Source organism: Seriola dumerili, unplaced genomic scaffold, assembly GCF_002260705.1.
Source record: "Seriola dumerili isolate Sdu_G_001 unplaced genomic scaffold, Sdu_1.0 BDQW01000025.1, whole genome shotgun sequence".
Lineage (NCBI taxonomy): Eukaryota > Metazoa > Chordata > Actinopteri > Carangiformes > Carangidae > Seriola > Seriola dumerili.
This window is the reverse complement of record NW_019174280.1, coordinates 16386323-16458411: the sequence shown is the minus strand read 5'-3', so window position 1 is coordinate 16458411 and position 72089 is coordinate 16386323. Positions and strand designations below refer to the sequence as shown.

Sequence of the window (72089 nt, the reverse complement as noted above, 5' to 3'; positions counted from 1 at the left end):
AACTGGAACAGGTGCAGTGAGCGGGGGCTTGTTTTTCTTCATTGGCTCCTCAGGAAATCATAAAGCAAATATATTGCAGGAGGACGGTTTTTGGGGTGCCCTGTGAGCAAACTGAGAGGGGAAATGGATCAACGAGCGGCCACCGGGGACAGTAAATCAACAGGCTAAAAGGAGAGCTGAATGTACTGTGGAGGCCCCGGGAGCCCAGCCCAAGGCCAGGGCCTCTGTCAGTCAGAGCCTGGTGTTAATGTCAAAGCCAGCTGGACCTGGCAGCACACGCCTATAAGGAAATGATTGAGCTGTCTGTGTCAATCGGCAGTGTACCACTAGAGGCCATCATGTCACAGGCCAGCATTTTGGGGAACTTCAAGGTTGAGTTTTTTTCATCCAAATTTCTCTTTCTGTGGCCTTCACATCAGGGAGAGGATCAGATTTTGTTGCCTGCTCAAAGGCATCCCAGAAGCTGTTTTTTTACCCATATTTTTATGACACAATATAAAAATGACTCTTCTCTCAGAATACAAAGTTGAGACAAAGTCATGCACGGTGAGATTTATGTATTTCCGTGTCAAGAGCATTTTCCAGGAGAGTAGTAAGTGCAGTTGAAAATGTATGAGCCTTTCCACACACTCTTTGGAGTAATGGGTCATCACTAATCGATTTGTCCTGCCTGTTTAAACTGCAGTGAGATCTCTCTGTCCCTCTGTCAAATGCCTCAGCGAACACAAATTTCTCACTGGCTGGAAAACACTTTCCCTCTGCTACTGCACTTGATTCAATCATCGTCAATCAGGAACATATGGTGTTTCTTGCCTGGCTACCCCTCCCCTGCCCTGCCCACCACTGCATCCACCACCGTATCCAATGCCACACACACACACACACACACTCTCTCGAGGCTTTCTCCTTTCGCCTAGTTTACAAATTAGAGCAGCTGAGGTTTACTGCTTCTTCATAAAGGCCGCCGCTGCCATGGGAGGCCCGGTTCAGGCTGGTTACCTTGTGAATGGGGCATTATTATTAGCTGGAGACATGAACTGGTCCAGCCCAATTTTTCTGATCGAGGGTTTCAACACATCATACAGGGAAACAGCTGTACTACAAATTAGTACGTTCTCTGTGACATTGACAAATGTGCTGCTTGGACTATGTAGAAGCCCGAGAGTTTCCGAAGCCCTCTGTTCTTGCCCACCTTCCCAGCACACACACCTTAACCACCAAGACACACATACACACACTGAACCCATGCACTTGCCAGAAGAGGCAGGGTAATAGAGGCTCTTGTGTGTGATCACTCTGCTTAATCATCTGTCGTTCTACTTACTGTTGCCAAAGTACAAATGCAGAGCGTTGTGCAACACAATATCTATTGTTGAGAGACAGCTGTCAGGTGTCAAGTGACCAAGCATGAATTAAACTTAATGCTGACTGATTTAAAAGCATGTTGAAAACCAAACTTAAGTGTTTGTGAGGGCATAAATTAATATTCGGTTACTTGCAACTATATGGGCGTCGATTTTCATTATGAACTATGGTTTGAGATACCAGACCCTTAGTGTAAGGGAACTACCTACAGGACAGTTTTGTTGTCTTTTTGCCGAGAGTACTACCAGACGTTCAGCCTGAAAACACCTCAAAATGCTGAAGAGGAGTTATTGCACATACTGATGACACAATGAAATACAATCCAGGAAGTCCAGTTTGAGTAATAGATCCATAAGTTTGAAGGCTTATTAGATGTATATAGGAAGTAGTATAAAGGATTTTACAACAATGTAAAGTTATTACTGCCGCAATCATTTGATCCTCCATTGTGATAATCATTACACTGCGGATAACCCTTGCTTCCTCACCCTTGCTGTGTGAATATAATGGTAGCCTTAAAGTGAGTTTATGCTGCATTAACTGTCATTCGGACACATCTAAAGGCAACTGTTTGTAGCTGTTGTGGTGGGGTTAAAGCCATCATAGGGAAGGGTGAGATTCCATATTTGTTCAAATAGAAAATAACAGTGCATAGTTTTGGTAAATCTCTCCTTGCACTTAGTTGTGTATGCAAAAAGTGACGGATTTAGTCGTGTGAAGAATGGAAAAAAAAAGGGAGAAGTTCAAATCCTACCTGCTGCCCAACTGCTGTGTGAAGTGGACATAATTGTCAGAAAGTTCCCAGAATTGCTGGATGCAGTTAACCCACTTCTTACACTGGATTTTAAACAGTTAGATGATCCGACAAGTACTTAGTGTGAAGCATACTAAGGCCCATGGGAGTGATGGAAAAGGAAGAAATACAAAGGAAATACAGGATTAATCTAGATAGTTTGAATGGCAATTTCCATCATAGATGAACAGACAAGCACCAAATCAAGAAACTCATCAGCAGCAAATCTCAGGATAAACACAGATCAACACAGTAATTGTTCAATCTAGGTGGAAAAACACAACAGGCGTGGTTTTAAGTGCTAAACAAAGAGGGTTTTTCACTCTATGCATTCCAAGTAATTGAGGACTTCCCCTTTAGGTATTACAGGTAATTGCAATTACGTGGTGGAACTCAAAACAGTAGTTCAGTTTATGTACATTCACACTGTAATTCTTTGCAAGTACTTAAGATCCCTCATGTCAGTGATTTGAAGTCCTGCAGTAACAGTGGTTTAGGAGAGAGTGATTATACCAACGCTCACTAGGTATTTTGCAACTTAAACGAAACACTTGAGAGAAGTGAGAAGTGAAACTACTTTTGGGGTTGAGCTGCTGGAGCAGCTGGAAGGCAGCGTGTTCCAAGGTTCATGTAACAGGAAAATAAAAACGGTACTTCCCCATTTTTATGCTATATGTAATTTCATACTTAATAAAAATAAATAAATGTCTCCTACAGAGGTGGATGGTGGAAGCGTAATCCATAACGTGCCAAGGAGTCAGTAATGATGGGTCTCAATGTTTTAAAATGTTTCTGCTAACACTCTGGTGTCTTCCTGTGTCTGTGATAAAACAGCATCACTGTTAAGGTCATTTAACTGACTAGTAACTCATAATTTCTCCAGAAAACTATATTGATACCGCAGCATCTTTACTTCCTCATTCTGATAATGACACATTGTCACGGTTTCCTGTTTTATTATCAGTGTTACAGGCTGCCAAAGACTGACAAAGAAAGATCAAGGTACATTTTTTGACACTTCATGTCAGTGATATATTAACAATTATGAAAAGGTTATGTTGATACTAGAGGCCTATATGAAAATAATTTTGCCGTGATCATTGTTAGCATGATCAGTGGGACAACCATGTTGTCACCATGGCAACCGAGTTCAGAACTCAAGTCTTAAAGCCATGCCGAATGATAAAATGAGGCTACAGACCACATGCTAACTTTGAAGAGGAGAGTGGTGGGGTGTTTTTGACATTTTCAGTTTACTCTCTGCAGGCCTGTGATGTGCAGCCAGCCTGGTTCCTCTGAGGGGAAATATCAGCAGGCTCGAAGCACAACCAGCGAAGAGGCCCGGTGTTATTCTTTCTGCCCTACAGAGTGGCAGAGACAAGCTAAATATCTACCCATAAATTTGACCCGGTGTAGGTCGGGCTGCTGGCTGAGCATCAGTGGGGTGTACCTAGTGTGTGCCAGGAAGCCAAGCCCCTGTTACCACAGAACTGCTCATATATCTGACTCCTCACATCATTCTGACTCACTCACCCCATGGTCACCCCACCTGAAATTGACATTACGAAAGTGCGTTTTAAAATGGAATCAAAATGCTGAAACATCAGTGTTTAAACATGTCATTTTCAAATTCACTATGATACATTGTTGCCATTAGTGTAAACAGATATGGCTGGTGCTGATGTGTGTAAACCCCACGATGTTGCTACTTGACCCTGTTGACCCTGTCTAATGTTGGCTAGAATTCATTTGCCTCTTTTCTCTATAGAAAGGCAAAAAAATGACACTATTTCCATTGTATTTTTTTCATCATATTTTGGTTTGAAAAATTGAAACCCTCAGTGGAAGAGAAGGGTCCTGTTTGATGTAAAGCAATTCAAAGCAATTCATGACTATTACCATTATTGTAAAATCTGATCTTGACTGAGAAAATTACATAAAATACATATTCTACCAGTTCACCTCCTAATGGTCTGGTTTATCCATTAGTGTAATTATGCTAATATTCCAGAAGTAATGGAGTAAAAATTAAATCATTTTAAATTGCAACACCAAGCACCTTTCATCAGACTCAGTTGCCTTTTCATTTCATTCAGGGTGACATCACATTCATGTTAGCTAATTTTTTCATGTGTGCAGAGGTGATTTTGTTCAGCCAATCAATCTCATCAACACTTGCTACTTTTTGCTGCCAGTTTTTTATTTGGATATAGCTAGATAGCTAGCTAGCTACAGTATATAGGATATACATTATTAATCCTACTTGAAAAGCACTGATAGGTCGACCGTTTCTCCACCCAGCTGAAATTGCTGCCAATAAGCACAACAATGAGACCCATTTGAATCACTGAACAAATCGAGATGTGGGCAAGGATTCAGAGGTCTGGGACCAGACTACGTTTATGTGTTTAGATTAAGTTACAGTTGCTGGTTTAGTTTTGCTCAACCTGGCTATTTAATTTTACATGACTGAAGTCAAAATGTTTATTGTGATTAAGAGAAAAATGTATGACTTATATGCAAAGCTGTTAGTTTTTAAAAGTAACTGAGAACTGAGATTAATGTGAGGGACAAAAGGATATTTTCATTGTGAATTTCCATTTTAAAAAAGCCCTCAAAAACTGTAACCTAAAAACAATAATGGTTGAAAACCATATTCAAACAGGTCATTGTACTGGAGAAGTCTCAGTAACTTTCCACCCCTCATCACAGGAGTTTTATTTATCTTTTGGCTTTAGTATATATGAAAAGTGCTACACTAATCATTCAGCACATTTCACTGGCTGGGTAACCTCCCTCCGATTTGCAGGGTTTTATGTTGACACAACCGCCATCACCATCATGACAAGGCACATGGTGACTGGGTTGCATCCAATTTCTTCAGACCAAGTTGACAAACAGTCACAGTCTAGATTATACACTTTTCAAAGGAAGCGAGGGCTGGGAACTATTTTAGCCAATGCAAAACCACATATTTCATACACATTTCTGCCAAGAGCGTAACACAATCTCACATCCCACTGGCAAAATTAATGTTTATGAGTGTTTTTAATGGGCTACCTCAGACCCAAGCTTTTTAAAATAATGCCAGCACTACCAGAGCCTGTGAAATGATTTCAGAGCTATAAAGGAAGCGTTATGTTCTACCACCTTCACTATGACTGAGAGCAGCTCCCTTCAACAAGTCATGTGAGTAATGGCAATGATGAAGAGGCCTCATTATTGAACTTTTAGTAAATCAGTGCTGAAGTTTCTACAGTTAAGTCATTTGAAAATGTATAAAGTGTTCACTGAAGACATTCAGTGTGATGAACTGTACAGTTACACAGTTGTTTGCTCTGGGCAACCAAAATATGAATTTAAAGATGGACATATGTGGAATACTCATTCAGGTAATGAGGTAATTTGCAATTAATCTAACGCCTTTAGCCTAATGCTTAAAACACTTGTAAACCTTGACCTGAAGGCTTACTTAGTTCCTTGGAGGCAACAAAAAGAAACTAACTTCTGGATCCTGAATCCAGTTCCATTTTGAACATTTTGTTGTGTTTTAAAAAATAAATCTAAAAAAAAGAAAAAGAAAAGAAAAAAAAAAGATTGACCTGTTGGTTACACTAGCAGATTGCTAACAAATGAAATCTACACCACCAGAAGCCTATTGTAAGTGACTCATTTGACGTAGCATATAATCTTGAGCCAAAATTAACCAAAAATAATAAAAACATGGGCAAGTCTGGGTCCTGCAAATCTGTATGTATCCAACACCGATCGAGACTAAGAACTGCTCCTCACTGTGAAAGTATTCGCACTTGTTAGTGGATAGAGGGGAAGTAAAACTGGGCTACTAGTCATAACAGGAATCATTCATTTTAATCACCAAGTACAAAGAGACAATAGAGTTTGTCTTGTTGTCACTGGTGGCGAGCCATTTTGAAAATGTTCAGACTTTCACTGCTCCTACTGACACAACAGAATGAGGCACAGTTCCTGCTGTTGTTGACCTTATGAACAGCATCTTCAGTTTTTCTTACAATCGACCCAACAATAACATATCTAAATTGCTTTTGTTTTTACTTCTCTAAATATTGACTTGGTAAGAAACGATTGGTTGGAAAAATGTAAAATCTCTCACACTACTTCGGCTATATGGCTTCACTCTTTCTGCCCTGAATTACTCCACAACAACAACAATGTAAAACCCTACAATTATTCCAAAAATGAAGCCGTTTATTAAAACCACAATTATATGCCAAAGTGAATTTGAAACATTGCTCCTGGCAGGTTGAGCCCTTATTAAAAAACAAAAACTAAGAAGTGGTAACACATCAAGGGGAGAAAATAAATACAACATTATAACAGTAAACCACCAAGGTCTTACTAATACTCATGGTGTGTAGAGGTGTTTGCACTGTACTTTCCCCTTTGCAAATTTAATGCTTTCAACTATCACTACATCCAAATGTCAACAATGCTGAGGTATCCCTTAAACCCATGGTAAGCGCACATTAAACTCCACTCCACACAACAAAAAGGGCAATACCCTACACTTACTACTGTGGATCCTCGCTATAACTAAAAAACAAAAAAGTATTTATAAATAACTGTTGCAGGCAGTGGTGTACAGTAACAAGTAGCTGTACTTAAGTACAGTTTTGAGCTACTTGTTACTTTATACTTCTCCAATACATTTCAGAGAGACATATGAACTACACAACATAGCTTCATTAGTAACCATGCTAGTAACAACTAGCCAACAGTACAAAGCAGTCAAAACTAGCTAAAATGCTACTCACACAGTCACAGTATAATAATGTCATGTGTTATAATATATCAGTCACAGAGAGCATTTTACTGCAGAGTGGCAGTGGACTGGCACTAAACACAAAATGGCGACATTTTATGACAGTGGCTTGTACTCACCTCTCGGCGACAGTTCATTTTCTCTTAGTCCCTTGAGGATGTAAACGGCTGCAGGAGAGAAGTTAGCTAAAAAGGCTCGTGGTTTAGCATTAGCTCTGCTGCTAACCACATGGAAACAGTAAGTCCACACAGTCTGTTAACGTCTCAGCGTCTCAGCGTCACCCCTCGTCCTCAGCACAGACGTTACAGGTCACTAAGTTTGACGAAGCAGCATCTCACACACCTGTTTGCACCTGTCGCCCCTCAGCCAATCAGTATTTTAATTACTCTCAGTGGGGCTGTGGCTGTCCATTGTATGCCTGATTGTTTCAAATATATATATATTTTAAATATTGGCTTTATTTTTAAAGGGCTAACACGCATATTTTCTGTTGACCTGCTTATTTTGCATTAAAAAAAAAATTAAAGTACACTTGTAATTGTTTTTGTTCACCTTCTCTTAAATATGTGGAAACAAAACAGGCTTTAAAGCTTACAGCAGGACTGTAGGACGTACTTGGAACTTTTTAAATCAACTGGGCTACCCTCTGTTTTGTTTTATTTAGTTTAAGCCTGACTCTTAATTAAACTCTGCCAGAACTGATATTATTTATTTAAAGTCTATTTGTCCAGGGACAAATAGTATGAACCAAACGCGACATACCACTGTGTTTATAGCCCAAGTGTTTTACTGTGCCTTGATAGTTTAATAAAGCTGTGAAAATAATTCTTGGACTGCATATAAACAACATGAGCACATGGGGGACCATGTACTCTTCTTAAACACCATACGACCATTGAAGGTGCATTGGAAGTCATTGAAAGTTATCAAGTTTTACTGCACTGACTAAATAGTTATAATGATTCATAATCACTGCACTTTATTTTCTATAAACAGGAAAATATCTGACCAGACATTTACAAGAACATCAGGGCAAATGGAAAATGCAGACACATTTAATATTCATTACTTTGTAAAACTCTCCACCAACACCTCTGTCTTTTGCCAAGTGATTTTATTATGAAGACATTTTTATAAGGACATGGGATGTGTGTTGGCAGCTGTGTGTTTAGAAAATCTTTTCCTCCTGACCTCAGTCAGGTTGGCCATGGCCTTGTTTTAAGGGTTAAAAGCAGAGAACCCCCTTGTAGTTGGGGAGATGAAATGTTGCGTCAGTGTAAATGGATGTGTGTGTACCGCTACACCCCCTGTGAGAGGATCTGGGAGCCCTTTATCACCTTCCCGAGCTGTTGAGCAAAAATAATGCCCCCTCTGTTATCCTCATTACCGATGCAGTGAGCAAGTCTAAGGGGATATCCTGTTGGCGAAGTGAACGCATTCATCCTGCTTGCGGCGGTTTTGGTGACACAAGATTTACAAAATGTTCCACCCGCCTCCACTTACTTCTTTACAATACTCTGTATATAGAGTAATGGGCCTTAGATCCTCTGTTATTTCAGAAAACAGGGGATTCTCTAAATGGTGCCAACTTGAGCAGGGTTAACACACAGACCAACACCAGCAGGGCTGTTCTCACTTACTTTGACAGCCAGGGTTTTAAGTACTCACTGTGCTTTTTGTAACCAGAGCAAAACATTCAGAGCTTAATTTAAACTTATTTATGACCCTTGTAAAATATATGTACACTATGAGTTTCATGTGTCTATTTCAGTGAAAATGAAATACCCTTTTTTGGGTTGAGAAAATTCTGTGACCTCTTCTGTGACTTAATGGTTCAAAACATGAAAAACTACATTTTTACAAAGCTAAAAACAAGGCTGTCTTTTCTCTTTTCCCCAAAAAAGTTATATGTGGGATTTTAACCGTATAACAGTAGTATGTTTTTTGCCTTTAAAGTTATGTCACATTAAAAACACTGTAGCCTTAAAATGAAGTGAACAGCATACGTACTTTAATGTGAAGGGTAGGTTTAGAAAGCAGATTACTCAATATCCAACTCAATGACTTAAGCAAAGTTTTAAAACCACTATGAAACAATTCTGTGGGCTGGGTAAGGAGGAACCATTAAGTAGTTGAAGTAATTCAAAACATCCACTAACCATAATGCACTGTGTGGTTTCTACTTTCTGGAAAAGTGAAGTACTTAAAAACAATCGGATTTGAAAAATTTCATCCTCCTCTTCATTCCTTCCTTCTCTGTGGCAACAATCTCTACCGTGGGACAAAAATACAGCGATAAATGCAGAGTGAATTTCTCCTTTTTCTTTTTTTTTTTTTCTGTAATATGGAGCTGTATCCTGCTATCACAGCTTGTCCCTTTTGTCTGACCCAAACCACGTTTGTGGTGAAGCTCCTGTCATACCAGCAAAAGCAATGACATTAACATCAGAAACCAGAGGAAGCCCGGTTGCAGGCCACCCAGGTTTTCCAGGGGTCTGGAGAGCCAGGGAAAGTATATCTTGGACAAGTCACTGGACTACCCTTGCATTTCCTATTATTAATTTTACGCAGGCGACCAACCCTACTCTGTAAATCATACCTGTGGTTTAAAAAGGGCCAATCGGTCTCTTCTTTCTCTTCTCTCTAATTCATGATGAGTTCTGCTCATTGTCTGTCTCTCTCTCTCCGCCTGTCTACGTATCTGTCCGAGATTATGCTTGTCACTTACAATATAACACCTACACATGACACAATCCTGAAATGTTATTGTGATTCGGGCTTGTGACATTTGGGCTCAAATTGAGAGAGGTCTGGACAATTTGAAAGTGTCTTTTATCCTTTAGTATCATTTTGTCTTTTGGCACATTTGTGTTGTTGCAGCATCAGAGCTGTTTAAGAGAGGAAACTGTGGTGAGAACTGGCAACTCATTTCACCCTTTGCCCTTCATCTTAAGTAGAGGAGGCACACAGAGTATTACCCTCTCAACTCAATATAACGCAGACACACACGGTTTAACAGCAAGGTCAGGGAGGGTATTACAGGCACACTCAAAGTATAGCTTCTTCTGTTTCTGTTCAGATTTGAAATTAATGCAACTGATATTTTTATTTTGAGAGAAAATGACAGGAAAAAAGAACATAAGAAAACACAACATATTTCAGCATTTCTTTCTATTCCTTTGGTTCCATTAGATTTATGAAGCTTGGAGGAATGTCAAGGCTGTGAGAGATATTTTTGCTCTTTCAGTTCAGGACTACAGTCAGCCACACAATATATGAGCTTGTCAGTGTAAAAATAAAGTTGATTGAGATAGATATTTGATGCACAAATTAAAGCGAGCGGTCAGCTATCGATACATGCACACGGCTATATGTTTCATGCCAGTAAAAACTGTATTCCCTCAAAATATTTTAACCATTGTGGGCACTCCAGTCTCAAAATAGAGACTTATATGCTGACAATCATAAACAGTAGCTTGGCCCACAAATGACTAATCCTCCGTCAGAGCTAAATGGATCTGCATTTAAGGCGTCTCCAAGCTATCCACCATTTATAGAAATTTGTCGAGCAGAAACCACACAGGGACTATCAGGTACATCTTTTGTTTAATACAGTAAGCCCATTCATTCCTCTTTTTGTTATTGTATGTGCCTTAATCCCATTTGCAAAAATTAGATTTTTATCTCCCTGGTGTGTTAAGTCCTGCCTCACAGAGGGAGGGAGAAACTGCCTGTGAAACCTCAAGTGATTGCTGGAGTCATTCATTTTTAAGTTTTTGGCATGCTCACTGTAAGGATGTGGCAGCTCCTGCTGTGACGCATTTACTTAACTGGAGTCTATCAGAGCACAACGGTGAGGTATAATAAGTGTGAAACTGTAAGGGATCATAAGAGGGATAATAGGTTGTGCAGAAAAATAACAATTCAAGTTATTTGTGCAATGTAACTAAGTGCACTGGAGTACAAATTTGAGGTAGTTGTAGTTTTCCCACCAAGCACCTGACGTCCATAGGCATTTTTTGGGATAAATCAGGTCGACCACTTACAATTGTTATTTAGTTCATTCAGCTTTGTTTGGTTAGCTAGTTTAGTCCAAGATGGACATCCATGTTGGTTCACATTTAGCCCAAATGACATTGCAAAATAAAATAATGATTTATATTTTGGTGGAAACTGGTTTTGTGGGTAAATTATGCCAAACTATGTGTAACAATACATGTCGTGCATGCAATTATAATCACTGTTAAAAATGCTCAGGCAGTCATGTTTGACTTTGTAATGTGGTACACTAGTGTGATGACTGTTTTTCTGTAACAGGTTGTGTAAGGAATCACAATTTAAAATTCAGTAAAAATCACAGTCACTAATCACTGTTACTGTTACTTTAACATGTTGGCTTGTTCACTATTTGAGTTTGATCAGTTTAGCTTTGCTGCATTTGGGGGATAAACTGGTCCAAGGTGTAGATGTAGAGCTAGCTTGGTGCAGGAACGATTAGCCTCCAGCAAAATGGAGAAATGTGACTCCTGGTAAAGTCAGAGTCAACTAATCGTTGGCCAACATTAGCCAATGGAAAGGCTACATTCAGGAGTCGCCAGCGCCAACATTAAGCTAGCTGTTAATGTCTAGTTAATATGTGACTTGTGAGTGTAGATGTGTAGCTCAAAGGCACATGTTACAAAGCTGGGCAGAGAGATGTCATTACATTATTACATTTGCTGTTGACTGATTAGTAAAGTAACATGAATACTTCTTCAACAGTCGGGTTCCCATTCAAATGAGGCACAAATTTAATGTGTTTTTCCATCCGCAACCGCAATGTGAATACTAGGAGCTGAGCACCAGTCAGACCTCAAACAGTGGTGAACCACATAGAAACTGTGATGGAAATATGGCATCTCTGTTTGTTGGATATATTCATTTGAGGGAAGTTCTGGTCTCGTTTGCCGCAATTTCTTCATCTCTTCAGTAGAGCAGAAGAACGAGTGGACGTTAAAGTCACATGCTTCATGTACGTGAAGATTTATTTGCTCTGTTTCCACTACGATTTGTAGCATTTTGTTTTTATCAATACACCAAGTTTTCCATGTCAGAGTGTTGAATATTCTGTGTTTTTTAAGTGCAATTGAAAATTCACAAAAAAGTGGCAGATGAAAACACACCTAATGAGTTTTATGTGATGGGTAACTTGCTAAAGAATGCTCATAAAAGCAGTAATATTGAAAATAGCTCCACTTCAAACAACTACAACACAAGATGTTACTTACATTAGCATTAGTCATCATTAATATAGCAGTATAGCCCTCAATGGTGAATTCGTAATGTTATAGCAGTAAATCACGGCCTTTTTTTTAGCCAGCCATTTTTCTACTATTGTACTTTTACCTTTGATACTTCAGTAAATTTTGCTAACAATACAGCTCTACTCTTACTGAGCATTTTCAATGCAGAACTTTTAATTGTAAAATACTTTTTCATGTTTTTTTTTATTGCAGCTTTTACTTAAGTAAATGAGTTGAATTCCTTCTCCACCACTGCAATACACTGAAACAATAAAAATACTTTCTTTTAAAACTGAACATAATTCAAATCTTTGTTGACTCAGTGAGCGACTGCTTAAGTTTTAATGCTAGTGAGAAACTTCAGCCTTAAGACAGCTGGACTCATAAAGATGGACCTACTTGGAATGTGCCAGTAAAGCTGAGCAGTGCAGAGACTCTGTGTGAACATGTTTAGATTCAGTGTCATCTGAGTGCATTAGGTAGAATGTAAACACACAGCAGACATTTACTGAAACCAGCCTGCATACTTACTCGTGGAGCAAACAGGCAGCAATGGCAGCTGCGTGCAAACTTTGAATCTGGCCATCCTTATTGTTTTAAACACTATAAAGCTTTTGTTCGCTGGAGGGGTGAATGGACCAACTGTAGTGCTCAAGTCATCATCTCCTCGAGACTCCAGACAGACAGCTGAAGGAATTTTTAAACAAAGCTAGAGAAATCCATCATATCAAAAACGTTTTAGGTTTTATTTGGGCCTCTGGTATCTCTCATCTCTTTTGGAACATGACAGTAATTACAGCCATCAAGGTGCTTGTCTGGAGCCATCAGCCAAGAGTGTGGAGACTGCTTCTCCTCAGCTGGTCCGACATGGACGTCTGACATCACCGCCCCGTTTGTTTTAACAGCCCCTGAAGTATGTAATGGCGATAATCGCAGACAGGCCAGATTTATTCTGAGTTGTCGCCCTGGTCTAATTCATACATTAAGTTAACTGTGACTGGGCAGATAATCTTATAAACAAGGTAAAGTATTAGCCAGAGGAAGGAATGTGTGGATAAACTTAGGTTGTGAAATGGTCAAGAAGGGAGTCCTCCTGCGCCGCCTTAAATCATATCAGGGATACATAGATTCATTTTAAAAACGGCATTGATATTGCTCATGTCATTCAGCTCACTCATCATGAAAAGCACTACTCATAACAGTTTTATAATCTCTTCTGTTAGTCTGGAGGGAGGTTTCTTAAGCATCAAAAGATAACTCTGCTGCGTTAGTCTTATCGAAACTTAAAATTTCACCTGAAAGCATGAGGCAGAGAGAGTTTAAAGAAAGACTGTGCCGAGTTGCATTATGGGAAATGGATATTTGGGGCTTGTTCCATACTAGGAACCTTTTGGGCTCTGCCACTTTGTTTTTTGTTTTTTTAATCTGTCTCTGACAATCTGACTGCATTACCTTTTATTTATTTTCAGGGTGAAGATTTTAAAACTCCATTGAGAAGATCTATTGGACATGCACGATCAGCCTTCTCTCTGTGTGTTGCCAGCTGACCGACACTGCCGGACTGTTGGAGGTTAAGTACCTTGCTCAAGGGCACATTGAAGATAGCACTGCGGGCAGGACAAAGCATTAGTCATTAGCTTTCCCTGCCAGATTCTCTTGATCCAGTCCAGAGCTTTGAACTGGCAACCATCCAGTTTCTTCTATACTGATGCACAGTAGTGTGGACTAAATTTATGCTTATTTTGCTTTATGGATGGATTCATGAGGATCAGATTACGTCGGTAAGAAGCATTTATTGACCAGGCCACAAGGATTGCACACACTTTTCCTTGTGGATATAGAAAAAGAAAAGTAGGTTTGATTAATGTCAGTAATAATTCTTGCGAACTTCATGTTTTAATCAGCTCATCAGAAACTAGCCAACATGCAGCAACAAGATCAAATATTTTCTGTTGGTAAAGTGAAATAGAATTTGAATAAAGGTGAAAAAAAAAAAAAAAAAAAAAAAAAAACTCTTGGAAACTTCTGGTCAGATCCCCTGTTGAGGGCTCTTCTTGAAAAACAGTCAAAAATGAAAACCATTTTTCTACAAACTTTTTTCGAAAGTGGTGGGAATTAATTCAGGTGATAAATGTTGCCTTATTGGTTACAGCGGGACAAAAAAACACAGCCAAGCAGGACTTGGCTGTGTTTCCCCACAATGTTCCATGAGTGGTGAACTGTGCTCCAGTTTCATGCTTGTTTGACAATGTTGTCACCCTTTTTCCTCTTAAATATGAAACACTAAACACATGTGTAAAAATTATAGCATTTTAACAGCTATTAAATGAAAAGACAAATTATTTTTCTGCATTAAACAAGTTGATTGATTTGTAGTGCTCGTTACTTAGGTGTTACTCTATTAGGTTTCAGGGTATTATGTCTAATGATGTCAACTTTTCCCTCATGTGAATGTTCTCCACCACATATTCCTTCAAAGGGAAATGGTGCAGCTAAATCACATATAAACTCTTTATAATGCTCCAATAAAACACAGGCCCAGATAGAAAAAAAAGTCACCTCTGGAGAGGGAAATGTGCATAACATCAACAATCTGCTGTGAAATGTGAAATGAAGAAAGTGACCTCTAGTCCCACTGCTCTTGCCCCACTCCCATTCATCAGCTTCTAGTCTCTACTAAAAGCAGGCTTTACAGCCGGTTGGCGCTCGTACTCTAAAATATGTTCTACTGGATGGACATAAGTGTCGATGAGGTGGTATTTCTCAGGCCTCTTGTCTTTCCGTTATCACAGGATGTGGAGCTGAGGAGAGTGAGAGAGCAGAGCAGGGAGGACTGGAGCCCTAAAGCATGATTTACTTGACCTTGCAGTGCTGGAACTCGCGGCCAGAACCTCATTAATTGGTTAAAAATCAGAACGCGTGGATGACTTCCAGACATACACAAAGAATTATGAAATCTCTGGCTTTACCCCGCCCTCCCTGACTCTCCTCGTACCTACTCCAAAAACCAAAGCATTTCCAAATCGCCGGATGTAAATCACCCAGATCTGCTCGGAGGAGTCGCCTAATCCTGATCAGAGGGAGGAGGCAGATGGAATTGGAATTTGTGCTTATTAGGCAGCAAATATGGCGTTGTTTTATGTGATTATCCACTGTGAATGATTTTTCACTCCCATCCATTCTGGAGCCTTGGCCTGTCTTTTGTTTGGGAAAAAGGAGGTGGAGGAACAGCAGGGCCGAGAGGGAAGCCCAATAAATTACACTAATGCACATATTTAAAGCGGTTCATATTCCCTCTGGCCTGTTATCAAGACTACTCCAGTGAGAATGTAAACTACCTCTTTCTGTCCCCCTCCCCAGGCCCAATATTTAATGTTATCATCCTTTAAAACAACCCCACTGTTTATGTTATCACAAATAAAGGGCAGATTATTTCAACTTTTTCTCACTATTTCATATTGGCTCCAGATTAGTCAGGCAAATAGTTGTCTAATGGCGCTTTCGGGCTCATTAATTCAAGAAGATAGACCCAGAATTGTATAAACACAGTGAAGTCAGGGCGGGTGAATCACACCTTCAGTTTATAGAGCCCGATAGAGGGGGAGGATGCTCTATTTGAGCCCACACAAGGAAAGCCCTGGAAAGGAAAACAAGCGTAATCCTGCTGATAAAAGCAGGATTGTTTCAACGTTTATTTGGACACACAGTGCCTGGCTGAGGCTAGATCCTAAAGAGACAGCAGCCTGTCCAGAGTGGATTCATCACCGCTGGATCGGGGTTATCGCCCTCAGCCATGCTCCACTACTTTTAATCAGGCTCCTCTCTGGTCACTCCCTATCAGCAGCAGTCCATCTCTGGAGCCGTCAGCATCCATCAGGAGCTGCAGACAGGCGCAGGGAGCGCGGCTGAGGTGCATCAGTAAATTATTGCCTTGCGGTTTAGCTGTCGTGTCTGTCATGTTGCAGAGTGCATGTGAAGTGAATACACACACACACACACACACACACACACACACATATATGTACGTGCACTTACATACTTGAGACATTTATTTGTAAGTGCACCAATAAAGATGAGACACCAGTAGTCTGATATGTGCAGGAGGAAACCTTGCAGAGTAGTAAGTCAACAATACATAAAAGCAACACCTGTAGAATATAATATAATGCAAGCCAGAACACAATCCCTGCAATAAATAGTAATTCAGTTGCTGAATAAATCCACATACCGTAGAGCTACCAACTCCGGTCTGGGCCTCTCTTGTTGTACAAACTTATCTTCTCCACTCACACGGTCATACTGTGTGTGTGTGTGTGTGTGTGTGTGTGTTTGTGTGTGTTTGAGTGTGTGTGTGTGTGTGTGTGTGTGTGTGTGTGTGTGCGTGTGTGTGTGTGTGTGTGTGTGTGTGTGCGCGCGCTCTGTCTGATTAGCTTAACTTTAAAAGTGATTTAGTGCTGTTAGTTTTACTCACCACCATGACATGACCCGCTCCCACCTCATCAACGCGCCCCCCACAACCCCAAACAAGCACATTAAAGTCACAACAGCTTTTCGTCTTGTTTCGTAGCGATGACACGATGTGATTGTGTGGCCTGCGTCTTTGTCTGAGAGAATAAATAAAGATGTTTTTTTTTTACTCTCCTCTACCTCTGGTTAAGTAAAATACACAAACCTCCGACACTGAGAGGAGGGCCTTAAATCACTCATTGTTGATGTTTGGACCAGTTAAGTCAATAATCTCCATCTTGCCACAGTGATAAGTAATATTGCAGGAAGACGCTTTACCATTACTTCTCTCTGGCAGTTTGAGTTTGCTTATAGCAAAAACATCAGTCAGACCATGTGTTCAGAGTAACTGGCCCTGGGGGAGAAATAGCCTTGGACGTAAAAGAACAATGTGGCAAATTGCATTTCACTTTTTTTTAAAAATGTTTTTTTTTTTTTTTTTTTGTTGTTGGACATTCTGAGGTCACAGACGACAACGCCGGTGCCACCAGCAGAGATAGGTTTGCAGAAGATGTACAGTCCGTGTTGCAAGAGGAGGGCAACAGGACCGTGAGAAACTAAATCCTGAGTCCTGCTGGTTAAAGAGAACGCAGACACTTTGGTCAAGTACACAATAGTGGTTAACAAGGCAGTTAAGGGAAGTCTTTCCCCACTCTACAAATACACTCCACTGCCCAGGCCTCAAGAGCAATGTGATCAGATTAGATAAAGATGCTATACAGTAGTGCGTATACCCAAACGTTGAATATCTATTGCTGATACACATCATATACACAAATGCATAATCAGTGCCTCAGTGGCGCTGCACAGTATAATTAGACGTAGTGTATTTAAAAAAAAAAAAAAAGCATATGCAAATTTAAAATCAGTTTTTATTGAAAATTAAAAATCCATGTTTAACTGCCTCTTTCTTTATTGAACTGTTGACAGTTTAGCGATAGACAGGAAACCAGCTTCAAATGTGACATGTAACAAAGATCCTGAGCTGGATTTGAACTGTTATATAATACAATATGCATCTTAATCATTCAACCAATATGATGCCGCTGATTATAACGAGGGCTTTAAGCTTTACTCATTAATGTGTTTAGCTTAGCATAAAGACTGGGAACAGAGGGAAACAGCTAGCAACAGTGTGCCTGGCTCCTTTTCACCAGGAAAAAGTTCAAGCACATAACTGTCATTTTCCCATTTTCCCAGCATTTTCCCACTACATGAATTTAAAAAAGAAATGATAATTAGAATTAATACTTTTTAGTAGAATTATATATAATTATAATTAATACTTTTCAGTGCTGCTGCTTTAGTGAAATATAAAGTGTCTCTCTGCTGTATTTTATCTGTTATTTACAGATTTAAATCTCTCTCCTAATCAGTCAATAACAGCATTATTTATTAAACTAACATTATGAATTTCAGGTGTTTTGGCTGAAATAATTAGTTGATTAATCAATTAGTCAGTAGATGGAAAGTTGCTGCAATAGTTATGATCCTTTAATTGCGTGAGTGATTTTTAAGCCACGATGTATTTGCTGGTTTCTTTGTGTTTTATCATAGAAAAATGTATAGCTTATCTTTAGCATTTGCAACAAGCAATTTGAAGATGTCACTTTGGCCTCTGGAAATGTGACTGTTTTTGGACATTTTACAGTCCGAACAATTTTCTTTAAATTTAAGTAAATTCCTCATTAATCAATGTCAAAAATAAGTTTGAGTTCCTGTCCTGCTATATACAGTACACAGCCATACTTCTTAATGACCAATTTATGTCATACGCTAGTCGGACAGGTCGAGATAAATTAGACAGTCATGTTCCCTTGAATAATGGAAAACCCACAATAAACCTGTTTCAGCTTTAGATGATCACTCCTGTTCCCCCAGATCAATCCCATAGGCAGTAATTACAGGCTGCGTAGCATGTGTCTGTACGTCGTGTGGCCTGTGCTGCTGACTGCTGAGGAGCCCTGCATCCCATCACAGGCCGTAATGGAAGCCAGATGTCTCCCTGTCTGTTTAAGGCTCATAATCAATAGCCTCACTCAGAGCAGCTCTGACTTTCTGTTCCTCTCTCTCTCTCCCTCTCTCTCCGACAGCTTGTTATGAGAGGATCTGTGAAGGAATGGCGTGCCTGTGCTGGAAGTGTGTCAAGAGTGAGATTAACTAATTGGATTCCCCCACATGAGTTTTTGTTTGGAGGAGGAGGAGGAGGGAGGGGGGTTGATGTGGCAGGGTGCGAGGGAAGGGAAGTGATCTCTCCCTGTAGCCTCAACAAGCTACATGACACTGCAGACTTGTTCCTGCAGCTCCCAGACATCGACTCTCTGGGACTCCAAGAGTGATGGAGGGAAGGGGATTCCCATGAAAAAAAGAAAAAAAAAGAAAAAGAAAAGAAAAATCCGTCCAAATAAATAACGTGAAGGGGCACTCGAAGTAATGTAGTGCATCTCCACTTCCTGTGACTGTTTCCTGCAGTCAGACAGGATCGCTTTATATCTCAATCCACGAACTTGTGCCGGGGGAAACATTATGAAGTCAGTGACTCTTTTTTTTTTTTTTTTTCCAGGTTGAGAGGAAATGGAGGGTCTGTATACAGCAAAGGGTGACTGCAGGAAGAGGCAGAGGTGTGGTGATTGGAGTGTGCAGGTCATGACCTCCAACTTGTAATGATCATCTGATGGATGTTGTGAGCCTGAGGTCAACTGTGTGTCAGGGGAGAACAGGGAAGTGGAGTGGAGTGGGCAGATATACATGGTCAGCATGTATCACACAGCTGTACGGTGGAGAACATTTAACAGACTTTTTTTCTTTCTTTTTTTTTTTGTTAACTGATATAACACCATATAACACAAAAGCTTTTCCTTTTTCCTGTTCTCCCCGGTTATCTGGTAGATCTTTTCTGGAAGAACTCTCTGCTGCACAGCAGGTGATGCATTTAACAAAAGGACGGTTGTAATGATAGCCAGCATAGCTAAACATACAAAGCAGCACTTACAGAGAATGTCATTAAAAAAGTTGATTGAGAAAGACGTCACAGTGCCTGATGGACGAACGTGTGATTTTTGCTTTAGTGCTCTCATCAGCACAGAGCAATGAAGATGCAGCCAAGATAAAAAAAGAGAGAGATAAAAAAGGACAACCGCAAAAAAAAACAAGCTGGACAAAAGCCTGGAAATATGTGTCCTTTATCAAACCAATATTCCTTTCAAAAGCCCTCTTGCTTTTATTATTGCATGTGTGATATGCTGTCAGAGCGCAGCCGTGTCTCTAGTCCTCCCTTATGTTTCTTTGTTCACCTTTCCCCTGTGTCTCCTGTGCTGCCTTGTCTGATTCTGTGTGTGTGTCCGTTATGTGTGGTGTGGGCGTGGCGCCCCGTCCCTGACTCTCCTGGCTCCTGGTTCCCCGCTGATCATCACACATCTGCCTTCCATCACGCTCATCATCCTGCTGTGTATCTACTCTGGCTCTTGACTCGCTCTCCGTCAGATCCTTCCTTCAGCCACAGTGATAGTTTTTACGCTTCAGGCCTCTCCAGTGTTCTTAGTGAATTGTTTCCTCGTGTTGTATTCAGGGCTAATCGTTATCTCTCTTTCCTGTGCTCCAGGATCATGACTCACCTGCTTACCCACCTACCTGTTTGCTCTCCAACCCACCACCACCTGCCATCTCCAGCCCTGCCCATGCCATTCTCCTGTATTCAGCGACCCCGCCCACCACCACCACTGCTTGTGCTTGGTTGACAGCTGAAAGAGCAGTGCATATCAAGATGGTTAGCGAAGGAAACATCAGACAGACTTAGCCACATGTTTGAGCCTCTGTCTGACCCAGACTCAGGAGTTTGTTATCCACTAAAAGACTAGAAGATGTATCTGAACAATAAGCCTAGTTACACAGAATTAATGGCTGTGCTAATGCAAACTCTTGCAAACTCTCTGTACTGACAAGGTTTCGGTGACCGGCGAAAGAGAGGTGCGTGTCAAGATGGTTGCGTTAGAGGAAAGGAGACTGTCATTGGTTCACTGCAGTTCCAAGATGGAGATAAGCAGTCATGGCGTCGTCTGCTGAATTCACTAATGAGATGTCTTGTATCATAAGAAAAGCATCATATGGACATGTTAACAAGGTTAAAAACTTGATTTTCATCGGGAGGGTTCAGAAGTCATTTTTGCGGTTCAGTTGAGTGCAGTTTAACTGAACACATATTAGCGCACACTGTTATCTAAATGCTCCTCCATACAGAGCAAGCAGTGCTGTTCCTTATGAGGGCCACTGGGAGAGGAGCAGCAGATCTGGGGTTGAGGCCTCTGTCCGTGCGGATTGGGAATAACTCCATCTCTCACTGATAAAGGCAGCTAGCTCTGGCGACGCTCAGTTAAGTTTTATAGTCAGATATGCACAGATGATTAGGCCAGCTGTGCAGTGTCATATATTCCTAAACAAACCCTGCAGGAACTGAACTCTGACCCCCTGCACATATGGGTTACAGGGCTCGCACTCACACTCATGTTCATGCACTTAAATATGTGCAAACATTACGCACACATGCGCACACAGCAGAACAAGAAAGTCACAGTGTGCTCACTGACTTGCATGAAAGCTTAGACTATGTGACCCTTGTGAAACCAGTGTAAATCATACTCTCCCTTAAACAGCATTAAAGTCGCAGTCTTGGAAATGGCTTTACTGTAACCACACAGATGCAAATAAGGACATTAATTATGATCTCTCACCCGCATCAGAATCTGTCTGCTAAATCAGTTAAAAGGAAGTGGGGACAAAGGATGTGAAACTGAGCAGCACTTTCTATAAATCACCTGTTGACTCTCACTTGTATGTCTCCTCTCTGGTTGCTGTGGTGATGAGTGTGTGGCACTTTCTCGATCCCAAATTGTTTCGATCAAAGGGGCTGTATAATACTCAGCAGCCCTGAAAGCCCCTGCAGTTCTCTCTGCCATGGCTCTGTTTATTTTGGAACAAGAACAAGACAAACCCAAGTGACGTCTTATTTATTTTCCCGCTCTTACCCTCTCCTCCCCTTAACAAGCAGAGTCGTGAAGAAGAATTCCTTGATAATCCATCAGGATCAGTCCAAAGTGTGTGTTCTCTGGAGTGTTGACACCACACACACACACACACACACACACACACACACACACACACACACACACACACACACACACACACACACACACACACAGATATAATGAAGTGTGATCAGGTCTAATGCTACAACATAGTCAGATAATAAGGGGCACTACCAGATAAAAGGGCATGAGCAATGAGCCAAGTGACATGCTTGATTGTGATTAGTCCCTGGGGTGGTCTAAACACTGCAGGACTGTTGCCTCTCTCACACCAAATGAAACAATCATGACTTTAAAGTGGTTTTTTAAAAGTGCTATAATGATAAAAATAGCTTGGCTGCTCTTTATACCCTCGTCTCTGCTCTTGTCATTCTCACGGTTTGCTTAAAGAGTGCTGCAGGACGTCAGTATAGAATGTGTGGCTTTTACTATAAACAGGCTCACTTCTTGGAAATGTTGATACTTAACACTGCAAGTTGCTCTTCAAATAAAGCGTTAGGAAACATGAGCTAGCACCTTTCTTCTTAAATGATAACATCTGATTTGATAAAGAGAGAACATGTTTATGTGACATTGCATTCACTGAATGAAGAGGCAAAACCTTGTTAGTCATTTGAAATCAGCATAAGTGAACATGCAGTTCATCGTGTTATTCCGTGAGCGGTGTTTCGTTTTAGCTGTTCTCCATAAAACAGCATCTGCGAGCGTCGATAAGCACCAAAAAGGGGAAATGAGGAAACCTCAGACTATACTCAGCAGACTTAACATTTATCTTCAGAGAGGCCATTCAGGTGACCTCAGTTACATCATGTGTCAGGTTCTGCTAAGACTGTAATGTAGTTTGTGCTGTAGACCGTAGATTTTATATCTCTACATATAATCTATTTTATATATAATCTATAATTTTTCACGATAACTCCAGGTCTAATGGCAATAATCTAAAAACAATGTGAAAGACATTACTCATAGTGATCAACCTACAGAGGATTATCGCCTGAATCTGCAGCCCCCCACGGCCCTTACAGAGCTTTATAGCAAGTTTCAGTTCATTGTTCAGCTGTCTGGCCCACAACTTTACTGTTTTGGTTCACTGTCACTGCTCTCATGGAGTCATTTTTGGCTGCAGCAGGCAGCTGTGTTCAGTGAAAAAGCTCTAAAACTGTGTATGCCATCTGCTCAGCATCAAACAGCAAACAGACAGGTAACTGACCAGCTGGTGAAAATAGTGGAGGATTTAGCAGCTAAAGAGCCTGACATCTTGCTCAGGCTACATCCACACTAACACGTTTTAGTTTTAAAAATCACTACTTTTGCTATGTCTACGCCTGATGCCTAACATGGAGACTTTTGGAAACGCTGCTGGTCCCATTTTAGTCTCGATGGGCAAAAACTTACTTATGGACTCAATGACGCAGACACAGTCATTCCCTGATTGGGTAACCCTTCCCTGATTTGTCACATTCCTATCACGTGAGAAAACCAATTCCCAATCTGTATTTTCTGCAACTAAGCAATCAGCTGTAGAGTAGACAGTCTGCCTCCAGTGGACGTGAATGGTCATGTGATATTTTCACATTATTTCTGATATGATTGTCTGATCTACTGTTGCTTGGTAACTGCTGGGTGTGTAAATCATCAACTGTTTGCTATATCAGCTTAAAAGATGTCGATCTGTTGGTGTTGGTGTTGTGTTTCCACTTCCCCCAAAATGATAAAAAAAAAAAGAAATTGTTGCAGGTTTAAAAATTCTAGTTTTCACTATCAGATAAATTGAAAACTTCCAAAGAAACAGAATCAACATATTAACAGGCTTCCCAGCATGCATTGTCTTAGAGTTAAACCACTCCAGAGATCCTCTCTGATAATAATAAACACAATGTGAACCAAGGGAGTTAGTGTTAAATTTAGTGCCTGCCCCTCTACACTTTTATATTAATAGACTTACTGGGAGTGGCTTTACATGTTGTCTTTGTACACGCTCCACACTCCCAACAGGAGCGGCCACAGCTCGAAGGCCTTTGTGGCAAAAGAAGAACCGACTCTTCAAACTGAGAAAATGTAACTTGAAAGGAAATGAGGATGAAACATTTGTCAGTGAAACCCACTCAACTTAATATCTTACATTTATTGAATTTGTTTTCTCATGTTCAGTGAACTTAGGTCGGCTGGTTTTCCTTTTTTGCAACTCATGAGACAACGTTGACCTAAGTTAAGTTCAGTTAAGGCAGCAAAGGAGCTTGAGTTAAACTGTTTGACATTGTATTTTGAGCATAACCCCATGTGAAGTGTCCCCACTTTGAAATTTGTACATAAACCATAAAATCTAACCTCAAAACATGATATTCTCATCACTGAGAGAAATAATAATTTCATGCTCCTGAAAGCCAGTACTGAGGTTGAATATGCCAGCAACTCTCTCATTTGCACGCATATAACGTCAATTCTATCTGATGCTTGGACCCAACATACGGTTAGTTTGAAAGCCGCAGGCAGTTCACCCTGGTTTCAGAGAGCAGAGTGAAAATTTGCTGCTGATGACAGGTCATGTGAAATGAAAGTGCTTTTTACATCCTCTCTTTTGTGTTTGCATCTCAGCGGGCAGCCAGAGCTCGGCCGTAATCCCCCTCCCAGTGTGTACATCACTCAGTGAATTCAGCCTCTATGGAAACGGGCAGGCGGTCGGACCGCTGCCATTTCACAGCCCTAATTAATACCAAACCTCTGCACCCTTCACAAATTACAGCGTATACCACACAGTGCTGGCACAAGACAACAGTCTGCAGTCTGCAATAAAACGGTTCCTTCATGGCCACATTAAAAAACAGAGCGGTAGGTCAGAGGACTTTTAGCTTCTAACTGATTACTGTTGGCCATCAGCTCCGAGTGTGCAGGCAGTGTATTATATGAGAAGGGTGGTGAAAGAGAGCTTTAAGTTGTGCTGTCCAGGTGGCAGATTCTCTGAGGGATCCTCCACTGTGAGAGCCATCCAAGGACAACCAGGAGAGCTCTTGAGTCGGGGGTGGGGGGAGGGCTACTGTTCAGGCCGAGAGGGAGGAACTGGCCACCCCACAGTGCCCCGCTGGCTGTGGTCTGCAGCCAGTGCAGCCGTAGGTAACTCTGGAGCCAAGGTGGAGTGAGAAAGGAAGGGAGGAAACTCAGAGAGAAACCATGAAAAATGTGGAGCATGAAAATGTCTCCCTTGGTTTATGGCAGCGCAGCCTGGCTTCCAAGAGAAACACATCTTTAAATTTAACTTGAGATGTCTTTTTTTTTTTTCTCTCTCTCCCTCTCCTTCTTCTTCTTCTTCCTCTTCTTCTTCTTCCACTCCCAACTGCTGGCAAGGGCCTGGTTTTGAAAGCAAGGCCAAGATGCTTGGAAACTGTGACCATGTTAAAAAAGCACTCAATAATGTGGCTTTTTGGAAATGTGGCGACAGCTTCTGTATGAGGGGCTCAGCTTTCAGCGTTGGTGAACATGTTTGGTACGTGTGCAGCTGCAGAACAGTCCACTGTGTAAAAATCTCAGGATTTATACAGCAACTGAATATTTACTGAGGGTAAATATGAAGTGTAAGGAGGAAAATCTTTAAAATACATCATTCAGTTAAATACTCTGCAGATTCTTTTGGTGATATTTCAATTTCACGCACAGTATATTAAACATAAACTCTCTTGGCACTGAGGTCAGTGCACATTTCACTTTTTCTCCACTGCAACTTCAGACTCACTCTTTTCTAATTCTACTTAAGGAGAAACATACCAAGTGTATTTGGAACAAATTGCCCATAAATAAAAGACGTGATACTGGTTATTCCAGTGAATTGGATTAAAATGACGGGGGTGTCTGGAAACATTTTGGCCTCCTATCAAATTAAAGGTTTGCACCATGTAATAATATTTTGCTAGTCTCAGGAGGAAGTCATCTCTCATGCCGATGATTCAGAGCTCGTTTAGGAAAAGAGCATCCAGCTGATCTCATAAATCAGTGTTTGATGGAACAAACATACCTCTGAAGGAAAGACAGCATCGACAATCACTCCTGTAGTTACAATGGCCGAATAAAATGCTCCACTGATGATTAACACATTTTTTGGGTGTGGAGTTGAATGCACATTAGCCCAAAGCTAACACCTCTGAGTGCAGCGGGTGCCATAAAACATTAATTTATATCTGGGAGATTAAAATATTTCTGGCAAATAAAGCTAGGGTGTAATTTAGAAATGCATAAAACAGTGCTGAAAAGCAAGAGCTGTACTCATGTATAATTTTGAGATACTTTCTGCAACTTTATACTTTTTTATGCACTTTTTCCTCCATTGCATTTATTTGACAGCTGTATTCAGGTTTTTACATGCATACATACATTGGAACTGTCTGTATAATATGATGGACTGTTATAGGATCAACTCCAACAGTGAATAAACTGCACATTAAATATCACCTGGGCAGTTTGGGTAAATATAACAAACTGTTATAATGCACTCTCACTCTTTTTAAACAGACATTTTAAACATATCTGTTATTGAACAGTTGACTACCAACAACTAACAGTACATTTGAGACAGTTTTAAGATGAGTTTGTTGTTGGGTCAAAATAAAATGAATCCAGTACTGTGTCCGTGATGTACTAACCCACACTGGGAAAAGTTTTAACCAAGTAACTTTTAGGGTGTCGGTAAAATTAGCTTATCGTCCTAAACATTAAAATACTGCTTCAATCTTTATTATCTTTACATTAATAACAATACCCCAATGATATATATGTAAATGTAAAAATATGACATTTCTGGAGACATTCTGTCTGCGCACCGTCAACTTTTACCCTTAAAATATGTTTTAGTGGTAACACTAGGACTTGTTAATGCAGGACTTGTACTTGTAATCGAGTATTTATTGGCAGTGGTGGAAAGTAATTGCATATTTACTTAAGCAGGGTACTTAAGTCCAACTATTGAGGTACTTTACTGAAGTATTTCCTATTCATACTACTCCACTCTATTACTCCACTACATTTCACAGCAAAATATTTTTACTTTTTACTCCACTACATTACGAGCTACTTTGCAGATTAAGAAAAAAACATATGATGCTCTCATAAAATATAGTGTATAGTTATAGTTTAATCTACCCAATCTACAATGATTTGATCTACAATAATATATTTAAAAGAGGTTGTCATGATGAATAATGAGCACTTTTCATATCTAAAGTACTTTACTATTAACGCTAATGTACTTTTACTTAAGTAAGATTTTAAATGCATGAGCACCTGTACTGGAGTGTTTCTCCACCATTCTTGAGATGTTCATATCATCTCCACCATCATGATGATCATCATCATGATGACAAATAGTGACATTATCATCTTAATCTGCCAAAAGAGGAAGAAGCAGAGTTCCTAAACTGAACCTCTATCTTTTGGCATGCTGTGTTTGTCGGCTGCAGTTCCTCAAGCACTTGTTGAGTTATGGTGTAGCATTTTTTTATTTTTTTTTTCAAAACCACCCCCACCATCTATATGGGCTCTATAAGGCCTCCTCTGATACATTACGGCAACGGAGGAGAGATCTCCATCAGCCTATCAAACAACTTCACAGATAATGCCTCAAAGCGCTGGAGACGTCACAGCTTTTAGTCACGTTAATCCCTCAACCACTGCAGACAGAAACCCCCACCTCTGCTCTCACAGAGGTAATTTGTTTTACACAGTTACTTTTTCAAAGCGTTAAATATTGGTGAAATCTGCGAGGCTTGTTTTATGGGTTGCCCTGTCCTGGGTTGCCAAGAGGGACATATAGGACAGCTTTTAATGGAGGCGGAAAGGCTGACATTAAATACAGGCCAGGTGGACTTTCTCCTATCCTGCTCATAAAAGTTCTTAGGACAGTTCACAAATCAAGGCCTCTCAGTATTATGTTAAGCGTTTGGATTGTTATTGTTATTGTACATTTGCAAATACTAATGTAATTTATAGCTTTTCGAGCATAATTTGAGACTTAACCCACCCAGACATTTAATATGTGAGCGTTTAACAGTTAATATAAGGTTGATAAAGTGCCCGGGGCTTTTACAGCCTTCCATGGAAACTGGCTATTATAACTCTGACAACTTTTCATCCAACATGAATTAAGAGTGAAGATTGAGATGAGTGCCACCTACTTCATAACCGTCGCAAGCCAAGTTCGTTTATGAGAAGCTGTTGTGGTTTTTTTGGGGTAAAATATCTCCGGTATGGAAAAGAAACAAAAGGCAGCAGGTATACTGTATAGCCAGGCAGCAGAGGGGAAAATGAAAAGTGAAATTCAAGATGCTAAGCTAAAACGGAAAAACTGCAGCTCTCTGGGGGTCAGTCCTCTTTCCGGAGGAGAGGAAAGTGGACCCCGTAGTAGAGAGAGTTTGTGGTGGTCCGGGTTTTTGGGTCACTCACTATGATGTTGCTGCTAACATGACAACAAATACCAGAGGGCTTTGAGTTTCCTGACTGGATATAATGCTATCTGAAGGCCAGGACTTGAACACCACGTTATAGCACATTTTTTCCGCTTACAAACTGTTTAGCAGAGGCGTTACTATAAGAAATGGCATCATTTCATAGCTGAAGACTATTCAGAAATGGCCAAGTGGTGGAAAGCAACAAAGTACGTTTACTCAAGCACTATAATTAAGCACTATTTGGACGTACTTGGCTATTACTTTGGACCTGTGCTCCACTGCATTTCAAGGTGAAATGTTCTTTACTTACGTTAGCTACTCTCCAGGTTCAGGGGTTCATATAAAACACATCATCAGTGCTTCAGTATATAATGCACTGTTACAGTGCAGTCAAAGTCAAAGTTTGCTCCACTTTGACCAGCCATAACAGTCATCTTATAGATGTTAATACATCAATAATAATGACCAAATTAAATAATGATATCACACTGACAGAGCCAGTTCTGCATGACTACTTTTACTTTTTGTTGCCATTACAGCTGTATGTATTTATGTGGTATAGAGTATTTTTTATAGTGTATTATTCCTACTTAATGAATTAAAAGTATGATTAATAGTATTAATAGTATGAGCATGAACACTTATTAAAATAAATGATCATACTCCTTCCCTCTGTGAAGCTCTGAAAAGGTTCTTTATTTTATGCTGATCTTAAACTTCTTACACCAGTCGTGGAAGAAGAACTCAAATCTGTTACTTCAGAAAAAATAGCAATACCACACTGTACAAACACTGTGTAACCAGTAAAAGCCCTACATTCAAAATCTTACTGAAGTAAAAATACTGAAGTATTAATATAAAATTATACTCAAAGAAAAAAAGAAAAAGTGCTCGAGTGGCGCATTTCAAAATAATTATAATTAGTGATCATTTTAATGTTGCAGCTAGTGAAGGTGGGACTTATTACATTAGCCAACACACTGCTGGGTAGTTTAATAATATGCTGTAATAATATACATTCAGTATAGATAAAATAATATGTCATGTAGAGAGGGGTAGAGAGTTTATTATACAATTAAAATCTTACACTTGGTTGGTATTTTCATACATTTACATTATTAAAAACAGAAAAAAGATTCACCAGAGCAATGTGCAGACATCCTCGCATTCAGGCCCGAACATTTAATTGAATTGAATAAAAAATTAGCATACATTTGAATATAAGTAGAGGCCTACTTTCTGTCTTTTCAAAATAATGCAACCCTTTGTGGTATCTGGTTAAACATTTATTAGGGGGTACGTTCGGGGACTCACGGCCTCTGTATTTCTAAAATCCTGGCTACGGCCCTGCTGACAGAACCAGTTCTGCATAATGAGAACTTTTACATATGATACTTTAAGTACTTTTATTAACAGTACTTTTTTGCATAAAGTAAAATTTTAAATGCAGGACCAGGAGTATCTTTACTTACTGACTTGAGTTGAAAGTTGCAATGATCAGCCTTATTCAGTAAACCTCTCGACGGTCGAGGGAGGCATGATGTATAAAAGCTTAGAGTGACAGATTAATTCAAACAGTATTCATAATATTCTCTACAATACATTGGAACTCTTAAATATATAAACAGATTAACTATCAAACTAATCTTACACAATATTGGTTGTCACTGCACTGCAGCTGAGTTTGGAAAACACTTATTCAGTTGGAATTTTCTGGAGAAGTCATCCATTTTTTTTTTTGCAACAAAAATACTTAAGATTGGGCAACATAACTCTGACAGTTATGAGGACTACATAGGAATGAATATTGATCTGTGCTAAGACACTGAAAGTTAAAAACTCCAGCACTGACAATGAAAATGTGGCCTTGAGGAGAAGCCAGGAAGGGTTGTTCCAGATTTATGGAGGTCTTATAAAATATAATTACTCCTACAGACACAGATAGACTTAATAGACATGTAAAGGGAGGGAGTGTGTCATGACATCATGTCATTAAACATCCATAAGCACTTTAATTGTGCTGCACATGTGAGTTTGGATGATGTGTACTGCTGCAGCAGAGGGGACTCCTCCTATCTAATAATCTTTGAGCAGTCACCGCTGACCATCATGATAAGGCTGATTGGGAAATTACATTTCAACACTGCAGTATCCTCTTACTTCAGTCTATCAGTCTATCATGATTTCCTCGTGAGTCATGATATAAAAAAAGGAGAGCTGATGTGGAGTATCAGAGCTTGGAAAGTGAGTGCAGAGGGAGGTTATGAGCAGCACTATAAACGGAGGAGATGTTGATTGTATCTGTGTCTGGATACATAAAATATACTCATCCGGGTCGTCGCTGCTATCTGGAGCCAGTAAATGTATACAAACTATAAACTACCCTCTTGTTCTGCTCTCGCTTTCTGAGCCAGAGCCGCAGCGTCCTCGGCAGAAATGGATGTGCTTATAGGAGAGGGCCTGAAGATGTGTACATTAATCATGGAGGTAGGATTTAGAAAGCTTGTCCGTTAACCCAAGCTTTAAAATGAAATTATGATTTTCTAATTTAATTCAGTTTTAAGTAATTATTAGCAATCATTAGTAATCAAAACAATAATATGTTTCATTTGGTATTAAACAGAAGTAAAAAATCAGTTCGCCGGGAACCAGATAAAATCATGGGCTTTATGAGTCTCCGCATTAAAATGCGCGTATGTGCAAATTACCTGTGTTGAACTTTAATTCACTTTTGTGGACAGAGGCTACTGTCAGTTTCCGGTTTGCACTCAATTTTTTTTTATTCTTATTTCTTTTGTTGCATATTTATGTGCATGTGCAACTTGAATTCCTATTCATTAATTGTTGCCGATTATTTTTTTCTAATTTAAATAGGCTAGTACAAAAACAAATAAAAACAACATAATTTAATAACCACACGTATATATTTTTAATACCTAAATTAAGGTCAGCATCCTCGCCAAAAGACTGATTGAATCGTCATGAGCAAGCAACTTGCAAATTTAAACACGGTAATAATAATAATAATAATGATAATAATGATAATGATAATGATAATAATGATAATGGTAATGATAACGATAATAATAATGATAATAATAATAATAATAATAATAATAATAATACGATTTTCAAAGTATAAGAAACATTTTATTTACAATATTTTCAGTGCAAATTATTATTAACAAAATAGCACAACTATATATTCAGACAAAAAAAATACATGAACACTGCGTGATGTTCTGAGATTCCATTTATAACGTGAAACGAGTGGTTCATAACCTAAAAATAAAATTCACAACCGCATATTTCCTCCAGATGAGAAAAACATGATGCACACAGAAGCTCCTGAGAGGAAAACGACAATAAAGAGACACTGGAGGTGGCCGGAAGCCTGTGGGTTTTATCATTATAGCCTGACAGAGAGAAGGAAACAAAGGAGACAAATACTAATGAAATTCACAAATTAGTTTGGACTATAATGTTCCGTGTGTCTGGGATAAAATAATGTGTCATATCGAACAATAATAGGCTACTTCCTTGTTGCTCCACTTGCTCCCAGGGATTACACCGGTACAGGCCTGGTTCTGGTCGCAACAATCCTCTGAATACCTTATAGTTTAGTGAACTGACTCAGCCACTCCAGATGGGTTTTTAATATCACTGTCGTTCTTCTGTCAAAAAATAATTAAAAGATTCGTTCTCATAGTTCATAACCTAAACCAACACGCTGCCTTCATATTAGCACCTGAGAGGCCGCTGTGTCTGTGACTGTGGCCGCTGCCGGCGCGCTGCTCGCCGGCGCGCTGCCGCTCATGATCACGCTGGGTTTATGCTGCTCAGAAATGTCCAAGTGTCCGTCAGAGTTTTCCTCCTCCGGGGCCTCGTCGGATTCACACTCGCTCCTGCCCTCGCTCTCACACTCAGACTCCGTCGGCTCTTTGGGCTCCCTGCTGCCGGACTCAGACACGCTCTTTTCCGGCTTCTCGTCCTTCTCCTTGTCCTTCTGAGCCTGGGCCTCTTTGGAGTGTCTCCACTTCATGCGCCTGTTCTGAAACCACACTTTCACCTGTAAACACACATCACACACACACACACACACTATCAGATTAGACTTGTTTTGTGCATGTAGGAGCAGCAGTTCAGTGGCATACGCTAAAAGACTGCAGCTGTAGACTATAGTTTATGCATTTAGACCTAATTATTAAGTAACACACTTTGCACACACTTCAGGGCTGACCAAAAGCTTAACACTGGCCATGAATATTTTTATTCAACCTTTATTTAACCAATTAAAAACCCTAATGAGATGTGAAACCTCTTATGAAAGGAAGGCCTGACCAAGACAGCAGCATAAAGAGCACAGATATAGTGTAAAAACACTAACAGACAAATATATTTAAACATATTAATATCATGTAAAATCATAATTAAATAGCAGAATCTGTTTCAGTTTTCAGTTATGACGTCATAGTTGACATGTTTCTTGGTAAAATGAAGTGGCAATGTACAATATGACGAAATGTAAACAAGGTGATACAGTAAGAGTCGACACTGGCCTCTCAACCAATCAGGTCACATCAGTTAGGATGCTGCCTTTGACTTCAATGGCTCTCAGGCCTTTTTTTAAAATTCATTCTCACTTATTCATTTTAGATTTAAAGCTTGTGTCCCGATTGAATCTATGTGTGGGATGAGGATGCAAACTGCAAAAAATCCAAAAGTTGCTTGTGTTAAGGAAATTGTTATTACAGATCGAAAGAGGCACAAGTTTCATTTCACATCCACGGCTGTCACGTCATGTCACCTGTCAGGGGTGTAGCTGGATGGATGCTGAGATCTGACCCGCTCAGTTTTAAGCAGCCTGGGTCTAACTTTACATTTTAAAGTTAAAAACTTACACATGGTGGGTTTTTTTATTGGCTGTTCCCAATATGTTTATAGGCAGCGTGGGCTTGGCATCCCACATAAAAATCACAGAAAATTTATAAAAATACAAATAATATTAAATACGAAAAAATCTAAATATCAAGAAATAAATGACCTTTTTTAATGTCAAAGACATGGATTAGGGGGGCTCATAACCTCAGTATTTCTAAAACCCTGGCTACGGCCCTGTGCTTTTATTGTTTTATTGTTCATTTGGGTCCTCATTAGCTGTTGCCTTGGGAACAACTGCTCTTCCTGGTGTCCATATTCAAAGAAAATACAGATACCCAACAAATATTTACACTTACATCATGTACAACAGCCTAAATAATATAGTTAAATCAACATTACATCCAACAATAAAACTGCATCAAAACCATATATAGACAAAAGGTTAAAATTATTTAAGAGTTATTTAAATGGGGTGAAGAGTGAAGCAAAATACGATGAGCATCCATATTGTAAAGAAATTAAAGAAACACTATTTTGTTTATTTATTTCGCAGGTCTGTCTTCAGGAATAAACTCTTAAAACATTTATTGTAGATGTGGTTTATGCCAAAAATATATTAAGACGTCATAAATCCTTGATTCATCTTGTGACCTGTGATCACCAGGGAAGACATTGGCCTCTGAAAGTCTGAATCCACAGCACTGCTTCTTACCTGAGCGTCTGTCAGCCCGAGCATGGCAGCCAGCTGCTTTCTGTCTGGCTTGGTGACATACTTCTGTATTTCAAATCTCTTCTCGAGTCCTTTCCTCTGCAGGTTTGAGAACACTGCCCTCGACCACGACCTTTTCCGCTTGTACGTCTGTGGCATTGTGTCTTTTGTGAGGACAGCATATGGACCTAAAAGACATGATGGGGAGGACATGAGGTTAAAAACGAAAGAGTCCAGAGGATCGCACTCACTGGAGGCGTCTCACACCTCCAACAGAGAGCAGGATAGGTCGGTTTCCTGTCTGTTACACTCCTCCAAGTGGTGACTACCTGGGAAGGTGTCCTGAAACTGATGCTGGCCTGATTGTCTGCTGCTGCTGCTGCCTAGTGAACTCATCATGGAGGACGCGTCGCTCATCCCGGGGTCTATGGAGGAGAAGTACTGGCTGGCCGGAGGCTGAACGGGGATGTGGATCCCTGACTGACGGTTCGAGCTAACGATGGACGTGAGATCTGTTACAGAGCGAGAGATGATGGGCTTCAGTCAGGAGAGAGTTATCGCAGTGACACACAGGCAGACTAGCACTGACGCTGCTCTTTACTGGGGCAAGATGGTCTCAAGTTTAGAGAGAGAGGGTGGGGGGGGGACCATATTTTTTGAATTAATAGCCTTGGGTTTTCTTTGCTGGGATGCTTTTGAACAAACTTCAGCTGCATTGCTGCTGTTTGTGGCTGATCCTGACCTTTGACCTCTCTGTGGAGGGGGCAAGAGAGGAGAGGATTTCCCCACAGGGCTCTTTAAAGTGCAGCTTATGAGGCTATTTGCGCTCTAACTACTGTGTGAACAAGACTGCCAGTGTTATAAACTGGAGCAGGTAACTGACTTTGCACATGTGCAACATTAATAGCTGCTTCTGGTTTGTTGCTTTCAGTTTCTAAACTTTGGACATGGGTTTGTCTTGTCTCGTGGTGGGCTACTTAATAACATTTAAAAAACACATCCCTATTTATTGTTTTCTGTGGCTGACATGACAGGAAACTTCTCTACAAACACCACATACCCTTTTGGAAAATATGAGTGTAATGAAAATCTCTCTGCTCACCTCTTAACGACGACTTTTCTTTGCCTTTTGGGTCAAAGTCTGTCGACAATATCCGGTCAATTCCAAATTTGAGGTCTTTGCTTGAAGGCGGGGGAGCTTGTTGGGAGTTAAATGCAGTTCTGGAGACTGAGGTTAGCTGTAGTCCGTGTCTGTGGTACGGAGACGCCGGACTCATCCTCGGACCGTAAACCGACGGCTCCGGCGCGACAGGGGAAGGGCGCAGCGGAGAGCTGCCGGAGTGGCCCTGCTGCGCGCGGTGGTGGTGTCCCATATGCACCACGAGCGCCGACGATCCCGGGATGTTCTCCGCATCTCCAGCCTGCAAAATGTCTGCGATGCAAAACGAGGGTTTCTTCATCGTGTCCACAGCGAAGCCCCCTGCGCAGTACGCAGACCACAGGCTAAAGTTCGATGCGTAAAACGGGTTGAGCCCGGCCGTGTACATCCCGCAGTCTCGAACGCGTCTTATTGTTTGTCAGGAGAAGGTATTACAGGACAGGCATGTAAAAAAGCAGGGATGGCGTTTTAGTTGGATAGTTGACCGTCCTCTTTGTGTAAGTGCCAAAATCGCTCTCCCAACTCTGAAATCCTAACCCTGCTGCTCCACTCTGAAGTTCCTCCGCTGACACTGATTGGTCGCTCTCTGAGCCAATGGCTGCCTTGCATTTGCTCACATCACACCCTTGCAATTTAGGATGATGTGTAACCCACACACACGCACGCACGCACACACATGACCGGGGGACACTTCGGAGCAATTTTGATCCTGAGATGATGGATTGATCACTTAAAGAGAACACCCCCCCCCCTCCTCCTCTTTACAGCCATATCACCGCAAACAAGAACGGTCGTAATGCGCATGAGCTCTTATTTTAATTCATATTTTTCTTTCTGAAAACAAATGATTTTCTCTTACAGGGTTTACATTTTAAAACAGTGTCTGATCTGTCAGTTTGCAACACAAAATACCTAAAAAAAATAATCTCAATAACTAGGTCATACCCTTGTGTAAAATAAAACGATTAGAATAATACGTATTTAATAAATAACCGTTAAAAAAATCGTGCAATAATAAGCAATAACCCCGAGCACAGGAGAGCGTCTATTAGCTGCTTCTCATCCTGTTTTTGATGGGCTGTGATTCGTGTTAAATGAGCGGATATTCCTGCTAGATTTGCTCCCAAAATAGAACATGTTTTAGTATTTTAGGATACAGCAGAAATCCTTATTTCTTCCGGAGCAGAGAAAGAGGGGTGGGGGGTGTGTGTGTGTGTGTGTGTGTGTGTGTGTGTGTGTATGTATGTATGTGTGTGTGTGTGTGTGTGGGGGGGTGCTTTATAATGACTGTTAGAACTTCCCTTTTTCAATATTTGTGCAACTTTATCTCGACCTGCAAGTTGCACGGTGACGCAAATCCGTCCCCATGCTCATAATAAACAGAGGAAATCTATTCCCCTCTAAAACGAAAACACAATTAACTTCAGAGGCGATACTTCATCCGCAAGGCCCCTCAAGATTCACACGTTGGGTCCCGGCCAATAAGATTTTAGAATCGAGGATTTAAATAGTAAAATGCAGCTTTAATGTTTTTAACACGCTGATTTGACTTGATTGAACCCCCAAGCAGCCTATTTTATAATATCTGCAATAAGAGCAGCAGCTTTAAAAATCTTGTTTAAATATATATATTTTTTTCTACCTGTCAATTAAAATGAACTCTCTCTCGCTTTCTCCCCTTCTCCCCCTGTCGTGCCTTGATACTGTGTGACCCCCCCGTCTCCTCACCCCTCCTTTCCCCCAAACTCTCCGATCGCATGTTTGCTCTTTGCATGTGTTGAAACAATGGCTTCTGAAGACCGCATTCATTTAGTCCTGATTCATGCGGGCGGAAGGGCCGATGACCCTGACTGCCTCCTATCATGCTGTTTTCGAGTGACACTTTTCCGGGTTAAAATTAGAAATGATTTTTTAACGTTTGCCCTCCATCATGCAGTCAAAACAATCCAGGGAAGAGGATGTAGCAGACGCAGCACGCCTCTGGTTATTTCAGGTGCTGATGAGCTTTTCAGTGGGAAGCATTTCAAAAAAAAAAAGAAAAAGACAAACAGGCCTCAGATCAGCCTTTACACACAGGACTGTGTCAGGGACTGGGGGACCAGGATAAATTATAAATCTCATGAAAAATTATTTCTTATTTTTGTTTTGAAAAATACATTTATGGCTTTACTGTTTTTGTTTTAATCAATAAGTTCAATCAAATAATAATAACAAATCATGAAAATCTAGTTTTACCCATATATAGGAAAAAATAAACAATTTCTAGCATTATTTGAAGCACTGAAGCAAAGCTTTATTACTAAAACACAGTTTTCAGAGCACGAGTGTTGCAGTATCCTTTGAAACACCTTCTCATTTAGTGTGTACCTGATGGGATAAAGTCCCTGAAGGTATCATATTATGTTTGTGCTGGAGCAAAGGCACATTAACCGTGCACTAGCCTCTTCACATGACTGACTCTGAGTGTCCAAACACATGCACAGTATTTAAATAAATACAACGAGACGATTTACAAACTGCTTCTTGTCGCCCTGATGAGCCAACCCCATGTGTTATCACATGGACTGACAATAATGAAGAAAACTGTTTATTGTTTCCTGCTCTAAAGGCTGCAGGTTCTCTGCTTATATCTCTGATTTATAATCTCCTTCAGTATTAATAGAAATGCAAGAGCGGCTGAAACTTTCTCACACAGAATGTTCAGAGAGAGAGAAAGCCTCCACAGCTCGGACAGATAATCTCTCTGCAGGACGATGCAGAAAGTAACTCTGCACATGACAACATCAGAATTTATAGCAGTGACCACGGATACTTTTCACTGTGCAGTGACTTTTTCATGCAGTTAATGTTTTATTCTTGTTATTTTCATCTTTTAATACGTAAAATGTTTATAATGCACCCAGCACTTTTTTTTTTTAATGCATGCTCTTAAAAGGAGAGAGCCAGAGCATAAACCTTTCACTGCACTGAAACCTGCATCACACGTATAGCTGTTTAACACACATAGGAATAAATCTGAAACTTTCTTCTGGCCTTATATTATTGCAACTGTTTTAAAGGCTGAGGTCTGAAAATTGAATATTTCTAAAAGGCACACATTTGATCCAGTAATCACCTGTAAAAGAAATGAAATATTACTTTTGCAGCCAGAGCCCTGCTGGATTCTATTATTCACCTTTATTTCCCTTTTCCAAACCAGTCCTCCGCGGAGCTGTATAAATGATGGCAGGTGGGATTACTGCCAGTGCCAGCGATTCCTGTCTCTAGTTAAGCGGTTGAACGTGCTTGAGGCTTGAGCCTGTCTTCAGAAACAGAAAGAGTCGGTCGCTATCAATCCTGAAAAAGCATTTTCTGTCTGGAAACAGAACATCATCCTTGTCAAACAGGCTGTTGTAAGATTTCATGAATGGGTGTTTCCAGTATTATTGTCCCTACACAGAAAAGGCACTTTCATGCACAACATTACAGCAGTGAAAGCACATTTATTTGTGTGTTGTATTTAATTACGATACTGAAGAACTTGTACTTTTGAGTATTACTATTTTATGCTATTTTTAAAAAAATTTTTTTTTTACATCTACTCCATTTTATCTTAATGGGAATATGGTGCTTTTTTTTTACCAGTTACTTTTCAGGTTGAAAAATAATATATATAAAAAAAACATATGATAAAGTTTTAAAGTAGGATGCATCGTTAAAGATTAAAGCAGTGACAGTCTTTTTGTCTTGTGAGTTCTCTCACTGGGGCCTGTTGTCATGTAGCAGCTCCACCAAAGAGACATTTCCCCTCTAAACTTCCAACAGGTTTCATTTATATCACTGTTTTAGGGCCAAGGATTTAAAATCAACCCAATAAAATGCTACAAATTGCAAAAGAATTGCAAAAAAAAAAAGTGTAGCAGAACTTTTGTTTTTTTATTTTCCTTTTACCATTAATGACATCATGATCCTTCAGATTCATCCTGTGACCCAGCATTGGAGGGACCCAAGCCCCAGGTTGGGAACCCGGGGACACTCCTCTGCAGAAGTACATCTCAAGTACATTTACCTCTTAATACTTTTTGAATCTGATTTCAAATGCAAGATTTAATTCCTTTCACTCACAGCAGAGTATTTGGACATCGCTGCATTGTACTTTTACTTGAATAAAAGGAGCAGAGAACTTCTTCCACCATTGCTATAGTCTCTGAAAAAACATACACAAGGCAAAAACATGTTTGGGAACATTTCTGCCATGCATGAAATGTGTTCATCATTTTCAGTTAATGAGTAACATTGCACTTCCAGATAAAAAAAGACTAATTATCTAAAAATTCCATAGTCAGATAAAACCCTCATGACTGATGAGTTGCTTAATTATGTCAGAGGAGGCAGCAGCTAACCTTACAGATTGCCAGTTCATACACTCTGCTAATCAGAGCTCGAACAAACAACATGAAAACAAAATGTCAAAGCATTTATGAGTCATTGTAGATGAAAACAAAGCCGTGCTGCTGTGCGCTGTTGACTACCTGAGGTTTAAAGCGTCTGACGGAGCCCATTGTTGTCGCCTGATTGCTCGCTGTGTGTTTTTCAGGAAGCCTTATCAGGCGGAGGAAAACTGAATGAGCACCTCAAACTGCAGCCCTGCTGGATCTGAGGCCGCTGGACAGAATTAAATGATTTCCATTATTACACCGAGAATTATTGCTCCCCTCTGTAAGACTCCAGCTCAAGCCAAGATTACTATTTCTGGCAATGTTTGCCTCAGGAAGGAACTTTCGCAGATTTAATGGGACCTGGGCCATTGTACACAGCCTTCTGTATGGCACTCTGCCATCATTTCCACAGAGAGAGCAGAGAGAAAAAAGAACTGAGGGATGTGTCTAAAGTCAATTCAAAACAAGACTGTCTCGTTTATGTGACCCTGAATACATCCAATATATCTCAAACACTGAACTCTCCCTGAGGTTGAGATGAACTCGGATGATACTTCATTTGCATGTAGGAGGTTCGATGTCTGACAGTGACTGCCTGCGTCTGTGATCCGTCTTGTTCTTCTTTGTGCGTTTGTTAATGAAACACGACTTTGTGCAGGTTCTTAACTGTAAAATCTGAAACAAATTACAAACATCTTTGTTTAATGATCTCAGCTTTGCTCACATTAAGCATTATTGTGGACAGAGGAAGTTTTAGATTCTTTGCCTCAGTAAACGTGGCAATACCAAAATATAAAATACTTAATTATAAGTAAAAGTCCCACATTAAACATCATGCTTAAGTGAAAGTACAGAAGTATTATCAGCAAAATGTACTTTAACGATTAAAAGTAAATCGGCTTCTGTAAGTGTTATATTATTATATAGTTTATTACTTAATCATTACAACTTTCAGGTTAATAGGTAAGTAGCATTTTATAGTTGCACTTGGTCAAGGTGGAGCTAATTTTAACTGCTGTATAGGCTAATGTATTGTATTTTATGTTCAAATTTAAATCATTTTTTTGTGAGAGATAAGATGATAAGATAAGATAAGATAAGATAAGATAAGATAAGATAAGATAAGATAAGATAAGATAAGATAAGATAAGATAAGATAAGATAAGATAAGATAAGGCTTTCTTGATCCCTGAGGAGAAATTCACATGTTAAAGTAACAGAGGCTAAGAGTAAGAAACAGATAACAAACTATTTGAATTAAATGAATAAAATATAGATTAAGAGATTAAAGAAATGAAATAATAATACATTAATACCTTGCAAAAGAGGTAAATCTTCATATACAAAATAACTCATTGCTAAAGCTAAATGTAGTGCAGTAAAATTACAATATTTCCATATAAGTATAAAGTAGCATGTAATGGAAATACTCAAGTAAAGTACAAGTACTTGGTACAGCACTTAGTACACCACAACAATGTGTTTATATTGTTCTCAAATTTCCTGGTGAATCATGAAAACTACAGTGAATTATAATTATGTAAAAATATAAAATGATCAATTAATCTAAGTGTTTACAGGCCCAGACAGCGTCACAGCATGTACTTATGACATGTATACGTTTTCCATATCAAGAGGATGTGACTGCAGTTAAACTGGATCCTGATTATTCCCGCAGATATTATGTAAAACATTAATGAGCATGTGAAGGCACTAAATGTACAAGCAGCTCCCCCCAGTGACTAAATCTTTTTTCCTCCTGTTCGCTTATTTATTTATTTATTTATTTATTTACAAATGTAGTTTTCATTTTGATGATGATCAGCTGATTGACAGAAAATTTACAGGCACCTGCTTTGCCGTCTGTGCTGTTATCATGATTCTGGGCCGGGTCCACTATGGAAATAAGTTATTTTAACTTTGAGTGTTTTTATCTTGTGTCATGCTTTCATTTCATCTCTTTTTAATATGCTGTTTATAATTTATTCTATTTTGTTCATTTTCTGTATGTCCATGTTATTTTGACCCTGTTTTTTTTGTGTATGTGTGTTTTCAGGGTGAACATGTGAGAAAAAGAATTATGAGTAGATTGTTTTATGACAGAATATAATAAAATCAAAACATTTTGATAATAATTTTTTTCATGCATTTAATGATTCCAGCTTCTCCAACTGGCTTATTTGCAGGTAATTTGATTTGCACATAAACTGCTGGATAAGATGATTAGGAATAAATAGACTAGCAGGATGTTTTTGTCGCCTTATGAAGATCTTGAGCTGCTGACTTTTATTTTCCGATGCAGTCAGTGCTGAGGAAATGCATCAACTGCTTATATTGAAAAAGAAAAACAACAAAACAGAAAACATAACCTTCAAATTTCATAATCACGAGTATAGAAAGATAAATAGACCGATAAATGATTTACAGCCCGATGTGTCCAAATCAGGAAAACAAAACTTCCTATCATTTTCTATCATTTTTTGATACTGATGTTTATTGAAAATTAAATGCTGTTGATTCCTCAGCCTCAAGGAAACAATGACAGGTGTTGATTTGTAAACTCTCATTGCAGCTTTCTGCTTCTCTTTGCACATAATTCACAGGAGAGCACTTTTGTTTAACTCCACCACAGAATAAAATGAGTCCACAGACTCAGACCGTCTGAATGAATGAGAATAAGGAGAATAAATCCCATCAGAGCCCCCCTGTTTCCTTTTGTGGTAGTGGGGCTTTTGCTCTTTGCTCTGCACAGTCACAGTTTAAAACATTAAGTGGTCATTAGCTGGACATTGGAGTGGTAGACTAATCACACTCAGCCCAGGCTGCCCTCTGCTGTAAACAACCTAAGGGGAAGCTTTTAAATATGATGGTGACTCAGTGCCTTTGAGCAAAACCATCCGTTTACATTACAACAGATTAAAGTCGCCTCTTGTTCAGAGGTCCAGGGCCCTCTACAGCTCCAGTGTGTCCAAATGTAACACACGGTTAAATCACACATACTGGGAGCTCTGAGCTAAATACTGTAGGAGACTAATGGAAACACAAAAGGTCATAATAACAAACCATTAGGGCCTAATGCTGCTTCTCCAGAGGGGTGGCAAGCTGCCATGAGGAGCATAAACCACTGCAAGAAAAAAATAAAAAAATAGGTCAGATATGTTTGAAATATCTATTTTTTATGAAGCGGAAATCTGATGCAAAGAGTCAGTTTCTAATTCTTCTCATTTTTTTTGTCGATTTTGCCTTGATAACTGAGGACTTTGCAGCAATAAATACATTTTACTCATGCAGAATACCTTACTTTGGAGGCCGGATAATTATTTACACTTGATCGAAAAAAAATTGAATACCTGGTTCAAAACATGCGACCTAACAGCGACAAAATCGATCTCTTAAGCGTTTGCAGGTTCAAAATGACTTCACGTAAAAAAAAAAAAAAAAAAAAAAAAAAAAAGTGTCTGCAGACGCATCGAGGACAGTCAGGGTGATGCAGAGCAGAGTATCTCAGCCTGCAGCTTTAATAGTTCACATCCTCGGCCAAATCGACGCAGCGGTGGAAAAATAAGACGGAGAACACGATTCATCAGCAGAGGAACTCCAAACAGCAGCAGAGAGGTTTCCACTGAGAACTCCATGAAGTTACACAGTCCGGTACATAGTCCTTTATATACTGTATATATCCGATTATATGTGTCTCTATTTATTCTGAGTGGAAAAAGACATCCATTGAAATGGATGAAAAATAGAATAGAAACTATCTATCTATCTATCTATCTATCTATCTATCTATCTATCTATCTATCTATCTATCTATCTATCTATAGTTTATTTGTCTCAGGGGAGGAGGACAAATTTGTCCAGAAACCAGCTACTGGAAGTTTTTCCACGCTGTCCCAGGAGCGTCTTTTGCTTCGGATGATTATTATTTTGTTATTCTGTGTTTAAGGTCAGAGGCTGTGGATCTCGAGCCAGCTGCACCATAAACACATTTCCCTCAAACGGAGTCTAATTTAGTTTAAATGTAGCCAACTTAAAAAGACAAAAAAATGTAATTCAAAGGGAGAATAAATCGTTATATTTTTCTTTATAATAATTCAATATGGTCGTCTGTGGTAGATGATCAAGTATTGACGTTATAGAGAATTACTCTACTTTACTCTGACATTTAATATACTGTGTATTAACTCACAGATACTGTCGATCCTACCAACATATTTCATGAAGCAGATATTTCTTACATGTCGTTTAGGGTTATTTAGGGCTGCTGATGCTGCTTTTCCACAAGGCACTGCATCCTGCTCTGTATTCACTTTAGAGCTTATTTATGGTTATTTCAAATAGGCTACATACGTGTATATTTACAGTGGAGTCATTGTGTTTTATGACCTTACTGTTACTGTACTGTAGACAACATACTGTGACGTCTGTGACGAAACCCAGCAGCACGCGCTGAAGAGCTGGCTTTCATTGTTTAGCAAAACGCTGCCATCTAGCGGCCACAGGCTGCTTCGCTGCCAGCAGAGTAAATATGAAAATAAAGGGCTCTCATTAACATCAGTCTGAATTACTCTGAAAAACCAGACTACAGAAATAAATAAATAAAATGCAAAAATTTGTTTTGTATTCAGTCTACCTATTCTGCATGTACAGTAGCTCACTGTGGAGGCGACATGAACTAAAAATCCAAACCATGTTCACCTGTTTTTCCAGAGCACATGAATATATACACTAGTGTTATTTCTTATTCTCATAATAAGAAAGCTATCAAGACAAAACATAATTTATTTTGAAAGCATCAAATATATATATATCCTGTTGTGAGTGACTGTGGTTATTTGCTCTGACTACATTCAATGTATTGTTAAAAAATCCACTAAAATAAAAAAGGATAAATAATTACACCATAAACCAACATAATCTGATAATACAGATTAGAATCAACTGATATTTGTTTGTGAAAATATTAACCTTGTACACATTTAATTGAAATGACAGTAGAGACTAATGTACAACTTAAGTAATTAATAGCTGCTGGTTATCAACTGACATTAATTTGTTTCATAATCGATGTGTTCATGTGGTTAATTAACATAAATCTGTGCGTGTGTGTGTATTCACAAGTTTTACCTTCCTCCTGTTCCTGGAGTTGGACGGGGTCATATGTACAGATCTCAGGGGACTCCTGGGTTCAACCTTTGACCTCCATTAAAGTGTGAGAGCGGTCTTCAGGGAGGATGTTGGGTTGACTCAGGAAGTCGAGGCAGGTGTCAGCTGCTGGTGTTAGTGACATCTGACCCGTCGGCTGACCTTTCACTTTTTTTCTTCACTTCAGCCTCAGACATTTGACACAATTTCAGTACAAATTGGTCTTATTATCGTTCGTTGTATCAACATTTATCATTAATGTAAATTTCTCTCCTTTTTCATCCTTCTAATACCAAAAGTATGAGAGCCTTATAAACCTGCAATGAGCGGCAACTGCTGAGGCCTAAAAACACAATTTAGGAATATTTTCATTATTTGTCGATCTCATTTGTCCAACTAAAACGTACTAAAGATTCAATTTGAAAAGATAAAACACATTTGAGAAGCTTAATTTTTTTCTTGGGTAAACAACCGTAATGATCGACTGATTATCAGAAATATGAACTTTCTGTTGATGGACTAGTTGTTTCAGCTCTAAGCACAATTTCATAGCGATAATGATGCAGAACAAACAGGTTTGAAGACTTCTAAACTTGTTTCAGATGTTTTTTTTTTTACCCTCTCTTTCTGACTATATTACATCCACTGACTAGTTTTCTGCAGGCCAACACAGGCCTGAGTAAAAATGCCATTGCACCATTCAACAAGTGTGATTTAATGACAGTTCCCTTTTTTTTTTTTCTTACTGTACGTTACAGCCAGTGCCTTAGATAACTCAAAAGAGAAGGAGAAGCAGGATTTACAATTCAAGTGCAGATCACGTGGTGTAGGAGCTCTGACTTTTTGATACATGTCAGGGCCTGAGAGCAAATATACAGACATATTCCTTTCAAACTGCTTTCCTGCATACACTTGATTCTGTATCAACTAAACTGAGATCATGTAACAAAGTGGCTCTGCAGTTTGATTACCAGACCTATCTCTGTAGTGCCTCTGCAGTGAATTGGCATTCAGTGTACAATCTGCACACTGGAAACACTTTGGCACAGTCATACTGCACAGTCAGCAACATTTAAAAAAATAAAACCCATTCTTAAAATAGATCACCAGACATAAAAATTTGCATACAGGACAATTTGTACAGACATTAAATCAATATCAGAAACAAAGTGACAATAAGCCAACTGTTAATAATCTGCATAAAACATCTGATCTTGTTGTGTTTTTTTTTTGTTTGTTTTTTTATAAACCTTTGCTTTAGTGATACAGCTGTAAAAACACAAAAAAATTATTCAGTTCAAGTTCTATTTCTAAAAATAAAAAACAGAGGAGAGGGTCAGGGAGCAAATGTTGATGTTGGCTATATATTATTTTGTTTTGTTTCTGAAAGACATAAAAACTCATATCTAAATTAAAGGAATCCCTAAAAGAAAACCTTATTAAAGCTCCATCAGACAGCCCCTCTACCATCTGTTTGTTTGACATTTTGGGAAATGTTCATATTTTCTGTCTTGCTGAGAGTTAGCTGACATGACCGATACCTCTCTTATGTGCCGGAAGTATGAAGTTACAGTCACCAGCTGGTTAGCTTAGCATAGCATAAAGACTGGACACAGGCGGAAACGGCCTTATCCAAGGGTAATAAAATCTGTCTCTCTCTTTAGCTCACCAACATAGTGACATAAGTGTTACATCCTGTAATAAAATGACACGTTCTGATGGTATCGATCTTCTCATCTAACACTTGTCAAGAAAGTGAACAAGTGCATTTTCTTAAAATGCTGAACTATTTAAAAAAAAAAAAAAAAAACTTCCACACTCTCATGTGAAAAAATTGTGTGAGGTCAGTTGAAATCTGAGGTGTGAACAAAAAAGAAAAACTATTTAAAAACAGACAGCATTCCTGAAAGGTGCAGTGTTTTTGACAGACAGTCCAGTACACTGGGTTGCCGTCTGTGCTGAGTGTGTCGACCATAAACAAGTTTTAGCTCTCGTCACCGGCCTGCACCCTGCCGTCGTTCAGCAGTCTCTCTCTTTCTCCTGGGCTGCTCTCTTCCTCTACTTCCACCATGCCGGCGCAGCACGGTAACCTGGCCAGCAGGGGGCGGTGCAGTCCGTTGTAGAGCGCCGTGCCCAGCAGCAGGACCAAGAAGCCCAGGACCTGCAGGCCGTGAAATTGCTCCCAGTGCAGCGCCAGGCTCACCACCCAGATGACCAGCGTACGCAGGCTGTCCAGCACCATGCGGGTGGTGGCGCTGATCTCTTTGGTGACGCTGATCCCTGCGAAGTTGAAGAAGGCGATGCTGACCGTGTTGCCCAGCAACGCTAACAGGATGAGAGGCTGGTGTCCGATCTGACAGAAGGCGTCCAGCGCGTCCTCCAGCACCTGTCGAGGGTTGCCGCTGAAGTCGCCCACAGGAATGAAATACATGGGGATGAGCAGCAGCGACAGGACGAAGAAACCAAAGAAACCTGGAAATAGAAAGCCACACTCCATCTGACGTGTACTTGAATTGTGAGCGCTTAAAATCTACTTGCAGTGTGTGACCAGTCCAACTAAACAGTGATTTATCTTACAGTTAATGTAGTTATTCACAAAGCAAAAGCGAAGATAAGAGGAAAGTCTAAAAAAATAAATCAACAACTTTGCTTATCAGAAATATGTTTCTTCTGCTTTCTTCTCGTTTTGTGATTACACCCCTCAGATCTTGTGACCCCTTGTAATACAAATGCCACAGAAGAATAAAATGGGCAAAATATATAGTTAAATATAAATTCATTGTAGATGCCATGTGGCTAAATATTCATAAATATTCATATATATTCAAATGTCCAGTCAACTGTACAGTACTCTATTATAGATATTTCTTCTGAGACCGTGACTGGTATTTGTTGGAAAACTGATAAACTGGTCTATCTGTTGTTGTTGTTGTTGTTGTTTGTTGATGTTTGACCTTTGCATTCCTCATCATTGACTTCTTCTAACATTGACAACTCAGGACTTTGGCTCATTCTACTTGTGTTCATGTAACAACTGGATGAACGACTGCTGTACCTTCAGTACCAACTGCACGAAGAGGATGGACGTCGTGTTTGTAGACAAACTTTTCTTCCAGGACCATCTGCACTGAAACAATGACCTGAGCCATGATGATCAGAAGGTCTCCTGCAGGACCAAAGGGAGAAGTGGTTATTTCAGTGCTAATGACACATTGCATGTTTTGGGATGAAAAAAAACAAACAAACAGTGATGCAGAATTTTCTATATAGTTTCAGGTAGCACTTGCACATATAAGTTAAGTAGAAAAACTGTAGAAAATATTTAGCCAACAATATGGCTACACTTTGTTTCATTGGTTTTACTCGTCTTGCTGTTATCCTGCAACACACTGGAATGAATACACAGTTAATTACTGCAGAAAATAAAGCACATGATATTAAAAAAAAAAAAAAAATCCACCTTACCTGTGATGATGTCACTGAGTTTGTGCGAGTCGCCGCTGTGGCCGCTGAAGAAGTCGGCGAGGCCCACTATCACCAGGCCCAGGATGGTGATGAGGATGCCGATCCACTGGCTGACTAACAGGCGACGCCCCAGAAAAGCCACAGAAAGCAGACCTGTGAAGATGATAACAGCTCCACGCAGCATCTGGAAGCTGGAGGCACTCGTCATGCTCAGGGCTGGAAACCGAAAAAAAAAAAAATAAATAAATAAAGGTTTTATTAGGACAGATACATGAAGGACAGAAGTTGATCAGTGCAGCTGATTCATTAACAATGCCATGAGTTCATTTGTATATTCATGATCTAAAATACATGCTTTTCTTTCCAAGACACAAGAAGAAACAATTCAAACTGCCCAATTTATTACAAAAATGACACTGAGAAAAACAACTTTGTTATCTTTGACTGAATTATCTGTCTTCCTGACGAAAGGCAGGAAAAAAAAGCAGATAATCTTTATTGAGCGGCTTCACCAATGGGACTTATGAGTCATTACATTTGACCTTTGAGGGGCAGATCAGGACACAGGCTTGCAAAAGCTCATGCTTATACCATAAAAAAAAAAACATCTGAGCAATTTCAATAAGGAGGTGGCCAGTGTTTTCTACCTATTCAAGAAACGGACATTTGTCACTTACCAACATACATGATGGAAGTGGCCGTCATGTCACACATGGCAGGAGCTAAGAAGAGGAGAGGGTTGAAGCTCTGGCCTGGGTTCATCATGGGCTCCGGTCTACGTCTGTCATGGCAAAGCAAGATGTAGAAGACTGCAAGACAGCTGAACTCCCCCAGGAACATACCCACTGCCTGGACAGGTAGAGTAGGAGAGAGACAGTGACACAGACAGAGACGGCAAACAGATATCAATTCACTTACTGACTTTGGAAATCAGTTACTGGTTTGATTTTACTTCTGGTAGAAAATTGAACAAATATATTGATTTGTTTTCACTTATTGCCAAAAAATATATTTAATATGTTGCATTCAAGTGCAAAGACATAATCGTGCATATCTGTGGCTTCTGGTTAACAGGGCTGGGTATCATCAGATATTTTTCAGTAACAACGCTGATACAATACCTGTGCTGATAACAAGACTTTTTTTTTTTTTAATACCCTAAATTGAGACATACAAACAAGTCAAATCCTTTTTTTCCCACTTAGTAAAAGAAGACAAATATTTCACACAAGCAGCTGTGTCATCACTTTGCCTAAATAAAAATTCTCACACCTCCTCTGATCAAAAAATAAGTTACACATTGGGTCAGGCGTTTGATGCCAGTTTTCGATACTTGACAGTGGTTGATAACTGCGACAGACTCCTTTTTGTTGGTACCAAGAAAGAATCAAGGTTAAATACTCAGACCTCTTTGTCCAGTGTGGTGCTGAGTGAAAGTAAAGTCTGAAACAATACTGCCACTTTTTACCTGGACAAATGGATGGGAGAATCCATGGTCAGGGTCATCATGGCAACCCTTCGCTGTGAACATATCAGCCCATCTGTCGGACACGAAGACATTATTAGAGTTTAATTATGGATATTCTACAAAGTCAAACACACTGACAACATTGAGCTAGAACTGCACAAATTAGTTGATTAATCAATTAGTGAAGTGAGAGAAACTTCATATAATAATGTGGCAATAAATCCATGAAAAACCAATAAACCTTTGAATACATCACCGTGGTGTGTGGGAAAATACAATAAACACAATTTTCTGACATTTCATAAACAAAAAAGTAATTGATTAATTGAGAAAAAGTAAGTAGATTAATTGGGATAAAAATAACTAAGTTGCAGCCCTATACATCACAACCCAGCTCTGCTGACTTTGTTTCCATTCACTTATTTCAACATGTTTAAATTATTATGTGGGTCTAGCACTGAGTTTTAAGAGAGTTTTCCTCTCTTATTTTGTTTTCTTTCATATTATCTCTGTGTTTTACCAGCAACCACCTGAAAGACTCAGCCGTGTAGAGCTCTACTTCTCCTCTCACTGAGTTCATTGAGGGTACACTTGTTTTATTGTGCCCTTACATAAAACATTGAGTCAAGTAAAAAACTGTACAGTCAGACAAAAAGACCTGATGAAGTGGCTTGTGAAGTTAATGAGTGTTTAGGTATAAGCCTTTATAGTCAGACAGTCAGAGGAAGCATGATCGGCATGTGAGCGTCCTGTCTGATTCAAAATGCATGACAAGGGAAAAATCATTAAAGCTGATGACACAGCACTTCCTTAAACGCAGCATCTTGTGAGCTCATCAATACACCAAGGAAACTAGAGTGGGCCTGTTGCTGAGTGATCCAAATCTGCTATGACTATCCTCTTTATTTGTGGTTAATACCTTTTGGATTAAATGTCTTTACATGGTGCATGGTTCCATGAAAAGAAAGAGGCACCAAAACTATCAAATTATATGCTGTGACCAATCTAAACTGTAGGGCTTTAAAACCAGTGAGGCAGCGCTGTGACGAGGCCGGTTTCAGGTGGCTGCCGTGAAACTTTACCTGTTTGTTTCTGTGCTCTTCTGTGAGCAACAAGACACAGCTTGTTTTGTCTGACACATTAACACGAACAGTGTGTTCAAAATGGGATACATTGCAGTTTTGAGTTTTGTTTAGCTCAGAAAACCCGCAAATGTAAATGTGTGTGTCAAGCAACAGAGACCTGACTTCATAGATTAGAGAAGTAAAAGAAGCTGAATTTCTTGTTTCACTACAATGGCAAACCTCTTACTATCGTGAAAGTGCAAAGATATTCATCAACCAAAAAAATAAATAAATAAATAAAAATAAAAGACAATATTCTCTCATTCCATTACCTAAATATGAAGATTTTTAGCTTCCCTCTGTTTAGTATAATATACAAATTGAATATATTTAGCTTTAGGACTGTTGGTTGGACAAAACAAGTTGTGTTGGTCATTTATTACCATTTTCTGATGCTTTAAAGACCAAATGACAAATCAAGCAATGAAAAGAAGCATATAAATACATTAATCGATATAAAAAATAATGTTACTTGAATATATGACGACTTATATTGGGGTTTAAAAGATCAGTTGCTTTATAGACAATGAACAGGCAACAATTTTAATAACTGAGTAATTGTTGTTAAGTCTCATTCCAGGAGGAATCATTTAACAGATTGGCAGTCTGCAGTATCTCAAATGTGAGGATTTGCTGCTTTTCACTGTTTAATATTGCTGTATATTGAAAATCTTTGGGTTTTGTGTTGTTTATCAGATAAAACAAGTAATCTACAGACTTCTCTTTGAGGTCTGAGGGGTATTTCTTTTGTTTTACGGTGTCTAGATAAATTTAAAGACCAATCGATAATGAAAGCAAATGGTTAGTTGCACTCCTTCATGCGAGCTAAAGAAGGCTGAACTAGTCTATCACTTAACCTCTGACAGGTCATGAATACCTGAGTCATGTCCCAGCACAACAGGTTTGTTAAACACACATAGCTCTTGATAATGGCATTACGCCGCTGCAGAGCCAGATTATTTAGGAGAAGTGAAATCGTAGTAACATTTGGCCTTAGCTAAGTCTATACAAACAGTCTGTACATCCCGTTAACAGTTGCTTCCTGACAGAAATCCGACAATGTCTGTGGATACTGCTGAAACGTCTGTCCCCCCAAAAAATTAGCTTCAGCTGCATCATTCATAAGAACATTACATTAGCCGTCTGTAAAGCTAACTACCTGACACAGCGTTAGCTTTTTATTTACCAGCTAATGTTACCTGCTAATGGCTATAGTAGCTGTAACTGAATTGCAAATGAATTAACATTTACATACTACAATAAATTCGTAACAAAAGCGTAATAAACAAACTACCTCGATTAGTTTGTTAATGATTTGGCTAATAAAGGAAACGGGCATTCACATTTTGAGTTAAACATCGTCTACCAACTGTTTTTAGCGCACTGTTACTGGCCAATTCTCCTAAAGTTAATTAAGTTTAACTATAAACACATGCCACCAATGGAAAAACATAATCAAATTTACTCACTTTGCAGATAATGTGTTGATAGAGCCCGTCGTGAGCATAAGTCCCGCAAGGAAAAGCTGGTATTTTGTCCAAGCCATGCTGGACGTGCAAACGGGACAAACAAACCAGGAACAGACGACCACCAAGCTGCTTTTTTTGTTTGAAGAGACCCAGGTTGTTATTCTCACTCTCTCTCCGAGGGATCTCCTCTGCCTGTAAACGCCACATGACAGCCCAGTCAGGTGACTGCTGCGCAAAACACGTGCTGCCTTCAGGTCCTGCCGGAAATGAGCAAATAAAATAATTATGTACCACAATACAGATGAAAGTGAATATTTAATCGTTTTTTTATGGCCAGATACTACATACATGAGTTCACACAATCCAGCCTCTCATCCCCGTCTCTCAATCTAACCCTAAATGTTCTCCAAAAAACTCAAGGATATGAAAACTGTACTTTTATTTACACCTTTTGTTAAAGCTTTGTGTTAATGTGTATTGTTGTGCTCCATTTGCTCAATTGTTGTGCTGGCTTGTGTCCCATGGCTTAATTGCATATAATTTTGTAAATATAAATATATTTTTACCGTAAAAAACGGAATACTAGAGGTCCGTGTCCGACTGGAAACACAAGCTTAACATTCCGCTTGTGTTTCCAGTCGGACACGGACCTTTCCGACCAAGCCTACTGTTTGGCTGTCAAGAGAAAATTATATGCAAGTTTAACGCCACATATCTTGCGCTGCACGTTATTGTCGCCTTTACTTACAGACATCACCTTTCCTGGTTACGGCTGCCATGGTGCACGTAACGCCAACTGAGTTCAACTATTGTAGCCAAAAACAACACGTGCGCAGGTGCACCAGTGGTTAAACGCTACCAGAATAATGACGTCCCCTAGTAAATACCACAGTTGTGATTTCTTCCTTAAGCCTTTACGTGTATTAAAAAGGCTGGTTGCTAACAAGTGGCTCAGTGAGACTACGGAGGTTTTCGTTCGTACGTTAAACGTCATCATGCCGAACATGAAAACCAATCCACTCACCAGTCCGCTTTTACAGCCTCGTTTTGTAAACACTCGCACTTCTGCAAACTATTACTAACGCTGTAAGATGAAAGGAGAGGAAGAAGTAAGTGCGCTAAATCAAACTGCCTAACCCAAGTAGGAAGTTTACTAGTGGTGATGTGTAAGTCATGCGACCGTGGTGTAGTTATTTTATAGCCTAACATAACTTTTTCACTTGTGGCAATTATATTTAGACTTCAAAAATCACAGTGGTGTTCATTTTTGAAGATTATGCTGCTGAACAAAACGGGTAGTATCATAAACTTGTTTGTCACAGCTTTTTTTTTGTTGTTGCAATAATCGAAAAGGCAATGTAAGAATCCCAATGGGTTTTTTGCAGAGGGAACCAGGGTGATGCTAACTTCCGGGTCATCCCTACGACACTATATTACATTTAGCTTACATTTACATCTACTCGTTTGGCAAATGCTTTTATCCAAGGCGACTTGCTAGTGATTGACATCACTACTTAACTATACACTAACACTACTTGATTTGAAAAATTTGTCAAATTAATAACAGTTAATTGATGTATTATGACGGTTCTGGAACAGGATTACATCCCCACCAGATCCTGACCCTTTAATAAAATGCAGATCAGCAGTTTACGAGGGGACTGTGAAGGCAACATGATAGGCCTCATGGATGAACAGCAGGGGGAGTCAAACACCAGCTATGGACCATCATCATTTGAGAGTGGGACCACACTAAAGTTTCCCCTCTGTGGCCTCTCACTGCTTGAAATTAGAACATGCACTCCAATTTTCATGAGGATGCTGCCCCTTTATGCTTTTTAGTAAGTGTAGCTTTTTGAAATCTACACATAAAAGGTCAATAATCACAAAAGAAATTATATTTATTTAGGCATGTGTATTGCAGTATAAGCTAAGCTATCACAAGAACCTGAAAGAAAGACACAGAAATTACTTGCTTTTGTGACATCTGCACTACCCGCAACTACCTTTAATCCTCTTTGGTACTGGACACACTAAAAATCAGAGGAAAGCAAGATATCACACAGATTTTCTTTGCTGCAGAAATAGGTTTTTTATGAGTTATTCTCCTTGTATCACTCTGGTGTGCTAAACAGGATTTTTGGTGACTTCCCAGACAGCTGATGAGAACAAGGAGTCGTCTGCTCAGTGACTCTTTGTGAAGTGTCTCATCTCACTTCTCACTGCAGACAGCAGTAAAACCTCTTGGCTCCCACCACTTAACATTTAGCTATCATAACTCTACTTAGATGCTGTCATGAATGCAAAAAACTGAGCTTGCTCTTGTGACTAGATTTCCCATGTATCCACCTTGTAGAATTAGGACATACCTGTAATGAATATACATGGGAATTAGGCTGGTTTGAGTGCTAGATAATTTTACTGCAGCGGGACAGTGGTGGGACTTAAAAAAGCAGACTTTTTATAGCTACACTACAAGGGATGCAAAAGTATAAAATTAAATGTATATCACCATAATATTAAGTCTAAAGCCCCAGATATTGCAATTGGTATTTCAACCCACAGCATAATAGTGTTTAAGTGAGAAGTCAGGGGTTCACCAAAGTCATTAGGATTCATTCTGAGGGGACAATAAAGCTTTACTGGTAATTCAGCTATATTAAAAATACTGTATATGTATAGCAGAGAGAGTAGGAGAGAATCAAACAGACAAAGTGTTGAAACCAGTTGGGACTAGGCAGAATGCAAATATAATGCGACAATGCCAGTTGTTTACAGCAGCTCCGCAACAGTTTTTAGCTACATCCTCAATTTCTTACATTGACCATAAGTTTTGACCTATTCTTGTTTGGTCTGGACCAAAGTGGTGTACCAACTGGGCAACAGATACACGTTGCCATTCCTAGAAAAATGTTTAAATGGTTTATCCTCTCGGGAGCATGAATATGGACAATTGTAAATCTGCTAATTAGCATTCATGTGTGAGTAATCGTGTGCAAAACATGTTAGAACCTAAAAATGGACAGAGTTCACCCTCAATATCAGAATGCCCATTTACTCTTCATATTTCTTCTGTATAACTGATTTTTTTTTGCTTGAATATTGGAAAAAGGTAAGTGGAGTCATACAAAAATATTAAGATTTAGCCCTCTGGAGATCATCTTATTTATCAAACCTTTGTGTCTTTATACAATGGGTAAGCCTCATTGAGGTTGGAAACGCACTCCTCACCTGTCCATGAATATCACAAACAGGATCTGAGACACTTCCTCAATTCATGGGTTTTACTTGTTTACAAAAGAGAAATTGTCCAAATCCACAATGCAAAATGTTATCTTTATTGTTTTTCCATTTTTTGGAATATGCAGTGGAACAGGTTTATTTATTTATGTATCAATTTATTTATTCATTAATTCATTTGCATTCATCTATCAATTCATTCATTTTTGCTACAAGGAGATTCATGTGTTGGTTGGTTGTGACATTTTGCAACACAGCGCCTATCCTCACATTGACCAGCAGATGTCCTCATTGAGGTCTGATTTGATAAGCTTCAAGTAATGTACCATGTTTCAATATAACTGTGTTGACAGTTTCGCTGTTTAGGAAAGCTTCACTTTGCCATCACTAACTTTTGTTGTCACATCAAGGTAAATCCAAAGTCAGCTGGATTAGGAAGTACAAGATGACCATAACACTCACCTCTGCGCAGATATCCTTCTTTCTCAGCTGAGCAAGAACAACTGCTTATATAGTCTGTTTCTCTACTGAACAGCCAGCCTGGACAGAACCAAACTTCTCTCCGGGGCACCTCGTCTATTTCATCTAAAAAGATGAATGACAAAAAATTACATTTGTCAGTCAAAATTAACAGTACACACAAGACATAAATTATAATTTTGTAAATGCGTCAAATCAGAAAAATAATTATGAGCACAATATATTTAACTTATAACCATCCCCACAGTCATGGTATGACCCATGACATCATTGATGACATCAGCAAGAGCATAAAGTAGGGAAGTGTTTGGCTGCCACCCCCTTCAGTAACTCCAGGAATCCATGGTGAGTATGTAGGATGAAGGTTCTCAGATTAAACCAATAAAGTATTGTAGACCTGTTTGTATTTAGCCAAATATAGTGATGGTAAATGTAACAAATCACAATGCTAACCACAAAAAACCTGTCATACTAACAGTTTCCAGCGCTAAAGATTATGATTTGGATAATATAAGGCTAGCATTAGCTGCTAACTTTTGGTCCTTGCAGTTACAAAGATAGCTTTAGGTCTCCTAACCTCTGAATATTACAAGGCTAGCTTTAGCTGCTAAGTCTTGGACATTACAAGGCTAGCATAAACCTACATTACAGGATTGCCAGTAACATTAGCTAACATGACGAACATGAAAACATGTTAGTAATATTAGCCACTACCTTATATAAGGGTAGCATGCATCTAAGTAGTTTAGTGCCAATAACATTAATCCAACAGTATAAGGCTAGAATTAGCTGCTATCTTAAAGTTTGGCCAGCATTAGCTGCTAAACGTCTACAGTTTGGACATTATAAGGCTTGCATTAATTGCTACCTTGGAAATTTCAAGGATATCATTAGTATTAGACTAACATAAGCTGCTAAATTTTGGGCCTTGCAGTTACAAAGATAGCTTTAGCTCTCCTAACCTCTGAATATTACATGGCTAGCTTTAGCTACCAACTCTTGGACATTACAAGGCTAGCATAGAACAACATTAGCATTACAGTGCTATTAGCATTAGCTGCTAACTTTGGTCTGGAAGATGGATAGAAAAACAGCTTTACACACTGCCACCACTGCTGACACGACCCTATAGTGCCTTTAGAAAGTAATCAGTTGTTTTTAGACTTCCAGAAGCTTTATCCTGTGGCAGTGGGAAAACCTTTTGAAAACTGGCCTGGGACAGAATCCTCACATAGGCCCAACGAGAGGGAAACGGCACTTAGTGCTAGACGACATGACACCAGGTAAGCTTCAGTATTTCTTATGGTAATATGTCATAATCTATTTCAAAAGTAACAACTGTAAAACAGCCTAGATGTTTTTGAAATTAGACTGTATTTCAGACTTATCTAACACGGTTGGTAAATATAACTTTTGCCTTAGTACTGAGAAACTTATAGATGAAGTTTGGCTGAAGTTGACCTACCTGTGTCCAGTCTTTAGTATCCCCGCTGTTATGGGTTATGTCTCCTCTGATTTCTCTCTGCTTTTCTTTCCTTGCATTGTTGCAGTTCCAAACATATGTCATTCAAACAGCCTATGTAAAGTCGGCAAACAATGAATTCCTCATGAATTGAAAAACCCAGCACGAGGGTATTAAGGGTATTGATAAGAGAAGTGACCAAGAACCTAATGGTCACTCTGGCTGAGCTCCAGAAATCAGAAATGGGTCTGGTGTTTTACCTACAGCCCTTCTAATTAGCACAAGGGGTGTTCATTGGGTCCTCTGTAATCATGAATAGGAGCTTCCAAATGATGAAATGTATTCACTACAAATTATCTGAACATGCCTGTAAGATCTGGTGTGTGCAAAATAGCTGTGCGGGTGTATTAGTGTTAATGGCAATATCAACATAAGTTACCAATAATAAAATTATTTGTCCAAACTAGTATTTCAAAATAACATTTTCATTTAGTTAACAAAGACTGAGTTTGAATACAAATTTAATTAGTTTGCTTTTCACATATTTGCCTTTGGCCATATTTTGAAATGTTCTTGCAATGCTTGCAGTATTTGTTTTTTGCAATTTGATGCTTCCACAAAATAAGCCTTATAACTTAAATGGCATTTTGCAACACAAAGTAGTTGATGTGTAATTAACAAGTGGGGACCAACATGGATGAGTATTTACAAAATCAGTCAACCGTTACAGCACATTTATTGCCTTGGGCATAAGATGCACTTATTAAATGCAATTATTATTAAGTACACAACAATTGTTATGTAACATATTATTATTATTATTCTCATAAAAAGAATAATAATAATGATAATGAAAGTATCAAGGCAATGAAACAAATACGTAGCATTCTGGGTTAAATGGTAAAACCCAGCAGTTGGGTCAAACCAGCCCAGAGCATGTTAGCCCATAGTTACCCAGTGGTGAGTTTAAGGTTGGATTATTTTTAACCTAGCAGTTTTTTTTTTTTAGTGAACCAATCATTGAATGCAGGTTTTGTGGCATATTTGTAAAACATCATCTACAGTGGACCTGTTTTTCTTTAAATGTGCTCATGAAAAGTCACAACATCTATGGCAGTCATGAAAAAATAAAAAAAGAGTACCCAGGAGCATTATCATTTCACGCTGAATGGCCTGGAAACATCTGATTGACAGCCAACCTCCACTGGTGTGAGGTTGGACCTGCGGGGAGGGAAAGGTGACAGGGGAACACTTTATGTGCATGCAGCTCATCCGAGGCCACTGAAATGTCACATGGCAGTGTCAGCTGAGCAGACTGAGGTGGGTGACAGCTTATTAGAAAGCTTCATGTGAAAACTGTCCACAGCCCAAACTGAACTGACGGCAGAATTATTCATGATCGCCACTCAGCAGTGCTCACCTATGCATACTTTAGACAGATATCACTGGCAGTGACCCTGTGACTCTGAGCTGTTATATAACATGTACATCTGCACTGTGCAGAACAAATGCAAGGCTGTTCAGATCAAAGATCACCTGCTGACAAGTCTAATGAGGAATACAATTCACAGGGAGGTTTTAAATCTCTGCCATAATCTGTTTATCTTTCATAACTTGTGACTTATTTGAAGTTTACAACGCTTCAATCTTTTTTCTTCACTGTGAAAATGTTATATGACAGAATTATTTTATTTACATATTTTTATTTTCATTAAAATATTATTCTTGCGATCCAAAAATTCTTAGATACCTTTCAAAATGAGCAATACAACTTAAATCACATTCATTTTAAAAACAATTTACCTGTTATTGTAGTCAAACAATGTCTTTATCTTTCTTATAACTTATAGACCTGTTTTTCTGTATATGATCAGCCTGGTTGTTTGGGGCAATGCATAAATTATTGTAAAAAGGATCTCTGAACACTTAAATTATTTTTGGTTGAGCCATCCTGAGATTATTGTTTTAGTCTGTTAGGAGCTGTTAAATACCTTTTTGTCAACTTTTCATTTCAGTGCTACGTGCCAAAACTTCATAATAATTGCATCGAGTCCATAAATGAAGCCGTAGTGGCTCACGAGGGAAGCAAAGGCCTGATTGGCTTGTGAAGAGTTTAATATAAGAGTGAAAGCATTCAAACAACATCTTCATCAACATCTTAATAAGTCCTTCCAAATCAGCCGTCACAGTTGTCCCTGCCCTAAAGTGTATACAGTGTTGATAAATTATATCAAGTGTCCGGTCAGATAAGTGTTAAGGCAGATGGCAGCTAAGAAATAGTGGCTTTAATCTAATCACCTCTGTTGCTAAACTACTGTTCATCTCACCTACGTGTTTAATGAGTTTTCTAGTCCCTACCATCAATGTAATTGTTTTTTGCTTCATATTTACTTTGAGCTCCATTCTTTTCTCTTTCTAAACACCTCCACGGCAGTAATACCGAGACTGTCTACTACTTCTACCACTGTCACTAAACTGAAAATACATGAGGCTACGTTTTATAAACCTACAATAAATGTAAATGTGTCTGGTTTTGTGATTGTTCTCTGTCGTATGATCGTGTCCTATTTCAAAAGACATAATAGTGATCGTGCAGAGTAAATGAAGGTTTGTGGTTGATGGTGACCTCAAGGCTTCAGGTTACTGGGTTAAAGCAGCAAAAACTTTATCTCTGAAGTTTTTATGAGTTTTAGCGTTTTGTGACACATTGACAGGAGCTGGGTGCAGTCAGAGAAAAACATGATTAGCGCTTGATGAGGAAATTGAGCTGTGGTAGGAATCAGGTCCTGTTAAGTAACTATTCTATACATTATTTTCAGTTATTTCAACCAACTCCATCCTGGCTGTTTGAGGTACTTTCATGTACCATAAGAGACATCAACTGAATTTTCTGTAAAATTTTTAAAATGGCTTTTTTACCGCTGTTGAACATCATCACCACACAATTGCACTAAATCACCTAAAGGCGTTACATACATGCACATACTGTACATTAATTTGGCATCTGACGTGCTTATGTAATGCAATTATTCATCTCACCCCCGTGGCACTGTGGTCCACTGAACATTCCCATGCCTTTGCTTTTCAAGAGATTGCCTAGAGGTCTGTGGAGAGCTGGAGACATATTGATTAAGAGCAAATAAGTTAATTAACCGTTTGGATCAGCAGGTGGTACAGTAAAGAGTTACAGTAAAGAATGACACCACCAAACACCAAAATGTTTTTTTTTTCTTTCTTTTTTTTTAAACTTAAACATCACTTAACCACTTTGAATTCATAGGTTTTCTTTTTTTTCTTCTTTTTTTAAAATCTCTATACCAATTTTTATTTATAGTTAGCGCAAACAGGCATGTTAGATGATGCCTCATTTGAATATTTTTTATATTTTATACTATTTTGGGGACATAAAAATGAAATGTGTGGTGATGTCAGATGTTCTTTCATTCGAAAGCTAAAAATGTAACCTATTGTTGAACTAATGGTTGAATCCTGTATTGATCTCTGAGTCATTTTGTCTAATAGCCATCATAGCCATCATACTTACTCTCCATTAAGCAATCAAATGGAAGTAATGGGAAATAAAAGACAATACAATGTCGGATATTTATTCTCCATATGAAAGAATAGACCCTCTCTTGGGGCCGGGACGGAAACCAAACTTTAAGCCTTCATGTGCTGTGGAGTGGGTGCAGTAAGTTAATGCTGCTGCCCCTGGAATTCATTTATAGCCTTCTAACACAGCTCGCCTGCAAGAATGAACTGTAAACACAAGGCCCTGCACAACTTCTCCGTGTGCAGTCTCAACTGTCTGGCTGGAAATGTGCAAGATGTACTGCCATTGACAACTCTTCTTAACCTTTGGAAAACATGTCAACACTCGCCATGAATCATTGTAATAACTGTTATTTCCAACACAGGCCAGGATGTTCCTGGAAACCCCTTCCACTGGGCACACGGTATGTTCACATGGAGCTGCCTGAAAGGAACATGAGTTGGAGACGGTCACGACTAATGTGGTTGTTGACATACAGTGAGTGGAGAAAAGAGTGCAGTGTGAAGAGACCAGTGCGGCTTAGCCTGAGAAAAGGTTATTACACACTCTGTTGAAAGGTCGGACCTCCTTATCACCTTACCTCATCAAAACATGTAAATGAGGCAAAATACTGTAAGTAGAGATGGATCTACAAATCGGTATTGGCATTATTGGTTGTAGCATTAGTCTTCTTGAGCAGTGGTACCCTCGCGCACCCGTACAGCTCTATATTATCTCAATCGGCATTACAAACTAGATGTTTTTTTAACGCTGTTAAAGGGATAGTTCAGATTATTTGACGCTTTCTGATTCACTCAGGTGACCTGCGGCTGCGGTGTGATACAGTGCACTCCGTATGTGCACTTGTGTGTAGGAATACGGTAGTAAAGTGGTTGAAAAAATGTAGTGCCAAAAGAAAGTGCTGATTTCACAGCAAGATAAACCGCTGAAAATATGTTTACATGAAGCGTACATTTAAACAGATATTGGATTGTTTCGGTGGCCGTCTTTTAAAAGTGTCTAAAACATCTTTTCTTCTGGCCCTGTGCATTAGTTTTGGCTAATGGTTTCAGATTTTGTCCATTACTTTTAGCTAACCATTTAATTTCAACTATTTATCCACCACCATTATCAATTTACCATTTAATGTTTATCCATTAGTTTTGCTAGATGTTTCATTCATAACATCTAGCTAATCATTTCAATTTCTCTGCTCAGCTGCTAACTTGTTCACACATTCTCAGCTTCAGCATTTATTACTTACTGATTATTATAGATATTCTCAGCATCACATCAATTTGTAATCCATGCGGCTGTTTATTTTTCTCCTAAACAGAAGTATTTGGATATATTCCATGTACCAGACAACTGCAGAAGTACCCCTCCTGGGAATCACTTTTCTTGGTTGTAGTTAATTGTAGTTGTATTATCAAAAATCTAATAAGAGCAATAAGAAATAATCAGTTTTATGGTTTGTGCGATCACAAACGCGACGTTTACAGTCATCCTGTGGCTGCCATATGGCCTTTCCTGTTGAAAAAGTGGCTCACCCACTGGCACTGTTTATATATTGATTTACTGGACTGAAATGTATTGTATGGACTTTTAATACCAGAATAGAATAAACAGTAGCTACCACAAAGTCTGCAGACATGAAGCAAGACTTCCAGGCAGAGCTATTCCTTTAAATATCACTCCTTCCATTTTGTAAATCTTATGTGTAAGTGAAAGGTTAGATTAGGAGGGAAGTTAAGTCGGGAAAGAAGGCCAAATTAGGAATGCAAAATCTGTAGCCATACTATTTATAGAAAACTCACTCACTCACTTTTAGGAAGTTTGAAATATAAATGATTGAGAAATTATTCATTCATTCAACATTGTTCCATGACAGAGCGGGGTTTGCTGCAACACAGCTGAGGTCAGTAACCGAAGACCATATTTGGCCACAGTAATGCAAGGACAGATTCCCTTTGTGTGAGGGTGAAATCACCATAATTTTCTGGACTTTAAATCTACCTCAGCAGAAAGTTGGCGGCTTCCAAAGATCAGCACTGGGTAGATTTAAGTGGTGTTTTATGGAGAAGCAATGATGGATAACTGCTTCTTTACAGCAAACACAGAACAGAAACTAGTGTGCTCAATGTTGAATTAAAACAAAATCTTGCTTAATTGCGTGTTTTTCTCAACTGCAGCTTGTGACCTTTTATTTCATTCAGTAACTTTATTGTTGGCTTTGCAAAATGTTAATAAAATGCTTTGTTGTGCTTTATGAAAATATGACAGAACCTCTGACGCAGACATGCCTGACCTGTGACCCACTGTCTTCCCTGTCCGCTCGTCTTCTCTCTAACTATTATCTACTGTATCAGCAACACACCAGGACAGTTGTCGTGATTATGCATCAGCCGCTGAGGGCTGTCATTGGTTACACAATCGCTCTCCAGTGGTGCTCATTGTGCAAGTAGCAGGAACTGGTGCTCTCTTCAGTCCTCGCGTGGCCTGAAGAGGCCATCAAACACACGTGGCTTTAGAGCAATTATTAAGCATCTCATCCCCTTGAGAGATTTTGGTAGAGGAGAATTGAAATGTAAAGTATTCTTGAGGCATAAAAGAAAATCCACCTTTGGATTGCACGTTCCTTGTTTATTATTCACTTTTCATTCACACTGAGCCCATTTGACATTAATGTACTCAGGAGAGTGGTATTGAAGGTTGCATCAATCATACACAGACATTATAGCATTTTAATCAGCTGTTTCTATGAGAGCACAGCAAATCATTGGGATATTCTACCTATGGAGAAATGCAGTGCTAAAATGATTTTATTATTCAGAATTTTCATAGGCAAACTTTAACTCAATTCTAAAGTTTTATACTTGTTTGACTGTATTATTTTCTTAAAGTAGCTATTTAGCTATAAGTTTTGCTATTGCTGCATGGCCAACGTTACCATTAACAGCTGTTTACTTACCAGTCTAGAAGAAACGTTGCAAGTTCAACATCAACTTCATTCCTTTACTCGCCAAGAGCTGTCTCCAGCAGGTGGACAGCGACCCTCTTGCTTTGCTTCTATTTCTGTCACTTCTTTTCTCCGACTGGGGTTAGCATGCTAACCAGTTAGCCATCTTGTCACTTTCCGATACTGAGTCACCGAAGTGTCCACTCAGCCCTCAACAACATCTTGCAAATGGTTGAAGCTATTGGCAAGAGTGGTAAGTAAACAGCCGTTAATGCTAATGCTGGCTATGTGGCAATAGCAAAACTTACAAATAGCTCCTTTAAGATTGTTAGGACAAAGTGCTGTGATACAGTTTCTCTATTTGTTTTTCTTTTCAGCTTTGCTACAATCATTTTTTAATGAGATTTATCAGTTGTCAGTTGTGACGGGACTATGGGTTCAAATTTGTAACTGACCTTATCCCAGCAGTTTTGTCCTGCTATGTGTAATGCACATTGTCCCTTGTAAATAAACAAATAAACAACAAGTTTAATTACAGAATTAATTTTTGTACTTTGTCTCATTCTCAGGGTTGAGTATGAGTCTTTGAATTTTAATTCAACATGTTTGTAAAAAAGTGCCTATCCTTTGAGAAATATTGTTCCGTATTATAACTATGATTTTGAGTACAGTTACAATATGATTATTATTAACATTAATATCAATCATTAATCCCTCTACATTTCACTGTCCAGAATCCACGCCACATCCTTTGTTGTTGATCTTACACAAGCGGTGTGTATGGATTTCACAACAATCACTTTGGCTCATATCTCGGCTGATTATCTAACCGTCGAAGAGCTTCACGACATGGCGGGGGTGTGCGGGGGTACGGAGGGCCTGGCAAAATTTCCTGCAGATCTTCTTGGAGGACACCTAATCACAAGTGACACAGGAGCAGCACTGCAGATTTGACGTTAATCCATGTTGAAGTCAGAAACATTTCCAAGGCTCTCAGCGGTTCCTTCTAGATTAAAAGGGCACAATTGAAATTGTGCTGTGAAAGCTGTGATGTGATACCTATTTCAATCATTTACACACACCTTAGGCAAGTAAGGAGAAAAAACTGGACTATACGCATCCAAGTATTTTACTGTGAAGCTTTGACATCTACCGCGGCACACAACACCTTGTGTCTGTGCAGGGATTCCCTGTTGCTCTGGCTTGTGTTACTCTGCTTGGCATTGATCGTAGGGTTTTGTTGTCCTTGTACAATGTGTATGCATGCTACTGTATTAGGTGTTAAGTCTCCAAGATGAACATGTTGTCTTTTTCCTCACCTGAATCTATCTAAGACGTGTCTATCTAAGACATGTGGCAAGGATGTTAAGAAACAATGGGAAAGAAAACCCAACGAACTATTTTTTGGCTGTCAAAGCAGAGATGAGGTTCCAAGGCTGACATGTGACAGATCCTCCCTGAAGCTCTGTCTACTCTTGTAAAAGAGGGTGTTGCTTTTTCAGTTTTGAACTCGATGTGCTGTGACATTGAAGAAAGAAAAAGTCTCAGAAGGAATAGGTAAGAAAGAGATAAGATCACTGACATTGAATTTTTTTTTAAAGGTAGAAATCTCAAAGGAGATAATGAATAATTTCCTTTAGGTAAGAGTGGCTGGTTAAAATGAACACAAGGCCTTCTGCTACAGAGCTATACTCTGAAATTGCATTGATGCAGGAGCTGCGTGTTTTTTGATGTTTGATGGCTATAAATCTCTCGTTTGATTGTCTCTTTGCAGTGCTGCTCTATCAAATCAACCTGGCAAAAACCCCATTAGTTGTGTGTTTGTTCTGACCACAGACCCACCGATGACCTAACACCAGACACTTAAATCAGCAGAGCCTCACATGGGACTCCACATGTAGGCCTCTACGTGTACACTATTTATTCCATTTTTCTTCACCAGGTTTGGTCTGTTGAGACAAAGGATGCCTTACTTGGCCGAGATGGCAGCAGCACATTTACAGAGAGAGACAGAGAGAAACAACACAGTTCAGTATAAATAAAAGATTATAGAACAAGCAGAAAAGAGAGCAGAGTATGGAGAGAAAAGGAGAGCAGAACAGCAGCACACACACTCCGTTAACAGTTTATTTGCTTGTTCTCTAGTCGGTACACATTTCCAAACTTTAACTGATTTAAATAATTTGCAGTTGCAGAGATTTGGGGTTCTTCAGGACTTTCTCGGGCAGCTTCACTGACTCTGTAAGATGATGTTTAACAGTCAGTGAGTTATACCTGAAATAAAATTTTGCTTCATCGACAAGTCTCAATAAAGCTTATTAGGAGCAGTGAATGTCACTAATTGCTGTGTCTTAAAAGTAGAATATGTTGAACAATTAAGTTAAACAAAGTTCATACGTTAGTTTGCTACAGTATGGCAGACTTGCTATTTTAACTCTTCATTCAATGCATTACCAGAAATCCAGAAAGTATAGGAGTATATGACGTGCATTCAAGAAGTGGTTCCCAACCTTTTTGGCCTGTGACCCCTTAAAATGAAGCAATGTCTACTTGTGACCCCGTGTCACTGACTGCATATGTCCACCAGTTATAACTAGTTCAACCATAGGCCGTTTTATTTGAATCATTTTAGAGATGAAATTATTCACTTATTCACAAGAATAATTGCAAAAATTAGAGGAAAGTCTGAAAAAATAAATGCAATTTATTGCAACAAAAATATTTTTGTTTGCTTTTCTATCCAGTTAATCACCTCGTCACCTCTTAGATTTGTCTTGTGACAGCATTTTGGGTTCTCCACCCTCACTTTTTTTTTGTATAGATTGGAAAGACATGGTATAATGTTTTTATTAGTCAGATTTCTTGGTGCTATTGGGCTGAATTTGTTACCGTCAGACAGTGCCCAGCCTTTATGCTAAGCTAAGCTAACACCAGCTCCTTCAAAAATAAAATGTACTTCCTTATAATATTGGCAGCTTTATGTTGGTCACAGACTGGAGATCAAAGTTGCCCCAGGTTTATATCTTCTCTACATCACATCAGTGTCTGTAGTGAAATCAGTAACAGAACCCTGGGTCTGATTCTGTGCGCTCTCGCTCTGGCTGGTGTTCCTGCTTGTTCTCGTCTCAGCTGACGGCATCAACTGATCAGGAGAACATCTCGGCAAGTGACAACAGCTTGTTTGTTTGGTCACAAAGCTGGACTTGTGTCTGAAGCCAGGCATGCAGAATGATTACAGAGGATATGGGAGGTTAGTCGTGGCGGTGGTGGCGGTGGGGGACTATACCAGAGTCGATGGCAGCAGAGCTGGAGGTCACAGTTATGTAACACCACTAATGTCAGACCATCACATAAGATGAGACCCTCCCCAGCATCCCTGTTGCTGGATGCCATTTTCTCTTGACATCAGTTAAAGTAATCACATTACAGCCGATCTCAAAGGTGGAAGCCAGCTGCTCTGAACCAGCGTGTCCAGTTGATTTAGGTGTAAAATGAAGATGGAAAAAGCTCAATGCTCAACTCATACACACTGCTTTACGTGTTTTACAAAACATGTGAAGAATCTGTGCAAGGATTCATCCTGATTGCTTTCACATTTCACCAGCGACATAAAAAGCAGGAAATCAGAGTTGAATGAGAGATAAGATGAGAGAATGAGGAAGTCAAAGTTTTATGCACACCGTACCTGCCGTTATGACGACACTGCCAACATTTCATCTGCTGACAGAGAGAGAAAAGCTCCAGGTGTTAGGGGGGGAATCTGAAAACACTCCTTTCTGAAGTCTTGGTCTTTAAATGTCACCAAATGAGGAGGGAAATTATCCCCACTGAGAGACAGGTTAGAAAATTTTGTCTAATTTTTGTCTTACTGTAAAACACCCTATCTCTTGATCTTATATTGTTATATATTGATTTAAGGTGCTGAATGTGGCTGAATGTTTTTGCATTCTGTTATTTTTCTGTTATTTATTTTTTTATATTTTAGTTATTTATATATATATATTTTTTTATCACTCAGGTATTTGATTTAATTTTTTGAAATTTTTTATCTCTTGTCACTGATGCAGTCTGAAGTGAATAAAGCTGAAATTCAAGGACAGACAGACAGACGGACAAAGAGCGCAAGGTAAGGAGCTTTTTTTTTTCTGTTGAGAAAGCAAACGTTCAGTGCGATCACAGCGCATATACTGTACTGCTGTGTGTGACAGTGAAACATCACATTAGAGCAGCTTTGGAAACTGATATTCTTCCACAGGATACAGGGAGCAATGCTGGCTGTTGGTGTACATTGTTACAATTCTGATTTAGCTTTATTTATACAAGTTTTTAGGGTTAATGAGAGTTGGTGTTGTATCAACATCTGTTCATCATTAAAATGTTATAACAATGCCAACATCAACCAGTGGGCCGAGCCTGCTGTCAGCTGGTAATACCAAACAGCCTAAAGCTAGATTAGAACAGTAAAGCTAACCCTGCTATCGTGGCTAAACACTGCAAAATAAACAATTCAACTTTAGTTAACGCAATAGTTCAGCATTTTGGGAAATATGCATATTTGCTACTTGTAATGTAAATATGAAGCTATAGTCATCAGTTTGGCTTATCTCAGCATAGAGACTGGATCCTGGAGGAAGCAGCTAGCCTGGCTCTTTCCAAAGGTAACAAACTCTTATCTATCCGTCACCTCTGAAGCTCAGTAATTCAGACATTTTATCTCATTTGAAGTCAGTGGGCTCAGCCAGGAAATTGTCTGGGACATAACTCCCATAAAGCAATGTCTTTTTTTTTTTTTTTTTTTTTGTGCTTTGGTTTGTGTACAGATTAAACAAAGAGATATAACATGTTAATTAGTGAACTTCATAGGTGTTCTAGTCGGCAGAATGTGTTAACTTTGGACAGAGCTTTCCAGTCTTTACGCTAAGCTAAGCTAACCAGCTGTTGGCTGTAGTTTCACATTTAGAGTACAAACATAATAGTGATATCAATCTTCCTGTCTAACTATTCTCAAGAAAACAAATACTTGTGTTTCCCAAAAAAGTATTCCTTTAATACAGAAGAGAAAAACAGACTTTAATAAATTCAATAAAGTCTTGACACAAGGTCCAACTTACTCATTGTTTCCAAAGATTTCGACCACATCTTTCGGCCTTCCTCAGTGGATGGTGTTTCTCACTTGCCATGGAGATGGTTAAGGTGTTGTCATGAGAGCTAAGTATTGGATTTGATAACAGTATGAGCTTGTGCTGTTGCTGCTGTTTCTAAGGTCAAGAATGAATCTTCAAACTCAAATAAATAAATAAAAAAACATCTGTCCATTAGTCGACACTATTTGTCCTGCATGATTTACAGTATGTCAAATAAAAGAAGCTGGTTCACACTCTGAGGAAGGGCTCTGCTTGAAACATGTCAACAATCATACTTTAATAAGATAAGAAGCTCCTCAGACATATTGTGCCACTCTTTTGAACTGGTTTATGCAATCGCTCATAAAAGTTGCAATGTTTATGTGAGAAACGAAAGTACAACAAGAAGAATAGAACAAAAAAAAAAATCTTACAAGCCAGCGAGAAATAATATAAACACAGGAAGACACACAGACAGAGAAATTCCCATTTCAAAGATGGGGATTGACATGCGGGTTTGTTTGATGGCTGTCATCTCGCTGATTTTTCTTTTTTTTTTTTTTCCTGAGTGACAACAATTAGTTTGACATTTAAGTGTTTCTTTGCTGTCAATCCCAAGAAAGCAAATAAAGTGGTTGGGTGCTGGAAAGATCAAATACCACACACTGACTGACAAGAAAAAAACAAGACAGGAAAGCATGCAATTTGTAATTTTGACATGTCACTTAGAAAACACACAAAACCTCTTGGTGCCTTCTTCAGGGGAGGTGGTTTTCAGCACATAAAAAGACATTTCCTCTCTATGTGATTAACAGCACAGAGTGGAGCAGGCCATTAATGGCATTCTCCGCTCGTGAGATAAAGGTCCTGGCAGACAGGCGCATTTTCAGCTTCCTGTGAAAAATGAGTTGGCTTAATTCAGTGCAACGGGACTGAGATGTGAGAGGAACTGAATACTGGACGTTCAGAGGTGGAGGCTGTGGAAAGATTAGAAACCCATCGCCCACTAAACAACCACCGTCTTCCTCTCCACTTTCATTTATTCCTGTGAATATGCTCTGCTACCTCTGAAAAGGACCTTATCCAGAGATTATTCTGTGGAATAATGACAGTATAATTTTAGGAGACGAAAGAGTAACAGGAAAAAGCATGAGGAAAATGAAAGAGGGGAAATGTGGAATTATGTGTTTGTAAATGTTGGTTGTTGGACATTTCCTTTAAATAGTGACAATTCACACATTTCCAAGCACAAATACCTCAGATGTTTTGAAGACAGAATGGCCTCCGTTTATGAGGAGTGTAGTGTTTCTTCTCCTGCCTGCCCCTTTTAGCCTCCTTGTTAATTTACAGACACTTATGTTCCTTCTTCTCTCGAAATCAATGGCTTCATTTGACAGCATGCTGATTACTCAGTGTCGTATGGATTTTCCACTTTAAGAAGACCATTTCCAGCTGGTTTCTTGTTGATAGAAATGTTTTTTTGAGAATGATGTGTTGCAGCCGAGAGTGCTCCACGTACTGTGACGATACTCTGTAATCACACTGGAAAACATTTAGTCAACATGGACTTGCATATTATTTTTTACTCATCTGTCACCTCGAAAAAGCTTTATTTTTATCTGAAGTAAGGAAAAGCCTTACATAAGAAAACACACATATATGTCTTTCTAATTTATATTAATATGTCATCATTTTCTGGTGGTGATAAAAGTTGAGAAGACGGCAGAAATGGTTTAATCTAAGCCTCCCTTCAGATTGGATTTCTCCTCAGTTCATTTTGTAATGCTTGGCCATTCAAGCATGAAGAACTGCAGCCTGTCAGATGTCATTTGTGTCCTAAAACTCACAAGTCCTTGCTTTTTTTCTGCTGTTGTTTTCTGTAGTTTGTTAGGTTACATTCACGGTCCTAAAGAAGCACTCACCAGGGCTGATATTGACAGTTCCAGAACCATTGCAATGGGATTGCAACACTCAGCTAAATGGCACAGAACTAAAGAAGTGAGTGCATCAGAGGTTTAATAAACAGACAAAAATTATGATCATGGCTGTATGGAGGACACAGAGGACAGGACATCCTCAGTGTTGTTTCAGGACATTTGGGGAAGGTGTAGTAGTTTACAGTGAGTTACACAAAGATTACACATTGTTAGCTTTTTGAGCCTGTTTATATTTTGTGTCTACATTATTAAAACTGAATGTTTTAGGCCAAAAATATACAAATGGTAGTTTAACCACTAGAGTTATATGATGAAATAGTGAGAAAATAGAAATGTTTACAGACCCTTTTGGAGGCTAGTTAAAAACCTTGCATTATGGAGGATGTCCAAAATCCTGGTTAGTAGCTGTGACAGCTAGTAGTGATCAAATTCCCTAGTACCTGTGTTAGCTATTCTGTGATAATTTACAGTTACCTATATAATTTAAGGTGTATTGTGTTGTTATAGAAGACACAAAATCATTCTATGTCTTTGTAACCGAAAGAGTAGTGAAGTAGAGTTGTCAAATTAAAATTTGATGCATTATATTGCTGACAGGATGTAGAATGCACTGTACAAAGAAAAAAGGCAAAGGGCCAAGAATGCTTCCATGAGGAACTCCATCATCAGTATCGTGTCTGCAATACATAATCATCCAACCTAAGAAAAAAAAAAAGTAAATCAACTGCATTTATAAAGCGCTTTTACACTACAAGTCACGTTCTCCCATATTCACACATACACTCATACACCAGATACTTTGGGGGCAATATGGTCTTCAGTATTTTGCCTAAGGAGACCTCTACATACACTGGAGATGCTGGGGATTGAACCACCAACCTTCCAATTAGTAGGCAACCCTCTCTCTACCTTCTGAGCCACAAATGCCCAAAATATCCTGCAGGTTATTAACAAAGCTAATCAAGCTCTCCACCACAGATATCAACTCCTCATCTTACTGATTGCATGTATCACTTACACTCTCATGTTCTTGCATAAATCATATCATTACTGTATATTTCTTGAGCTTAAGAAAATTTCTATACTTCTGGAGATTGCTGCTCCTCCCTGCACACATGGATTGTGTGTGTTTCTTTGGGCATGTGGCGGTCATATAAATCAGAGAGACAGATGATGTGAAGCTAAAGATGAGCTGTAGTGAAATGCTGTGTAGTTGCTGAACTGTGGAGTGCTGCTACAGGTCAAGCCTCGCAGACTGA

At 39.2% G+C, this 72089-nt stretch overlaps 2 protein-coding genes across 3 annotated transcripts; both read right to left on the bottom strand.

Annotated features, from left to right (window-relative positions):
• Nucleotides 1-31436: 31436 nt before the first annotated feature.
• Nucleotides 31437-35532, bottom strand: hlx (H2.0 like homeobox). Of its 2 annotated transcripts, XM_022770265.1 has the most exons (4): nucleotides 34952-35532; nucleotides 34179-34361; nucleotides 33853-34037; nucleotides 31437-32328 (listed from the first exon to the last, which is right to left on the bottom strand). In XM_022770265.1, exons 1-4 carry the CDS (start codon nucleotides 35394-35396, stop codon nucleotides 31996-31998), a joined length of 1146 nt encoding a protein of 381 aa, XP_022625986.1. In that variant the 5' UTR covers nucleotides 35397-35532; the 3' UTR covers nucleotides 31437-31995. The 2 variants fall into 2 exon arrangements, with proteins under 2 accessions (XP_022625986.1, XP_022625987.1); XM_022770266.1 differs by lacking the exon at nucleotides 34179-34361.
• A 9738-nt stretch (nucleotides 35533-45270) lies between these two features.
• On the bottom strand, nucleotides 45271-53161 carry slc35f6 (solute carrier family 35 member F6). Its single transcript, XM_022763988.1, has 7 exons — nucleotides 53122-53161; nucleotides 52098-52354; nucleotides 49505-49577; nucleotides 48714-48885; nucleotides 48037-48252; nucleotides 47627-47737; nucleotides 45271-47043 (listed from the first exon to the last, which is right to left on the bottom strand). Exons 2-7 carry the CDS (start codon nucleotides 52172-52174, stop codon nucleotides 46556-46558), a joined length of 1137 nt encoding a protein of 378 aa, XP_022619709.1. The 5' UTR covers nucleotides 52175-52354; nucleotides 53122-53161; the 3' UTR covers nucleotides 45271-46555.
• Nucleotides 53162-72089: the final 18928 nt, after the last annotated feature.

Coding starts and splice junctions, on each gene's coding strand:
- hlx (XM_022770265.1), bottom strand. CDS start 35,396: ATGTACACGGCCGGGCTCAACCCGTTTTACGCATCGAACTTTAGCCTG. Junction 34,362..34,951: donor AGAAAAGTCGTCGTTAAGAG/GTGAGCAGAGAG, acceptor GCTCTGTAACAG/ATCTCACGTCCATCGTTAGC. Junction 32,329..33,852: donor TCGGGCTGACAGACGCTCAG/GTAAGAAGCAGT, acceptor GTGTGTTTACAG/GTGAAAGTGTGGTTTCAGAA.
- slc35f6 (XM_022763988.1), bottom strand. CDS start 52,174: ATGGCTTGGACAAAATACCAGCTTTTCCTTGCGGGACTTATGCTCACG. Junction 48,253..48,713: donor CACTTCCATCATGTATGTTG/GTAAGTGACAAA, acceptor TTCGGTTTCCAG/CCCTGAGCATGACGAGTGCC. Junction 47,738..48,036: donor ACTCAGTGACATCATCACAG/GTAAGGTGGATT, acceptor TTGGTCCTGCAG/GAGACCTTCTGATCATCATG.